The following is a 72,089-nucleotide window of genomic DNA, read 5'->3' on the forward strand; positions in this document are numbered from 1 at the left end:
CCCAAAGGTTAGTCTTGTTACTTATTGAGTTGGTTGTACTCATACTACACTCTGCACCTCGTATGCAGATCCAGGTGCTTACGGACACAGTGACTGTTAGATCTCAGAGTGTTATCAGTTGGAGACTATCAAGGTAGTTGCCCGACGTCTACTGACCTTGACTCTCTCTTCCTTTCAGTTATTGTACTGTTCTATATTTTCAGATAATATTTTTATGAGTCAGACTTGTTATCATTTAGATGCTCATGTACTCAGTGACACCGGGTTTTGGGATTGTTTTGTATCTGTAATCGTGAGATTTTTCTGTAGAATTTAAATATTATGTTTTCAAACTTCAAAGAAATTGTGATTTTATTGAGGTTGTCGGCTTGCTTAGTATTGAGATAGGCGTTATCACGACATGCGGATTTTGGGTCGTGACAGGTCAAACCTAGGAAATTTTCAAACCTTCAAATTACTAGCTTTCAGCAAAACAAGTCAAATCAAGTTAGGGACTTCCGAATTTAATTACGGGCATAAGTCCAAGTTCAAAATCACGATACATACCCACCGGGATCGTCAAAATACATATCCGGGGTCGTTTATACAAAATATTGACCGTAGTCAACTCGAGTTATTTTTAAAGCAAAAAATCATATTTTCTTCAAATTTTCACATAAAAACTTACCGGAAAAAATACGGACCGCGCACACAAATCGATAAATATTAAATGGTGCTAATAGAGGTCTCAGAACATAGAAATAAGGGTTAGTACTCAAAATGACCTATCAGGTCGTCACAATTCATTGGGAAAAATAACTAATATTGACTTGATGTTGCGTAATTAACGTAATATTATTAATGACCCCAAGTGAGTAAGACTCGAGTTGAATAATCTAATGAGTGAACCTATTGGACGATTCGAGTTATAGAAGCTTGTAGCGAACTTGTGAGTCCTAAATGGATATTGATAAATATCTTGGGTTATATTTTATGTATTTGCGATATCTAATTATAGATGTTGACTTGTTAGTAACGTTTGAGAATTTTAATCAACATTGTAAAGTCAGAAAAGAGTTGGGGCTTAAGATTGTTAAAGCGAAAGCGAGGTAAGTTGATCATGACTTTTCTTGAGGGAATTTTTCTAAAAGCATGTTTTGAGTTAATATGTGAGATTGTTTATAAATGTGCATCCGCAGTTCCGCACTGGGGACAAGTGGACAAAGATGTCACCATGCGTTTTAAAATTATGTTGCATATAATTAAAATGTTATAATTTATAAAATTCTTATTTTCAAAAACTTGTTGGCAAATGATACTTGAGGTAAATGTTATAATATTTTAGAACTTATTTATGATAAGAATATAAAACTTTTAAGTATTAAAGACCTATTTACATTAAATGTATTTGTTTTGAAACTTGGTAAAGGGGATAGTACTCATTGTATCTCTACGAGATTGTTATTAAATTGCTAGATGCTTTTACGTGAAAAATGTTATTCATTGATTTTATTTAAATAGTTTGAATTGTCTATAAACGTAATAATTTGATAAAAAAGATTCTTTAAGGCTAATATTAATTATGAATTTATTTTTGAAATATCAAATATTTTGGGAGTTAATGGTGGAGACTATCGAGATTGGTGCGAATGTATATTCGATACCATAGAACTACACGTGATGGTGTAGGGACATATTCCAAGGCTACGCCGAGGTTTGTGGGATAGTCCCCCAAGTGGGGCAAATATGTGTATGGTTGAGTCGATTCATGTAGCACTATGATGAGACGGCCTGAGCAAGTAGGGTATATGATACTTGCCGTTAGGTTGATCACCTAGTTGACCTTATTCTTATGCATGTGTCAGTATAATATTCCCTGTGAAAGGTAAAAGATAATTTTCTTATATTTAGGCCTAAGGAGTTGAAAGTAGTTCTAGTGACTTAATGCAATTAAAATAATTTTTAGTATGATTTTTATTAAAATTATAGGTTTATGTAAATATTTTAAAGGTGTAGTGCTTATATCAAATATTGTTACATTTATCGAGTATAGTGATAGTGTACTCTGCCCACACGGACCCCGCCTACTTTTTATATTTCAGAATGAAGTGTGGCACATGATGTATGGACATAGCTAGGACGACTTTCTCTTCCTAAGATATATGATGAGGCTCCACTTTTATTCCGTGGTGCTATCATGTTATTTCTTGTGTTTTTAGTCAGAAATTGTCCGAAGTCTTTAGTTTTATTTTTTGATATAGTGTCACGACCCCAATTTCCCACCGTAGGATGTCGTGATGGAATCTAGTCTCTAAGACTAGGTAAGCCTAACATGCATGGAGAAATAGCGGAAATAACAATAGAACTTCAAATTTATACCATCTACTTATCATAATAGAACTCAACAATACCGCTAACAATAACTCTCAAAATCTGGTGAGACTGAGTCATAAGCTCAACACGAATATTCTAAAATATCCCTAATACATCACTGTCTAAGTAAAGAGTAAGCAGTAGAAAAACAAGGACAGAGGGTGACTCCAAGGCATGCGAACGCCGGGCAGGTATACCTTGAAGTCTTCAAACTGAATACTCTGCTCACTAGTGCCTAGCCTGGGTCGAGGTATGAGTATACCACAATGGTATGAGTATACCACAATGGTACCCAGTAAGTATCAGGCCTAACCTCGGTAGAGTAGTGAGGAAGTCAGGTCAAGACACCTACTAAGATAAGAAAAAGAAGCTGAACAAGTATAGTACGGTCAAATAATGGGATCGAGGAAAATGAGGCAATAAAGAAATACAACAAGATAAGATACAACTGAATTTAAAGCAATAAGGAAGGAACACATAGTAAGAACATCAAGAAAACAATGCGAGCGAATACAAGTGAGGTAAATGAGAGATAACAACAAGAATCACAACCGAGGTGCCGCCTCGTAATCTCATTTCACAATCACAATCACAATCTTTCCTTATATCACCGCGGGAGCCTTACATTTAGTTTTGAAAATTATTCGTCCCGAAATAGCTACCCGCGTTTTAGTTCCCCTTGTCACACCCCGTGGCTTCAAGTAGTTTCGATTAAAAAAATACTTATCCCGATCAACTCCTTGAAAATTTCTTCCAAAATCTCCCAAAACCGAGCTCTCTAACTCAAAAGATGAAAACTAACTCTAATCCTCGATCTAGCCTCTTTTCTACCCAGTCATTCCGCTTCTATGGACACTTGGTCGCTTCTGCGACTTCACATCTGCGGAAAAACCATAGCAGATATGGCTTTCACTTAAGGCCAGGCAAATCTGCTTTTGCGGACACTAACGTGCATCTGCGCTTCTGCTCCTGCGAACACATGGGCGCTTCTGCGCACCTGCACCTGTGGACAACGTCCACTTCTGTGACCCAGGCCATATACGCATCTGCGACCATATCCTCTGCACCTGCGGGATCACAGATGTGGAAATCTCCTCGCATATGCGCTCACTTCCAAGACCCTAGAACCTCGCTTTTGCGATCCCACCAACCACACTTACGGTTCCGCACCTGTAGTTACGTACCTGCGGTCAAGCCCACCGGAGGTGCGATGATACCAGAACATCTGTTGTTCTTCAGCAATCACCTAAGTCCAAAATGAACCCGATTTCACACCCAGGACCCCAGGACCTCCGGGACCCCGTCCGAATGTACCATCAAGTTTCAAAACATATAACGAACCTACTTGAGGCCTAAAATCACATCAAAATAACATCGAATCTACGAATCACAACCCAATTCAAACCTACTGAATCCATGAACATTCAAATTCCAAAACTATCGCGATTCATACCAAACCAACTCTGATTGATTTCAAATTTTGCGCACAAGTCATAAATGACACGATGGACCTATTCCAACACCCAGAATCGGAATCCGAACCTAATATCAATAAAGTCAACTCTCGGTCAAACTTCTCAACCTTCCAAACATTCAACTTTTTAACTTTCGCCAATTCAAGCCAAAACGACCTACAGACCTCCAAATCAATATCTGAACACATTCCTAAGTCCAAAATTATCATACGGAGATATCAAAATTATCAAAACTCCATTTCAGAGTTGTCTACACAAAAGTCAAACTCCGTCCAACTCTTTCAACTTAAGCTTCCAACTTTGGGACTAAGTGTCCTAATTCACTCCCAAACTCACCCGAAACCAGACCAACCACTCAGGCAAGTCACATAACCACAATATAACATACGAAAAGACAATAAATAGGGGAACAAGGCTAAAATACTCAAAACGACCAGTCGGGTCGTTACATATAGAGATTCCATAGATACTTATATAAGATTGTAGTAAAGAGCTTGTATACGATATACATGAATTATTATTTATTTTATTTTAATTTCATAATATTTATGAAAAGCTTCGTGTTTTGTTTCAGATTTTGAAAATGGTTTCACAATTTGACTTGAAAAAATATATTATGATTTTCAAATGGCGTTCATGGTTAATTGGTTCTTATGCATATAATTGGTGCATCATGTGGGTTGCTTTGCTCGGGTCAGATAGTATATCGGGTGCCGATCACGTGATTTTGGGTTATGACAGTTAGTGCATATAAATTAAATTCATTTGTAATTAGAAGTTTAACTTCTGCAGTTAGCAAGTATGGTGAGATAGCTGGAATTCCTCCTCATCAATCAAAGTTTTCGGGTTCGAATATGAAAAATGGAGATTCTCTTAATATAGAATACTTTAACCCTTAGTTTATATTAATCAGGTCAGTGAGTTTCTGATTTGAATACATATAGCCAAACAAAAAGGAGGCTAACTTTTGTTATGCACAGATAAGATAAAACTTTATTCAATTAAAGTTACGTAAAATAAAAATTACATACAATTATTTATAATAAATGAAATTTCTAACATAAAAATAAAATAACAATGTTGTCAGGACCCAAAATCCACTATGGGTCGCAATGGCGCCTAAAGGAAATGAAGGCATAAGTTTCAATGGAATCAAATCGCACGAAGAGGAATCTAGAAGGGAAGTGCTCCTAACAACCCTGTAGCCTCTCAAAGATAAGTACAGACGTCTCCGTACCGTTCCGCAAGACTCTACTAGACTTGCTCATGACTCGTGAGACCCAAGTGATCCTAGAGCTCTGATACCAAGCTGTCAAGACCCAAAATCCACTATGGGTCGCAATGGCGCCTAACGCCGCCGTCAGGCTAGCCAACGATGCTTATCAACTTAATTACTAATTTTATTACTTTCGAAATTATAAGTTTTAATAAAAACAAAATTTACACTTTTAAATCCACGGACATGTACAAAACTTGTAGTTTATAAGGAAATGATAGACGATGATAATATATAAAATCGTAAGCATGAACTGGTATACCCCAAAATCCGGTGTCACAAGTGCATGAGCATTTTCAAGGGAGTACAATAATAATACAACATCTGTCTAGGATGTAAATGAGACAAGATAAAATGAATAGTACGATGGAGACTCCATGGACTGCGATGCGTAGCCTGGAATGCAGCTCACCTAAAGTCTCCTCAACAGGTGCGCCTACGCGCCAAGATGATCACCAAATGAACCTTTCAGATTTTGCACATTTAGTGCAGAAGTGCAACCTGAGTACGTAAATCAACGCGTACCTAGTAAGTATCTAGCCTAACCCCGGAGAAGTGGTGACGAGAGGTTGACATCGATACTTACTAGAGGTCCAATAAGCAGTATAATAAAACAATAAGCAGATGTGAAGCACACAACCATAATAGGGTAAATCTGTAAGTTACCTAATCTTCCAAATATTTCTTTTAAAGTATAAATTTTTCAGTCTTGTATTCTACCTCATCAGCTCAGATGTATCAAGTATTAGAAACAAACGGATAAGAAGTACCATGTAAAATGTCGGGCATCAGTGGAAAGATAATCTCGTGAATGTTCGGACTACCAGCGATATAATGCACGATTATGCCGAGGTCGTTCGGTCCAATCAAGAATAACGTTTACACTGTCGAGGGTCAAGCGGCACGGACTATAGATGCATTTATTATATTGCCGAGGCATTCGGCCCGCTCCACAAGAAAAGAAAGAAATTTTTGAATTACGAGACATGTGCTTAGAATACAGTGCACGAGTACAAAACGAGTATAATCTTTACCGTTTCTCAATTAACTAGCCAACAACTCAAGCTGATAAGGCTCGGCCTAAAATACATATATATTTCTAAATCAATTTCAATTAATTAATCCAGCAGAATGAGTTCAGATAATTCAAATATTACATGAAAATGCCCTAAGTCTACCCGGACATAAACATGCTTTAGCTACGTACGGACTCTCGTCACCTCGTGCGTACGTAGCACCCACAACTAGTATCACATAATAATTACATCACCTAGGGGTAGTTTCCTGCTCACAAGGTTAGACATGAGATTTACCTCGCTTCGAAGTTCCATAACCGGCTCCAATGCCACTCTAACACTCAACTCCAAGCCAAACGTCCCGAAACTAGTCAAACCATGTGCAACTCAATTAAAATATACTCCAATGCTTATAATTAATCAATTCATAACAATCGCCAACTCCGCTTTAAAAGTCAATAAAGTCAACCCTCGGGCCCACGTGCCCAGATTCCGAAGGTTTTCGAAGATAAACTTTACTCATAACATTACGAACTCAAATATATGATTTATTCCCAATTCTATGTCCAATTTCATGGTAAAAATCCAAAATACTAATTTTCTAGGTTTTCTACCAAAATCCCAAATTTTTACAAATTCTCATGCTTAAATCCATATATAAATGATATATATAACTCACAATGTGAAGAAATCACTTACCCCATAATAAATGATGAAAATGACACTCCAAAATTGCTCTAAAATCGGCTCCCATGGAAGAAATGAAGTGAAAATGAGCCAAACCCCCGATTTAAAAAGAACACTGCCCAGTTCGACCTTCTTCGCGAACGCGGCAAGTCCATCGCATTCGTGAAGCACTACCAGCTCCAGTTCCAAAACTGTTCTTCGCGAACGCGAGCCAAATCCCGCAAACGCGGTGCTTCACTAGGCGAACCTTCGCGAACGCGAAGGCTAAAATCACTCAGGCCCAAATTTTCCCTTTCATGAACACGATGCCCCTATCGCGAACGCGTAGCTTTGCTCCTCGAACCTTCGCGAATGCGAAGCACAAATATCCAGCAGACAAAAATCCTTCCTCGCAAACGCGATTACCCCTATGCATTCGCGATGAACAACTCCAGAAATAGCAACAACAAAACCTGAAGAAATGTTCCGAAACCATCCCGAAACACATCCGAGGCCCCCGGGACCCCGTCCAATCACACCAATAAGTCCCAAAACTTGAAAGGAACCTGCTCGGGCCTCAAATCACACCAAACAACATCAAAACTACGAATCGACGACCAAAATCCTTCTTTAAACTTTTCAAACTTCCAAACTTCGCCGAACGCGTCCAAATCATAGCAAAACATTCCGGAATGATGCCAAACTTTGCGTGCATGTCATAAATCATGATACGAACCTATTACAAGATTCGGAAGCCCAAACGGACATCGATAACATCAAAATCCACTTCAAGACAAACTTATGAAATTCTTAAACTTTCAAAATGCCAACTTTCCATAATAAGCGTCGAAATATTCCCGGGTGACCCGATACTCAACCCGAACATACGCTCAAATCCGAAATCTTCATACGAACCTATTGGTACCTTCAAATCCCGATTCCGATTTCGTTTACTCAAAAGTAAATCCTTAGTCAATTTTTCCAACTTAAAGCTTCCAAATCAACCCCGAACTTCCCGAAATTCAATTCTGACCATACGTACAAGTCATAATACCTGAAGTAAAGCTACTGAAGGTCTTAAACCGCTAAACGACGCACTAGAGATCAAAACGACCGGTCGGGTCGTTACATTCTCCCCCACTTAAACATACGTTAGACCTCGAACGTGCTAAGAACTGCTCCGGAGTTGTCCAAAATCACTGTTCAATACCTCGTGCACCTACCCGTACCATCACAACCCCTGTGAGCACGTTAGCTCGAGCCAGACTAAAGATCCTTCCTATAACCTTAGCTAACAAGCTTCAGAACCAAATTCCAACATCCGAAATTTTCCACGAGACCCGATTCTAACATACGATCACCGCATCAATCACCAGACACTGTACCCAACATGACCATGCTCCTCCACTAAAATCACACCATGTACCGCATAATTCACTTGACCATAATAACGTCCTCCGACCATAATAACCGCCATTTCACGGATTCGGTGCCCGCAATACCCCTCATAATACATATAAACCTCGATCCAACTCTCGTAATACTTCCACGACGGAAGAGATGTGTAGAAACTAATAACCACACACCGAATCAACAAATCATGGAGTCAATCCTCCTGAAAGGACCATTACCTCACTCTAACTGCATAACGTTATTTGCTCTTTAATGTACCTCATATAAATCTGATTGCACTTATTTAAGGTCCAATAGTCTCGTCTCACCCAGTACAAGCTTCTCAGGCAATAAGCCACCTCAAATACTGACCCAGATCTCATATGACACCATCAATGCGCCGACAAGCTACAACTTGAATATGACACATAAGGAGGAACAAACTCTGGAAAAGAATTACCCAGCCCGCGTAACGAATAAAATAGTCGAACAGATGTTAAGAACCCTTCTCAAAGAATGAGAAACAAAATACACAGGAATAGATATAGGGAACCGTACTTAACATATCACTGTTGCAGCGTGCAACCGGATCCACAGATGATACCATTGCGGCGTGCAACCCGATCCAAACAACATACCTACGGCGGCGTGCCACCCGATCCGAGCAATGTACCCGTGGCGGTGTGCCACCTGATCTACACATAACAATAATTAAAGAAATACCCATCAAACCATAATGCTTATACCTACGAAATACCCAAATGCCGACCGCAAGCACGCCGAGTGAAAAAATATAACCCTGGGGAGACGGATAACACCATATGCTACAAACCCAAGAACAACTAAGGTGCAATAAATGACCTCTATCTCGAGAGCCATCCTGCTCACATAATACCACAAGCTACACAGAATCACATCATATGTGCGAATAATCAAGACGTCTCACAACCCACACGGCATAATAGAGTTTTTATACATGGAACCACTAATGACGGGAATAACATCCAATGCCCGAAGGATCCTCCTAAGCAATTCTATGCCAAATAAACACATCCGACCTAATGTTGAGCACACATTCACATTAGACCCACCAACGGACCTCAAGCTGATTCTGATCATACCATACTGGGCTAATAACCTTTCAAGGATCCGCAATGGCCCCATTCATGACACACACATGCAGCCGTCCACTCCGGACCAAACTCCCACAGTTCAGAACCAAAGGAATAGAGCGCCTTCCAGGCATAAACTCTCACATTAACGATAGTACCAAAAATCTTCATACTTGGTTTCAATCTTTAACAATCAAGTGACTAACATGTCACACTTATACAAATCTCCCTGTGGGATACACTTCCACAACCTTCTGCACCAGGTAGCAAAGTCTGCACCTCCATACCACCAACCATACTAATCTGTAAAGAAATTCAAGAACCCGCAAATCAATACACAACGAGCCTTCCACAGAACACCATTCCCATGCGACACTAGGATAATGTCAGCTTACTATGAACATCTAAATTCTTCCCGGCTCATCCGAACCCGTGACATTCTTATCAATACCAAACCGCAACCTTGATCCTCAACTTTTGAATTCCCATGCCGCTCACTGCACCTATCATGCTGCTACGCGAGAGTACAAGAATTCATCATTACCACTGAACTACTAGTAAAATAAGAACTCCATTAGCTAGGAACCTTTCACTTAACTCATTTCAGAAGAACCAATGCAACACGCAACTGAATTCCCAAATCGTAGAAAATACAAACCTCAAGTCATAATCTAAACCGCCATGACTCTTACGGAATCCAATTACACCACAAGGACATTTGAATCAAATACCTCCCAAATAAATCAAGTTATGGTGGTTGTCGAGCCTGCACGTACAACCACAAACCACACGTATAACATTCACATGCCGAAGAAACTGATCATTGCCACAATCATGCTAATTCAACTATTACTAACCGAACCAACTTCTTCCAATTCACTCTTAACTTGCCTTAGAAATAATAGTAGCTCCATTCAAGAATCATAATGAAATTCTACAACACTCTTCCCGAGTGACCCACTTCACGAGACCACATCGTCTCAATACCCATGAACCATCTCATACCTTCCTCACGCGCACAATAGCATCTTCAGCTGGTACACCCATTCTGAAAGACCTTCCATGAATCCAAAACTGCTTCTCCCATTTTTCCAATACTGCCCCGCATACCTGATGATAACATAGAAAATTTCCCAAGTATTATTCACACTCTACTGCAAAACCCCGGTCTCCAGCCACGTAACGAACCCATTATAACCACTGTTGAGAGTCACCCACTCTGACTTGGTCCCGAATATAAGCCAAACTCTAGTGCACTGTCAGCACATGAACACTCCCAAAGAAGCAACCGGATGAATTATTTTTCCTTATACATCACATCTATCAGAAGCATAAACTCCGAGTCTCCCAAAAATCTGCTCATGAATCGATAAGGCTAAATATAGCACACATTTATCAAATCCTTTGCTCGAATTACCCCTGATGTTTTCTTTTCTTAGTCATAAATTATCCACCAATGCACTGATAACCAAAAGCTGCACAAGCAGACAACCACGTAATCCAACTGTAGATGGTGGTCTCCCCCACTTAGCTTTAAGCTACCATCACATAATGTAGAACCCACAAAGATTCCTCCTTCTCAATTACCATGATCTCGCACTGCCAACCCGCCAAATTCCTCGTAGTCTCTTGTTAAACTTTTCATGAACATTTCGAATTATCAGCCACAATCGTATATTCGACCTTCTACCGAGTAGTAAGTAGAACTCTTCGTAGAAACTTCATCAAAATCATGCAACCGCTAACCTACTCACAGGAGATGACCCACCTGTGGAATTTCACACTGACATCTTCCAACGACGCTGCACTGGGTACAGTTACTACGAAATAAGTAAACCCTCCTGAGCCCATGCTCGTCCACCGGCTGTCCAAGTCTGTTCATTCCCCATTGACATTAACTAAAAGTCCAACAATACATTCCAAACTCGAAGACACGTCGTATCCCATAACAATAATCAAGCTCTTTACACCCCTAGACACTCCAAGCCAACTTCTTTCCATCATATTCAACCTTCCTCAACACAATAGCCACTATTCCAAATAAAATCCGTAGACATAGTCACCGTCCACCATGATCCCCAAATCGCTCTAACATTTCTCAAGGCATGTGGCTATCCTACCACAGAATCCATATGCTATTCTGCCACTGCTACTTCGGTTAAACTATCTCCTTTAAGCAACTTTTTGACTTTTGTTTTTCATACTTGACTTGCTAGCAATTCAACCATTGCGAGACACCTCCCACCATATCCTTTCTCATCCTTCGCTGCCCAAATGCTGCCTCAAATCAAAACCCATCTCTGTAGCATCCGAACTAATAAATTGCTACCAACTCTAAGCCTCCTCGAAGACCATCTTTCTCGAGCCATCAGCATTAGATACACCGACTCGATCCTTAAACTGCTACACAACGCCATCTCTGATAACCACTTCTCAGCCACCATTTCACAACACCCTGCCCCCGAGGCAAATCAAGGAAGACCATAACACCGGCGAACCTTAATGCATTCAAACAAGGACGACGACACCACATCACAAATGAGAATTCCACCACGCTAAAATATATAAGTCTCGTTGCTCCATCAAGCAAAGCCTGAACATCCACAGTCCGATTGACTTTCCTCCGCTGGAATTAAATGTCAAACCTCTAAACCATGAACTGAGAAATCCTCCTTTCGAATCATTCACTACCTCGACACATAAACAAGTACCCTACCATTACACCAACGCTGTGCGATAACAATGCATGAACAACATAATAATCTGTGCCTAGCCTCGAAACTATAGGAAATAAAGATACTGGGCTGAAACGACATAACACCCTTCCCCAAGGCGATGATAATAGCCTGCCCTAATACGTAGGGATAACATCCTCCACCACGTCTGCAGAACCACTACAACTCCCCGACGTCCAGTTGATAACAAGTGCTCCACGTTGCATAAGATTGAGTAGGAAGGAAATGAAGGCATAAGCTTCAATGGAATCAAATCACACGAAGAGGAATCAAGAAGGGAAGTGCACCTAACATCCGTGTAGTCTCTCGAAGATAAGTACAGACGTATCTGTACCGATCTGCAAGACTCTACTAGACTTGCTCATGACTCGTGAGACCCAAGTGAATCTAGAGCTCTAATACTAAGCTGTCACAACCCAAAATCCACTATAGGTCGCGATGGCGCCTAATGCTGCCGTCAGGCTAGCCAACGGTGCTTATCAACTTAATTACTAATTTTATTACCTTCGAAATCATAAGTTTTAATAAGAAAGAAATTTACACTTTTAAATCCACGGGCATGTACAAAACTTGTAGTTTATAAGGAAATGAAAGACAATGATAATATACAAAATCGTAAGCATGAACTGGTATACCCCAAAATCCGGTGTCACAAGTGCATGAGCATTTTCTAGGGAGTACAATAAAAATACAACATATGTCTAGGATGTAAATGAGACAGGATAAAATGAATAGTACGATGGAGACTCCATGGACTGTGATGCATAGCGTGGAATGTAGCTCACCTAAAGTCTCCTCAATAGGTGCGCCTACGCGCCAAGATGATCACCAAATGAACCTGTCAGATCCTGCACATTTAGTGCAGAAGTGCAACATAAGTACGTAAATCAACGCGTACCTAGTAAGTATCTAGCCTAACCCCGGAGAAGTAGTGACGAAGGGTTGACATCGACACTTACTAGAGGTCCAATAAGCAGTATAATAAAACAATAAGCAGATGTGAAGCACACAACCATAATAGGGTAAATCTGTAAGTTACCTAATCTTCCAAATATTTCTTTTAAAGTATAAATTTCTCAATCTTGTATTCTACCTCATCAGCTCAGATATATCAAGTATTAGAAACAAACGGATAAGAAGTACCATGTAAAATGCCGGGCATCAGTGGAAAGATAATCTCGTGAATGTTCGGACTACGAGCGAACGCGTAGCTTTGCTCGTCGAACCTTCAAGAACGTGTGTGTTTAGTCGCGAATGCGAAGCACAAATATCCAGCAGCCAAATATCCTTTCTCATGAACGCGATTATCCCTACGCGTTCGCGATGAACAACATCAGAACCAGCAACAACAACAATAAAACATGGAGAAATATTCCGAAACCATCTCGACACACACTCAAGGGTCCCGGCACCCCGTCCATTCACACCAACATGTCCCAAAACTTTAAACAAACCTGATCGGGCCTCAAATCCCACCAATAACATCAAAACTACAAATCGACGACCAAAATCCTTCTTTAAACAAACTTCCAAACTTCGACGAACACGTCTGAATCATATCAAAACATTCCGGAATGACGCCAAACTTTGCGTGCAAGTCACAAATCACAATACGAACCTATTCAAAGCCTAGGAACCCTAACATCAAAATCTACTTCAAACCAAACTTATAAAATTCTTAAACTTTCAAAATGCCAACTTTCCATAATAAGCGCCAAAATACTCCCGGACCACCCGATACTCAACCCGAACATATGCCCAAGTTCGAAATCATCATACGAACCTATTAGAACCTTCAAATCCCGATTCCGAGGTCTTTTACTCAAAAGTCAAATCAGAGTCAATTTTTCCAACTTAAAGCGTTCGAATTTAGAATTTTCTTTCTAAATCAATCCCAAACTTTCCGAAATTCAATTTCGACCACACGTACAAGTCATAATACCTGAAGTGAAGCTACTCAAGGGCTTAAACCGCTGAACAACGCGCTAGAGCTCAAAACACAGGTCGGGTCATTACAAATGTGTTATATCATGTAAAATTACATGGATGCACTACTTGAAAATTGCCAAAAAATATCCTGCACAACCGGCCAAAGTTGGTTGGAATCAAACGAAAACCGATAGATTTTCGACCAACTTTAATTCGTCCAAAAAATAATGATCGCAACCGTAGACGGTTGAAATTTCCGACCGAAGGCGTTCGGTAATTTAAACGCACATTTGACCAAATAATCTGACACAAAACTAAAAATACCGACCGAATTCGGTCGGTATTCTTGAAAATAATTTTTAATAAACTTTTACAGTAGCGACCGATATCGGTCGATATCGTAATTATTTTTTAAAAACAATTGTATGTTTCTGACCGAAATCGGTAAGTATTGTTAAAATATATGAAATTTAAAATAAAAAATTCTGACTGATTTCGGTCGGTAACATTTCCTACCGACTTCGGTCGGTCTGCGGTCAGTTTTTTGGGCAAAAATTTAGCAGAATATAGTTGTTTTACAGCTGCACCACCTGCCAACACCAATAACAACCTACAATGGCAGCATTACTTTGCTGTCATTCAACCAAAAATAACAATAACAACAATAACAACAACAATAACAATAATAACAATATTTATAGAGTTTCAATAATTCCAACAACTAAATATTCACAATTTAAAACTTCAAACATCATTCAATGAGTATTTTGTGCTACATCATCTCCATCTCCACTATTAGAAGTTTCATCGTCGGCATGGTTCGAAAGATCACGACGAGAAGGATTAGCATCCGGGGAAGACTCACGAGACCGGGGAATCAGGAAAGCACCACTAGCAAGAAGATTGGTCAGCTGACCTTGAAGGATATTAAATTGTTCGTCCCTCTTTTCTAGCTGACCTTGAAGGCTATCGAATTATTTATCTCTCTTTTCTTCTCTAGCCTTTGCATCTTCAAGCTCTGCTGACAGCTTTGCGATCTTCTTCTCCATAGCCGAGAGAGTCGACCTATCAAGTGCCTCGCCTGGGCCGATGTCCCTATACCTTGCAATCCAGCTCTGTAGCGCCGAAATGATCTCTCTGAAAGGCCGTATGTATGTATGTGTATATATATATATATATATATATATATATATATATATATATATATATAATTTTGTTAAATATATATAGATTGTAAATAACAATAAGTGGTTGACCATTTTTTACCACTAATACCGACCAAAATCGGCCGATAAATTCATAATAATTTTAAAAACTAATTTTGTTACGGAAAAAATACAATTGAGCATGGGCATGAAAAAACAAATAAAAAATTATGACCGCTGCCGGTCGGTGTACTTGAAGTTTTCTAATTAAACTTTTTTTTAAGATAATATGTAAGTATAGCCAGGCCTTGGTCAAAGATTGATCAATTTCCGACCGACGTCGGTCGAAATTTTTATATATATCAGACATATCAGTGTTTCTTTATTGTGTGACCACTTTTTTCATCTTTGTGTAAAAAATTTAATTTGACTTTTATGACCAATTTAGATAATTTTCGATCGATTTCGGTTGGTTTTCTCTTCCGACCGATTTTGGTCGGAATGATGTGGAAGGGTTTTGCCAGATTTCTAGTAGTGATGATATAAACAGTTCTTACACTACTAATGAACAATAAAAACCTTTTCGATAATGTATCTTGTCATGTATTTGGGAGGCCTTTTCTCGTGATTTCGTAACATCCTTAAATGTGTTCTTACACTCCATCGACTCTTCTTCCGTGACCCGATAAACATTATTTAGCAGGTTTTATTTATAAAAATGTAATTAATTGAAAATATATCGTGCAAATCCTACACAGACTCGTCTACATACAAAATATTCTTTTTAAATTGTGCTTTACACAGACATGTAAAACTTATTATACTTTATGCATATACGATTATGAGTCACATAACACGTACATATATATCAAGATCTTGAATATGATAATTGTTTACCCGTAAAACGGTACACTTAAATTTATACGTGGTTTCTAGATAAGTGAATTAATTCGATCCTGAAATAACAAGGTAATTAAAAAAATATATAATACTTAGCCTTGATAGGAAGACAAAATGACAAAAATAAAGACTTTGGTTATGAAGCCTCTGGGCACAATAGTAATAAGAACAAGAACAGAAAATAAGAAGGTAAAATTGCTTAGAACTTTGAGAAGATTGTAGTATTAGTTTGCCAGAAAATTTCTGTCCTTACAATGATAACAAAGCTCACTATTTATAGCTACGTCTAGGAAATGAGGTCCTGGGATCGTGCCCTTCTTTAATGTCAATTATGAGGGCCATTGATGAAGATATAACGGTGAGACACCAGAAAATAGCAGAACACATCAGTGTAAACATGAAGGAAAATGATCTGAAATCAATCTGAAACACGCCCAAGCTCCCTAGTTGAGAATCATTCTTCCAAATCAGTCCCGAATAACCTGAAAACCAACACCGACGATTCACACAAATCACAATACATCATACGGAACTACTCACGCTCATAAACTACCGAGCGAAGTGCAAATACTCAAAACGACCGGTTGGGTCGTTATATGTTGAAATGAAAGAAAATACTTTTACTATATCATGAAAAGAATATACTAATTTTGTTGAAGTAAAAAAAAGTACTCTATCTACAACATGAAAAGAAAGTACACTTAATAATAGTTCTATTTAGGGTGGATGGTGGGCGAGGTTAGGGTGGGTGGGGTGTGATTGGGAGGAGGGGGTTGGGGTCATTTGGGGGTGAGGGTGGGTTGCTGCTATGAGGAATAAGGTGGAGAAGGTTGAAAAAGAGTTTTGGAATATGATTTTCCTCCTTTTGATAGGGAAAATATTTTCCTCCAATTGTGAGTTGATGAGAAAAATATTTTTCAAAACATTTAAGTCAATCAAACATGAAAAAATTGGGTTTTCCTTCGTACCAAACACACCCAAATTGTATATAGATTTTCTTTAAATTTACATAGCTGTGAAGGTAAGTGTAACAAGAGAACTTTGGATTTGCTGCAGTTCCACGTTTTTTGTTTTGCTACAACACTCTTTTTCCCATCAAATATCGGTAAAGAGATCACTTAATCTAAAGAAGCCATATGTTGTGACTTTGACTTCAAATATAGCTAGTATGATACTAAATCAGACTTCTAATCATAGAATAATACGAATCCTATTTGAAGTTGTCTTTAATAGAAGAATTTGAATCATTGTGAGTATCCACAATAAATTTTAAATATTACATTTTTATCCAATATGGAATAATCTCTTTTAAAGAAATAATTTAATTTTAAGGGTATAAAAATCTATCAATTTTTTAGAAATATTTTTGTCGTTCAATATTTAGCGTGAAAGTTTCGTATTTATATATATATATATATATATATATATATATATATATTAAATCACAACTAAAAAAGAATCTAAGCTCAATTAACAAATAGTTATAAAGCACAAAGTATAGAATCTTATTTCAAAGCACAATTAACAAATAGATTGTCCTCTTCATTCTATACTTTACCTCGGCCATATAATGTTAAATTTTTATTATTCTATATGTTGCTCAATTTTGACAAGATGGGTTGCTACGATGGTAAGTGCCCTCCACTTCCAACCAAGAGGTTGTGAGTTCGAGTCACCCCAAGAGTAAGGTGGGAGTTCTTGGAGGGAAGGATGCCGAGGGTCTATTGGAAACAGCCTCTCTACCCGAGGGTAGGGGTAAGGTCTGCGTACACACTACCCTCCCCAGACCCCACTAGTGGGATTATACTGGGTTGTTGTTATTGTTGTTGTTGTTGTATATGTTGCTCAATTAACGTAAGCTCATAACTAACATTTAATAAAGAACAATTTGTATATGTGGACAAGTTACTTGATGGACATACCGAATTAAATTGTAGCTTCTATAAATTGGTTCTCTCTTCACCTATTAGGGTTACTGCATATTCTCTACACGTATTCCTTCGATGATGACTGTGGTAATATAAGGCTATGATAAGGAAGTAGAAACTAGTTTTAGGCTAATGCTTCCGCTCTCTATGATTATGTCGTCCGCTTCAGATATGTTTTTCTTAAGGCCCTTTGTACGTAAGATTATCGTATAGGGTAAAATATACTATGCTACGTGACCGCCCAAAAGAGGGACACGTGGAACCTAAGACGGGGGATAGCCAAAACCGAAGGCAACGGTCCCGTCTGTCACCGGAAAGAATAACGCTCATAAGGATGCAATAAATACTCCTCGTCCGGTAGAATTTAATAAAAAATATTCCACAGCATTACGTTGCCCGTTACAAGGAGTTTGACATTTATGCTCACCGTTACATCTTCATCAATGGCCCTCATAATTGACATTAAAGAAGGGCACAATCCTAGGACCCCATTTCCTAGACGTAGCTATAAATAGTGAGCTTTGTTATCATTGTAAGGACAAGAATTTTCTGGCAAACTAATACTACAATCTACTCAAAGCTCTAATCAATATTACCTTCTTATTTTCTATTCTTGTTCTTATTACTATGGTGCCCGGAGGCTTCACAACCAAAGTCTTTATTTCTGTCATTTCGTCTTCCTATCAAGGCAAAGTATTATATATATTTTCAATTACCTTGTTATTTCAGGATTAAATTAATTCACTTGTCTAGAAACTACATATAAATTTAACTGTACCGTTTTACGAGTAAGCAGTTTGGCGCCTACCGTGGGGCCTGGACAGTCATGCATTTAAGTTGATCCTTGTCATTTTTACTAACGTGTTTTGATAATTCTGTTTAGAAGAAATCATAAGAAATGGCAGATAACGGTGTTAACAACACGCACAGTTCTGAGCTTCGAGGGGATCAACCTGACTTCGAGGACTCAATCAGTAACACCCACAACGAGGGAAATGACATCACGCTGGTGCATAACAGGCAATATCCTTGACATGTTCGGGAGACAACTCCCGATGATGCTGAGGAGGAACATGTCATTGATGCGGTAAGAGTCCTACAAGAACAATAGGTGATCTGATCATTCTAGGCCACCTCACGCAACAGGATAAGGTTATGATGGATTTGAAGCAGGTACTATCGGGGGCTTCGAATAATGCGAATAGGCGAGATCCGGTCCCTCCCGCTGCTCCCGCAAATCAAACAAAGCAGAGGGTTGACAATAATACCCCGAGGGTCGAAGTTGGCTCTGATGGGGCTGGGGGGAGCGGATCCAGCCCCGATAAAGAAAATGACCCCTTCAAGAATGAAATCTTACGGTTTATAAGGGAAGTGAACGCTCGCATGGACCAAATCTCGGGCGCACCACCAGTTCTGAAAGGTCCGGACTCAAAGAAGTATGCTCAATTTCCATACAAGCCAAGTGTGGCACCAGAATTAATCTCGAAGCGGTTTAAAATGCCTGATGTGCCAAAGTATGACGGAACTTCAGACCATCAGGAACGTATTACCACCTATAATATGGTGGGGAAGGGAAATAATTTAGCTCCTCACGAAATTGAACTTGTTTTGCTGACAAAATTTGGAGAGACTCTCACAAGGGGAGCCTTGACGTGTTATTCACTGTTACCCGAGCATTCCATAGACTCCTTTGATATGCTCGCAGATTCTTTCATCAAGGCTCATACAGGCCCCAGAAAAGTACAGGACCGAAAGGTAGACATATTCAGGATTACGCAATGAGAGTCTGAGTTGTTACGAGTGTTCGTTACCCGATTCCAAAAGGAGAGAATGTTTCTCCCGACTATCCCGGATGAATAGGCGGTTGAAGCATTCACCAAGGTACTGAATCCGAGAAGTTCAGACGCTTCCCAAAAATTGAAGAAAAGCCTGCTTGAGTTTCAAGCAATGACTTGGACGGATGTTCACAACCGATATGAATCAAAGATAAGGATTGAACAATATTAGGTTGGCTCTCCATTGTCGACAAAAGGACGGGGAAAAAATAGAGAAAAATAAAAAGACGATTTCGACACGGACGGACGGTCTTCGAGGGGACAGTTTTTGCCCTACGAACAAACTAAAGGTCACGGCAGAGGCTTCTAGTCAGCGGACAAGTTTTCCATCAACAGAAGGACTGATCTCGGTCGGAACAATAGATCATTGCAGGATAAAGAAGCGTCAGGGGCGCGGGACCCTTCCTACCCTAAGCTGTCAGAATACAATTTCAACATCAGTGTAATGGAGTAGGTGTCAGCCATGAAAAACATCAGAGAAGCACGGTTCCTGAAACCAATGATATCTGAGCGTAGCCTGAGGGATCCTAACTTATTGTCTGAATACCACGGGAAGAATGGTTACCGGACAGTAGACTGTCGACACCTCCGGGAAGAAGTGGCAACACTGTTAAAGAATGGTCATCTCAGAGAATTCTTGAGTGACCGAGCTAAGAACAATTATTGTCGTAACTGGGACAACGCGGAACCTTCGAAAGCAGGGGATGATCCCCCTCGCCAAATGATCAACATGATCTTCGGGGGTAACTAGATCAACGGGGTCACTTTTTCTTCAGTAAAAAAGACAAAAGTATCAATAACCCAGAGCAAAAGGCTACGGGAAGTCACCGAAGACGATATCACTTTCACGGAGGAGGATGCAGACGGATTGATGCTGCCGTACAATGACGCACTGGTAATTTCTTTAAATGTGCTAGATTTTATGATTAAACGTGTTCTAGTGGATCCAGGAAGTTCGGCCAATATCATACAATGGAGAGTATTGGAGCAAGCTAAGGTTACCGGAAGCATCATTCCGTCCACAAAACTCCTCGCCAGATTAAACCTCGCGAGAGTGACAACTTGAAGAGAAATTTTGTTATCGGCAAACGCTGAAAGAGTAATGAAAACAAGTTTTTTCGAAGGGGTAGATGGTGATATAGGATATAACATTATTCCGGGAAGGCCGTAGTTGCTCGAAATGAAAGCTGTACCATCAACATATCATCAATTGCTGAAGTTTTCAACGCACAGATAAGGGGTGACCAACCGGCGGCAAATGAGATGAATGCAATTTCAATCTCCAGTAGCAAAGGAAAGGAACACGTGGAATAGCAATTACAGGAATCGGCGCCCGCTCCCGAACTAGATAAAGTTAGCCTTGGGGCATAAACGTCAGAATTTTATCATGTGCCGAGATATTTCCAGGTTCCAGAATAGACGGATGCAACGAAATCCACAGTGGAAGAGCTTGAGCAAGTTGTGTTGTTCAAAGAATTCTTAGAAAGTAAATTCCACTTGGGGAAAGGACTGCATCTCGAGCTCGGGTATGGTTTTATTAAATTTCTTAAATCAAATGCCGATAGTTTTGCATGGTCGTATGCGGATATGACAGGTATCCCAATGAAGGTATCTGTACACAAGTTAAGTTTGGATCCCAACGTACCTCCGGTAAGACAAAATAAATGCCCTATTGCCTAAGCCAGGAATAAATTCGTCAAGGAAGAGGTAACTCGCTTACTTAATATCGGTTCGATCCGAGAGGTAAAGTATCCAGACTGCTAGCTAATGTAGTAGTAGTTCCTAAGAAGAACAACAAACTTCGCATGTGTGTAGATTATAAAGATTTGAATAAGGCGTGCCCAAAAGACGCATTTTCACTACCAAACATCGATCAAATGATTGATGCTACCGCCGGGCAGGAGTTAATGAGTTTTCTCGATGCTTATTCCGGTATAATCAAATTAAGATAAACCCGGAGGATTAGGAAAAGACTTCATTTATAATAAATTTTGGTACATATTGCTATAATGTGATACCCTTCGGGTTACAAAACATCGGAGCCACTTATCAACGGCTCGTGAATAAGATGTTTGAAAAATAAATAGGAAAAACTATGAAAGTTTATATAGACGATATGCTCGTTAAGTATTTAAATGCAGGTGATCACCTCAAACATCTGCAAGAAACTTTTGACATCCTAAGGAAGCATAATATGAAACTTAACCCCGAGAAATGCGCGTTCGGGTTCAGCTCTGGTAAGTTTCTGGGATTTCTGGTTTCGAAAAGGAGAATTGAGGTAAGCCCCGATAAGATCAAGGCCATCGAAGACATCCTGGACCAACTTTCAAGTGTGAAAGATTTCCAAAGGCTCACGGGGAGATTGGCAGCTTTGAGCAGGTTCATTTCCCGATCATCAGGAAAATGTCACTGTATTCTCGCACTGCTCAAAAAGAAAAACAATTTCGAATGGACCCTGGAGTGCCATCAGGCTTTGAGAGATTTGAAAAAGTACTTGTCAAGCCCTCTGTTGCTTTCGAAACCAAAAGAAGGTAAAATGTTGTTAGTCTACCTCGCGGTCTCGGAAGTCACAGTAAGTGCAGTTTTAGTCCTTGAGGATGAAGGTACTCAATCTCCCATTTATTACGTTAATAAAATTTCAACGGGAGAAGAAACTCACTACCCCATTTGGAGAAACTGGCCTTAGCTATCGTAGTTGCCGCTCGGAAGCTGAGGCCCTACTTCCAATGTCACCTGATAGCCGTGGTGACCACTTTCTCTTTGCGGAACATCCTTCACAAACCTAAACTCTCGGTAGATAGGACAAATGGGCTGTCGAAATGAGTGAGTTTGACATAGAATATAAACCAAGGACGGCAATTAAGTCACAAGTCTTGGCTAACTTTGTAGCCGATTTCAGTCCCGGATTACTGCCTCTAGCAACCAAAGAGGCAGTAGTGGTGTCGGAATCGACATCAAGGGTTTGGAACCTATTTACGGACGAAGCTTCCAATGTAAAGGGGTCCGGGCTTGGAATAGTATTAATCACGCCTTTAGGGGAAACTCTAAGGCAAGCCATTAGAATGGTCCCTTTAACTACCAATGAAGCAGAGTATTAGGCTTTGATTGCAGGGCTCGAACTAGCCCGTGGATTTAATTCCGAGGTCATTGAAATCAAATGCGACTCACAGCTAGTGATAAATCAGGTATACGGGATATTTCAAACCAAAGAGAAACGCATGCAACAATATGTGGTAAAGGTCCAAGATCTGTTGGAGCAATTTTGAGAGTGGTCCATTACTCATATCCCGAGGGAAGATAACGCAGAAGAGGATGCATTGGCTAACCATGGATCATCAATAGAAATAAAGGGATCGGACTCCAGGACGGTAGTACAACTGATAAGCTCGGTCCAGGATATAGATAGCTATTGTGAGGTAAATGTGACTAATTTGGTCTGGGACTGGAGGAATGAAATCATCGATTATCTCGAGCACGGGAAGTTGCCCGAAGACTCCAAACATTCCCGGGCGATGCGTGCCAAAGCAGCGTGATATAGCTTCAAGAGAGGCCAACTGTATAGAAAATATTTTCAAGGCCCGTTGGCCCAATTCTTGGGAGCATCCGAAGCTAACTATGTTATGCGAGAAGTCCACGAAGGGATATGCGGCAATCATTCGGGAGCAGATTCCTTAGTGCTGAAATTGGTAAGGGGAGGATATTCTTGGTCCCGCATGGAACAAAATGCCAAAGACTTCGTACGAAAATGTAATTAGTGTCAACACTACGCACCACTGGTACATCAACCGGCAGACCGTTGCATTCAGTTTTGTCCCCGTGGTCGTCCATGAAATGGGAGATGGACATCGTCGGGCCATTGTCGGCAGCCCCCGAAAAGGTAAGATTTCTTTTGATTTTGACGGATTATTTTTCTAAGTGGGTGGAAGCATGTCCCTATCAAAAGATCGGCGAGCGCGAAGTGGTGGATTTCTTATGGGAAAATATAATTTGTAGGTTTAGAATACCAAAAGTGATAGCATGCGATAATAGGCCACAATTTATCGGTGCAAAAATCACAAAGTTCTGCGAAGATTTAAAAATAAAGAGGATCACATCTTCACCCAAACATCCGAGGGCAAATGGTCAAGCGGAGTCAATGAACAAAGAGATTATACAAAACCTCAAGAAAAGGTTGGAAGCGGCTAAAGATAATTGGCCCGAGGAATTACCCGGAGTTTTATGGGCATACCGAACAATGGCCAAAGCGAGCACAGGAGAAACTCCTTTTTCCCTTATGTACGGGACAGAAGCTTTAATCTCGGTGGAAGTAGGGGAACCCACCTTAAGATATTTCCAAGCAGATGAAGAATCAAACAATGAAGTAATGTTAGTCAACTTGGAGCTACTTGATGAGTGCAGGGACTTGGCGTATGTAAGAATGGCAGCCCAAAAGCAGAGAATTGAGTGGTATTATAATCGAAGAGACAACCTCCGTTATTTCAAAGTAGAAGACTTGGTCCTAAGGAAAGTAACTCAAAGCACCCGGGAGCTCAACGCAGGGAAGCTAGGTCCAATATGGGAAGGCCCCTACCGGGTTTCAGCTGACACCAGGAAAGGTTCATATGAATTAGAAAACTAAGATGGAGAAAAGTTGTCGAGCAACTGAAACGTGGCATACCTCAAAAGATATTATTGTTGATGACCATCACCTGAACAGAAAGTATGTGCTGAACTCTTTTTCCCTTCGTCCAGTTTTTGTCCCAGTTGGATTTTTTTGGCAAGGTTTTTAACGAGGCAGCAACAGAAAGCATACTACGAAGAAAGCTCCAGCAGCAGAAATAAGACCTTTAATATCAAGGCACACAATCTTTTGCACACAATATCCTGCCCTTACCAATCTTGTAAGACCACTGGGAAGCTAAGTTTGCTATAAAGTAAAGGTTACCCGACCGTTTACAAGTATAAACCACTAGAAGGTTGTTAGATAGTCCTTCGCTCAATAGCATGAATTCTTGAGTGGAGGTAAAGTGTGTTACTGAGTTAAAGATTATCTAGGAATTCATTAGTGGGATCCTTTAAGGTATAAGGCTTCCAGTGTTCCAATACGTATTCTTCGCATTTTAACACTGGGGGGGCGATATGAGGATACAACAACAATGACAGCTACGTCGAACGGGAAGCGAAAACTGGCAATATAGTTAAATCATCGAGACCGGGGACTGCACGTCTAGCCCCGTAGAAACAAGGTGTCCAAGTTAGCAAGTAATGGCAATTTCATTTTGCAGCATAGCAAATGCTTATGAACTTTTTGAAAATAGAAGGAATAAAATGAAGTCCTTTTGTTTTTATCTTGTTTCTTTTCTGAACGATGAATTAACTTTGTCATTTGAAAGTTAAAGAATACTTCAAATACTAGTGTCGTAATGAACATGAGACATACTCTTCAAGAGCACTGTAAACATAAGAGGGCCCTCTCTTATAAAAACCCTTATGTTAAAGGATTTATTTCAGAAGAACTCATGCCTAAAATAAAAATACTTTCGGGAAAAATACACCCAAGGCTTCAAATAATAAGACGCAAACAATAAAACTTGCACAAATCTCTTAAGCAAAAAGAAAAGAATGAAAAGACTAAAACTTGCATAAATATTCAAACGAAGGGAAGACTCAAACAATACTTGAGAAAAACGATGTTGTTATTTACAATAACATGCCAAAATGGCACATATACAAGAATTGGAAAAAGAAAAGAAAAGCTAAACTGCAGCATCTCCAAAACCCTGAGGAAGAGAAGTATTTGCGCCCCTAGGGGAAGTGGATAGATCCGCTGATGGCTCAAGATTTTGGCCTTCGCCAGTTCGTCCTTCAACATCTTCGTCTTCCGCTTCCTCTTCATTTCCCGAAGTTTCAGAACCAAAATCGGAAGAACCAGAAGCAGTAGGCTCCGTAGGGAGACTGTTTTTATCAGTCAACTCAAGTTCACGGGCCTCAGCAATTTTAGAATTAAAGTCAATGTTACCAGCTTTGGCCTCTTCCAAGATTTTTCTCCTCATACTGTACATAGCGTAAGTTTTCTCAATGATGAGGGAAGCCGCTCGACACTTAAGTTCTTCTTTCAGTTGGGTTACCTCGGTAGTAAGGCTTTCCCGGGCGGATCTAACGGACTTGAGGCTAACATCAAGGTCACGGACAGTTGAACCAAAGAGCCTATTATGCTCGATGGTTTTCCTATACTTCTTCTTCAGCTGGGTATATTTCACCCCCGCAGTAGCAAGTTCTTCAGTTTTGGAGTTCAAGGCCGCCTCTAAGATAGTCAATCTTTCAGCGGAAGCAACCTCACGATCGGATGCAGCAAGAACGGTGTGATGAACTTTAACCCATTTGGCCTTAGCCTCTTCAAATTGAACCCTCAACGGGGGAATCTCTTAGCTAAGGTTCTCCACCTCTTGTTCGATTTGCTGCAAACGAGCTTCTAATACAACGGCCTCAGTGGCTTTGGCTTCCAATTTTGAGAGGCGAGCGATATTTTGCTCCCACTCTGCCAAAAGCTGATCTCGTGCGGAGGTAATTTCTTCCTTCATCATGAATCAACCTCTTAAGTCCCTCGGAAGCAAGAAAGTTCGCCTACAAAGCAAGAAAGGCAAAACTCAGGATATGTTCAGGCAAAAATAGAAGAAATAACAAATAAAGAAAAGAATGTACCGCTGCAGCGTTGTGCATGCCGTTGTTCAACAAACACTCTCCCGAGAGTGCCTGAATCTTTTCTCAATCTTTCTCTGAAGCCAAAGGCTTCAGATAATAAGCAAGCTCCACCGGCTAGGATTGCAAGTTGCATCCGGTAGAGACCGAAAGAGTAACATTCCTCCTCCTTTGTGGATCTTCATTAGGGGCAACATAATTTTTCCCCAAATTCCCATGAACTGGGGACTAGGGAAGAGGAACACCTTCTTCGTGGTCAGATGCGACCGGTGGAGATGATGTAGCAGTTGCTGGTGTTGGTGAAGATGGAGATAAAGCTGATGGAGTTGAAGAGTGAGAAGAAGTTGCAGCAAACATTATGCTGGTTGTTGGTTGCTCATCAACCAACGACGGAAGGGACCCGGTACTCAGCCCCAAAATACCGGGCGCAGCGACTGGGACACGGAAGCGAGAGTTAGCATTTTCCACCATATCATATTCCCCCAGAGCGCCAAGACATTGTCTTCAGATGGTGTAACTAACTCGACAGGTTAAGCATTCTGTTGAGTTGATGAGAATCGTCGCCTTCTATGTAGAGAATCTCCCCCATCACTAGCTTCTTCATCATCATCGATCATCACAGTGTCTATGACCGGCCCGGGAGGAGGTCTAGTCATCATAACTACCAGAGATGACTCGGGGGCAATAGTCTTCGCACTCTTATTCTTTTCCCCAGTCGCGGAGGAGCGTCTTCTTTTTGGTTGTTTGTCCTCCGGCCGAGAACTCTATAAAGAAACATTTGTGCCCGTAGCAAGCCTGGAGACACCTGTTTGAGTAAGCGCTTCCTAAAGCAGCCTCGCCACGTCAGCAGGATCAGCCAAAATGTCCTCCTCAGTGACAATAACAAAGCCCGCGGGTAGACCTGATTTCAGAGACAAGATAGAAGGGGTCAATCAATTTCTTCACATAAAAAACTGAAACAAGGTGAGTGTGAGTTACCATGGTTTTTGTCCTTACACCCATATTTAAGGGCCAGTACTTTCCGCGTGTAGGTTTTAGGCGTAGTGGCATCCAAGATCTTCTAGACCCACTAGTCCAAGCCTTCAATTGCTAGTGGGACCCATCGAGTTGCTGAAATAGGCAAAAGTTAGAGGATCAATACGGGTATAGAAGAATACCTAATAAAAGAAATATTAAACAAGGAGCTTACGAGTGCGGTTCCATGCTTTCAGAAAGGATGAAGTCGTTGCCGGAATGACGTCGTTGGTGGCAACTGCAAAAAATCGTTCCATCCACCCATGGTCATTGTCATTATCCATTCTAGATAACAGAGCATGGTGACCACGTTTGCTGAAATTTATCATTCCCCCGCGGAAGATTTTGGGGGAATAAAGATTCATCACATGAGCTAAATATAGCTCCTCTACCGTCTCTTGGCATAAGAGCCGAAGACAGGCAATCGTCCTCCACACAGAAGGACTTACTTATGCCAAACATACCTGATAGCGGAGGCAGAACTCCACAATAACGGAATCAAGTTCTCCACTCAAAGAGAGCACACCCAAAGTAAATGTATACATGTAAAAATATGTAAAACCCTCCTTGGGAAGGGTTACTCACTCTGATAGATCAGGAGCAACAATATCCAAATCTTGGCAGCGGCAATCTTCCTTCACAGCCGAGATACTGGAAGAACAGATGGAAGAAGGATATCTGCCAACAGCCCATGTGCGAGGAAGAGCCGAAGAGAATTTCTCTTTGAAGTTTTTTGTTGTAACAAGACTTATAGGAATGATGGAATCCACCGTTGGAGGAGCAGCATCCTCGGCTTTGTTCTTGCCCTCAGAAGAGCAAACGTTCTTTGAAGAAGAAGCCATTTGGATGAAAGAAAAGTTGCTTTTGTTTGAAGGGAGTTAAAGAAAGGTTTATTAACAACAAGAAAGGTTTTAGAAAACTTGGAAAATTATGGAGCATGAGGTGCGAAGGTTGATGCGTATAAGTAAAAGTTTTGGCGGCTAAATTCATGGTCGTGATTACCTCGATAATGGGCAAAAGTTGTACTGAATCGTGGGATGTCTCGTGTTTGGGGCATTAAATGCGGAGAGACATGAGTCTAATCAACCGTCAAAAGCCTTCAGAGTGGATCATAGTAATTCACACCAAAAGAGTGTTTCTACCAACTTCCTGGTGACACAAAGTTGTGTCACCGGAAAGCAGGGAGACTATCTGCATAGGGTAAAATATGCTATGCTACGTGACCTCCCAAAAGAGGGACACGTGGAACCTAAGACGGGGGAAAGCCAAAACCGAAGGCAACGGTCCTGTCTGTCACAGGAAAGAATAACACTCATAAGGATGCAATAAATACTCCTCGCCCAGTTGTATTTAATGGAGAATAATCCACAACATTAAGTACGTTGTTCGTTACAAGGAGTTAGGCATTTATGACAGACTGAGAGCTCTTTCTTGATTCTATGGGTGGTGGTGCATGGCCGTTCTTAGTTGGTGGAGCGATTTGTCTGGTTAATTCCGTTAACGAATGAGACCTTAGCCTGCTAACTAGCTATGCGGAGGTATCCCTTCGCGGCCAGCTTCTTAGAGGGACTACGGCCTTTTAGGCCGTGGAAGTTTGAGGCAATAACAGGTCTGTGATGCCCTTAGATGTTCTGGGCTGCACGCGCGCTACACTGATGTATTCAACGAGTTTATAGCCTTGGCCGACAGGCCCGGGTAATCTTTGAAATTTCATCGTGATGGGGATAGATCATTGCAATTGTTGGTCTTCAACGAGGAATTCCTAGTTCTTCATCGCGTTCGTGTGGCAAGTGTCGGGAACGCGTAGTGTATTTTGATGGCAGCAACAAATTGTTCTTCGCGATCGCGAAGTATGTCTCGCGTTCGTGTAGAGTTGGGGAAAGTCCTCTTCGCGTTTGCGTATAGAGGATCGCGTTTGCGTAGTGTTGAAGTTGGCAGCTGGGAATTTGAGCGTTCTTCTATGCGATCGCGTAAGGTTAGTCGCGTTCGCAAAGCTTTGGCAGCAGTGTTCGTCGCGTTCGCACGGGGTACATCGCGAACGCATATAGACTTTTGTGGCAGTGTGAGTATTATTCATCGTGAACGCGATGGTTATCCCTCGTTCGCGAAAGAGGACGTCTGGGCCGTGTATATAGTACTCTATTTCGAAGGTTTCAGATATTTTTACATTTTGGGTGCTATAGAGCTCGGATTGAGGCGATTCTTGAAGAAATTTTCACCATATGAATTGGGGTAAGTGTTCTCTACTCGGTTTTGGTTATATTTCATGAATATATCTTCGTTTTTTGTAATTGAATTATGAATTTTAAAGAGGATAATTGGGGGTTTTGGCCTAAAGTTTCATAATATGAAAGTTTGAGTTTTGGTCATCGAATTGGAGTCGGATTCGAGTGAAACTAGTGTGGTTGGACTCGTAATTTAATGAGTTATCGGATTTTATATATTTTGTCGGGTTTCGAGGTGCGGGCTCGGGTAGGGATTTTGATTCAAGATTTGATCTATTTCGATCGGGATTGGTTCCTTTAGCATTGTTTGATGTATTTGAGTTCTTTTTGGTTAGTTTCGAGCCGTTAGGAGGTCGGAACACACGTGATGGCATCTGTAGAGCACCGCTTGGCTTGCTCGGCATTGAAATTGGCTTGTTCGAGGTAAGTAACTCTTCTAATCTTAGTGTTGAGGGTATGAAGCCCCGAAATACATGTTATGTGATTGGTATCGAGGTGATGCACATGCTACGTAACAGGCGTGTGGGCGTGCACAATGTGAATTGGGACTGTTATTTCCATGGCACTGTATAGTGGTCCTACTTTGTTGATATCCGTATTTTCATCATGTGATAAAGTAGTTAAGCTGTCAATCATGCTAGATATCATGTTTAGGCATTTTTGCCGATATTGTTTGGGCTCATAGTGGTCGTTTCTTACTGTTATCTCACTGATTTTATTGATATTTTGTACTTAGTCATATTCATGCATTCATATCATATCTCAGTCTCAGTTATTTATTGATACATCATATCATTGTTGTCGGGCTAGTTTTATGGCATTGTGAGCCTGTGAGTGAGACTGGAGAGTGATGACTGAGTGAGGCCGAGGGCCTGAGTGAGATTGATATTTTGGGATCGGTCTACACGCCACAACATGTTATATTACTATTTTGGGATCGGGCTGCATGCCGCAACATGTTATATTGATATTTTAGGATCGGGCTGCATGCCGCAACATGTTATATTGATATTTTGGGATCGGGCTGCATGCCGCAACATGTTATATGGATTACATTTTAAGGGATCGGGCTGCACGCTGCAGCGATATAGCATTTTTCATTTCAACAAAGAGAGTACTTTATTTTCATGCTGTAGAAAAAGTATTTTCATTAATTTTAACAAACTAAGTATTTTTTTTTCTAATGTAGAAAAAATATTTACTTTCCTTATATAGAAAAAATATTTTCTCATTTCAACAAACTGAGTATTTTTTTCATGATGTAGAAAAAGTATTTTTTTCATTCAACAAAATGAGTGATTTCCTTTCATGTTGTAGAAAATATACTTTATTTTTCAACAAAATAAAGTATTTTTTTTAGTTATCAAGCTCAAATTTTAACGTTGTTCCTGTGTGAAAAAATAAAATAGTTGTAACGGTCCGACCCGACGTTTTAAGCTCTAGCACGCCCGTTTGGATTTGAAAAGAAATGCCTATTTTTCTGGATTTGTGAACGGACTGAGCCTTTTATTTATGAGATACTCTTTTGTTACGTGTACTATGCTGTTATGAACTCTTGTGGAATATTGGTATTGGGCCCGACCTTTCTGTTAGCTCGTCACTACTTTTAACATGAGGTTAGGTTTGTTACTTATTGAGTACATGGGGTCGGTTGTACTCATACTACACTTCTGCACCTTGCGTGCAGATGTTGGCTGCTGATGTTGCTGTGTTCGATGGGAGCTGGATTGAAAATGTACCTGCGTTCCGGCTGTAGCTGCCTCTTGTTCGTGGTAGCTTTAGATCTGCAAAACTCTATTTATGTACTATTCAAACAGACTATGTAGTTATTTCATTTGCGCTTTGTAAACTCTATTCTTAGAAGCTCATGATTTGTACTACCAGTTCTTGGGAATGTATTAGATTCAGATATTTTTTTTACTTAATTGCTTTATTAATTATTATTGAAATTGGTTTGTGGTTAATTGTCTTACCTAGCGGGTTGGGTTAGGTGCCATCACGACTAACCGAATTTTGGGTCGTGACACAACAAAATGAATACTTTTTTTCATGATGTAGAAAAAAGTATTTTTTTTTAATTTCAACAAATCGAGTACTTTTTTTTCTGGTGTAGAAAAACGTATTTTCTTTCATTTCAACAAAATGAGCACTTTCTTTTCATGATGTAGAAAAAGTATTTTTTTCATTTCAACAAACTAAATATTTTCTTTTCCTGAAATAGAAAAGGTATTTTTTTTTCAAAAGATGAGTACTTTCTTTTCATGATGTAGAAAAAATATTTTCTTCCATTTCACTAAAACAAGTACTTTCTTTTATAATGTAGAGTTATTTTTTTATTTCAACAAACTAAGTATTTTCTTTTCCTGAAATCGAAAAAGTATTTATTTCAAAAAATGAGTACTTTCTTTTCATGATGTAGAAAAAATAATTTCTTTCATTACAACAAAATGAGTACTTTCTTTTCCAAAAAAAGAAAAAGTATTTTCTTTCATTTCAACAAATTAAGTATTTTTTCACTGAAATAGAAAAAATATTTTTTTTCAACAAAGCGAGTACTTTCTTTTCATTATGTAAAAAAGTATTTTTTTTTTCATTTCAACAAAGTGAGTACTTTCTTTTCATGCTGTAGAAAAAGTATTTTCATTAATTTTAATAAACTAAGTATTTTCTTTCCTAATGTAGAAAAAATATTTACTTTCCTGATGTAGAAAAAATATTTTCTTTCATGTTAACAAAACAAGTACTTTCTTTTCATGATGTAGAAAAGATATTTTCTCATTTCAACAAACTGAGTATTTCTTTTTCATGATATAGAAAAAGTATTTTTTTCATTCAATAAAATGAGTAATTTCCTTTCATGTTGTAGAAAATATACTTTATTTTTCAACAAAATAAAGTATTTTTTTTAGTTATCAAGCTCAAATTTTAACGTTGTTCCTGTGTGAAAAAATAAAGTAGTTGTAACGACCCGACCGGACATTTTAAGCTCTAGCACGTCCGTTTGGATTTCAAAAGAAATGCCTATTTTTCTGGAACTGTGAACGGACTGAGCCTTTTATTTATGAGATACTCTTTTGTTACGTGTACTATGCTATTATGAACTCTTGTGGAATATTGGTATTGGGCCCGACCTTTCTGTTAGCTCGTCACTACTTTTAACATGAGGTTAGGTTTGTTACTTATTGAGTACATGGGGTCGGTTGTACTCATACTACACTTCTGCACCTTGCGTGCAGATGTTGGCTGCTGATGTTGCTGTGTTCGATGGGAGCTGGATTGAAGATGTACCTGCATCTCGGTTGTAGCTGCCTCTTGTTCGTGGTAGCTTTAGATCTGTAAAACTCTGTTTATGTACTATTCAAACAGACTGTGTATTTATTTTATTTGCGCTTTGTAAACTCTATTCTTAGAAGCTCATGATTTGTACTACTAGTTCTTGGGATTGTATTAGATTCAGATATTTCTTTACTTAATTGCTTTATTAATTATTATTGGAATTGGTTAGTCGTTAATTGGCTTACCTAGCGAGCTGGGTTAGGTGCCATCACGACTAATTGGATTTTGAGTCGTGACACAACAAAACGAATACTTTTTTTCATGATGTAGAAAAAAGTATTTTTTTATTTCAACAAATCGAGTACTTTTTTTCATGGTGTAGAAAAACGTATTTTCTTTCATTTCAACAAAACGAGTACTTTTTTTTCATGATGTAGAAAAAGTATTTTTTTCATTTTAACAAACTAAATATTTTCTTTTCCTGAAATAGAAAAGGTATTTATTTTTCAAAAAATGAGTACTTTCTTTTCATGATGTAGAAAAAATATTTTCTTCCATTTCACTAAAACAAGTACTTTCTTTTATAATGTAGCATTATTTTTTTATTTCAACAAACTAAGTATTTTCTTTTCCTGAAATCGAAAAAGTATTTATTTCAAAAAATGAGTACTTTCTTTTCATGATGTAGAAAATATAATTTCTTTCATTTCAACAAAATGAGTACTTTCTTTTCCTGAAATAGAAAAAGTATTTTCTTACATTTCAGCAAATTAAGTATTTTTTCACTGAAATAGAAAAAATATTTTTTTCAACAAAGCGAGTACTTTCTTTTCATGATGTAAAAAAAGTATTTTTTTTTTCATTTCAACAAAAAGAGTACTTTTTTTTCATGCTGTAGAAAAAGTATTTTCATTAATTTTAACAAACTAAGTATTTTCTTTCCTAATGTAGAAAAAATATTTACTTTCCTGATGTAGAAAAAATATTTTCTTTCATGTCAACAAAACGAGTACTTTCTTTTCATGATGTAGAAAAGATATTTTCTCATTTCAACAAACTGAGTATTTTCTTTTCATGATGTAGAAAAAGTATTTTTTTTCATTCAACAAAATGAGTAATTTCCTATCATGTTGTAGAAAATATACTTTATTTTTCAACAAAATAAAGTATTTTTTTTTAGTTATCAAGCTCAAATTTTAACGTTATTCCTGTGTGAAAAAATAAAGTAGTTGTAACGACCCGACCGGACATTTTAAGCTCTAGCACGTCCGTTTGGATTTGAAAAGAAATGCCTATTTTTCTGGAACTGTGAACGGACTGAGCCTTTTATTTATGAGATACTCTTTTGTTACGTGTACTATGCTATTATGAACTCTTGTGGAATATTGGTATTGGGCCCCGACCTTTCTGTTAGCTCGTCACTACTTTTAACATGAGGTTAGGTTTGTTACTTATTGAGTACATGGGGTCGGTTGTACTCATACTACACTTCTGCACCTTGCGTGCAGATGTTGGCTGCTGATGTTGCTGTGTTCGATGGGAGCTGGATTGAAGATGTACCTGCGTCCCGGCTGTAGCTGCCTGTTGTTCGTGGTAGCTTTAGATCTGTAAAACTCTGTTTATGTACTATTCAAACAGACTGTGTATTTATTTTATTTGCGCTTTGTAAACTCTATTCTTAGAAGCTCATGATTTGTACTACTAGTTCTTGGGATTGTATTAGATTCAGATATTTCTTTACTTAATTGCTTTATTTGCTTTATTAATTATTATTGGAATTGGTTAGTCGTTAATTGGCTTACCTAGCGGGGTGGGTTAGGTGCCATCACGACTAATCAGATTTTGGGTCGTGACACAACAAAACGAATACTTTTTTTCATGATGTAGAAAAAAGAATTTTTTTTTATTTCAACAAATCGAGTACTTTTTTTCATGGTGTAGAAAAACGTATTTTCTTTCATTTCAACAAAACGAGTACTTTCTTTTCATGATGTAGAAAAAGTATTTTTTTCATTTCAACAAACTAAATATATTCTTTTCCTGAAATAGAAAAGGTATTTGTTTTTCAAAAAATGAGTACTTTCTTTTCATGATGCAGAAAAAATATTTTCTTCCATTTCACTAAAACAAGTACTTTCTTTTATAATGTAGAATTATTTTTTTTATTTCAACAAACTAAGTATTTTCTTTTCCTGAAATCGAAAAACTATTTATTTCAAAAAATGAGTACTTTCTTTTCATGATGTAGAAAATATAATTTCTTTCATTTCAACAAAATGAGTACTTTCTTTTTCTGAAATAGAAAAAGTATTTTCTTTCATTTCAGCAAATTAAGTATTTTTTCACTGAAATTGATTTTTTTTCCCAACAAAGCGAGTACATTTTTTTCATAATGTAAAAAAAGTATTTTTTTTTTCATTTCAACAAAGAGAGTACTTTCTTTTAATGCTGTAGAAAAAGTATTTTCATTAATTTTAACAAACTAAGTATTTTCTTTCCTAATGTAGAAAAAATATTTACTTTCCTAATGTAGAAAAAATATTTTCTTTCATGTTAAGAAAACGAGTACTTTCTTTTCATGATGTAGAAAAGATATTTTCTCATTTCAACAAACTGAGTATTTTCTTTTCATGATGTAGAAAAAGTATTTTTTTCATTCAACAAAATGAGTAATTTCCTTTCATGTTGTAAAAAATATACTTTATTTTTTAACAAAATAAAGTATTTATTTTAATTATCAAGCTCAAATTTTAACGTTGTTCCTCTGTGAAAAAATAAAGTAGTTGTAACGACCCGACCGGACGTTTTAAGCTCTAGCACGTCTGTTTGGATTTGAAAAGAAATGCCTATTTTTCTGAAACTGTGAACGGACTGAGCCTTTTATTTATGAGATACTCTTTTGTTACGTGTACTATGCTGTTATGAACTTTTGTGGAATATTGGTATTGGGCCCGATCTTTCTATTAGCTCGTCACTACTTTTTGTCACGACCCCAAATTCCCTCCGTAGGATGTCGTGATGGCACCTAGTCTCTAAGACTAGGTAAGCCTATCAATGCAGAATAATAATAAATATCTGAAATAAATAAACTACAATTCAAACAATTTCAACTCCCAAAACCCGGTAGAAATAAGTCACAAGCTTCTAAGAATTTATTCTCAATGTCTCTATATGTCAAGGTCTAGATAAAATATAAGGAAGTAACATAAAATAATAGAAGGGGACTCCGGAGTCTGCGGACGCTGGCAGATATACCTCGAAGTCTCCGTACGCAGGTAACTCAATGACGTCTAGACTGGTAAAATGTACCTGGATCTGCACAAAAAGATGTGCAGAAGCTTAGTATGAGTATACCACAGCGGTACCCAGTAAGTGCCAAGCCTAACCTCGGTAGAGTAGTGACGAGGTCACGTGAGGCCCTACTGGAATATAATAATGGCATGGTAAAATGTTTATCAATGTAGTAAAATAAAATGATATTGAAAATGAATCAAATAGTATGTCACATTTAATGACACCAAATAATTGCAAATAATATCTCGTGGAAATCAAAACAGAATTTCCTTCAACTTTATGAAAATCACAATAATAATCAAAGGCAACTACGGCAATAAATCAATATCAACAAGGGCACTCCCGAGGTACCGCCTCGTAGTCCCAAATCATAAATAAATTCACAATATCTCATTTTCTTATATCACCGCGGGAGCCTTCACAATTTATTTAAAGAAAATATTTTTCCCGAAATAGCATCCCGCGTTTTAGCCACCCTTATCACACCACATGACTTCTAGTAGTTTCCCTTCTAGCCACGCGTATCAAGCTACCCTTATCTCACCGCATGCGTTTCAACACCCAGACCTTATACCACCGCATGCGTATCAATATCACAATATATCACAATTTGCACCTCAAGTGCTCAAATAATTTAACTTGCCAAAATAATTCAACAACAATATTTTTCCACAATAAAGAGCTCACGGCTCATGCCAAAATAAATCATCAATAATAGTTTGCCACAATAAAGAGCTCACGGCTCATGCCAAAATAAATCATCAATAATAGTTTTCCACAATAAAGAGCTCACAGCTCATGTCAAAATAATTCATCAATAATATTCTTCCACAATAAAGAGCTCACGGCTCCCTCACAATGAGTATAAAATATTCAGGAGTAAATAATTTAGGAAAATAATATTTCAAAATCTTTACTACGTTGCTTCAATATCAAGTTTAAAAATATCAAATACTTCATATTAATAATATTTAATTTAAAGAAAATCAACCTTCAAATAATGCACAGAATAAAAGAAACTAAGTTTCAACTAAACAGGTAAAACAATTAGTAAGAAAAGATCAAACAAATTTGAATTATATATCTCACATCAATGATGAAGAATATAACAAGATAAAATAATTTAATAAATGCGCAACAGTGATCTACACAATTTAAAAATATAATCTTTCGCAAATTAACCCATGTACACACTCGTCACCTCGTGCACACGACTTTCAACACATTTTAATAATCACATCAATACCAATTCTAGGGGAAATTTCCCCCACACAAGGTTAGACAAGTCACTTACCTCGACTTGCTCCAATTTAACCAAGTATTATGCTTTTTCCTCGAATTTCCGACTCCAATCGACTCGTATCTAGTCATAATTAATTCGATACAATCAACAAAAATTATAGTAATCACTTTCATAAGAAAATATTACATTTTCATTAAAATTCGAAATTAGTTCAAAATTTGCCCGTGGGGCCCACATTTCGGAATCCGGCGAAACTTATAAAATCCGACAACCCATTCAATTACGAGTCCACCCATACCAATTTTACCAAAATCCGATAACAACTCGACCTCCAAATCTTAAATTTTCGTTTTTGGAAGATTTTGCAAAAATCTTGATTTTTCATCCATAAATTCACGGATTCATGATGTAAATGAGTATGGAATCATGAAATATAATCAATATAGGATAAGGAACACTTACCCCAATGTTTTTCCGTGAAAATCGCCCAAGAACCGTGCTCCAAAAATCCAAAACGAAATGAATGAAATGACCATTTTTGGTCCTTAACTTTCTGCCAATCCGTCACTAAAAGTCCATTTTTCGTCACTAAAAGTCCACAAGAAACAGCTCTATTAGTCTTACTTCTATTGATCATAACTTTATGTACAAATATCCAAATGATAAATGGTTTACCTTTCAGGAAACTAGAATCCACCGACTACAACTTTTATGTTTTGCAATTATTCTGATTTCTTATACATTGCGAGATATTGGCTCCCAAAGTCGGCTGCATGAATCAGAATTTCTGGCGAAATTTCTAGCGAAACTGCTCTACCAGCCTTCATTCAATCCATCATAACTTTCTGTACAAATGTCCAAATAATGCATAGTTTAACTTTCTGGAACCTATAATCTAACGACTACAACTTTCATGTTTCGCACAGTTTCTGATTCCTTATGCATTGCGATATATAAGCTTCCAAACTTGGCTCCACGCACGGAATTTCTGCAACAGAAATTTCTGCTGCAAACAGAAATTTCCAGCACTTTGTCCGAAATCCATTCCGTTTACCTTCCGAAATCCACCCGAGACCCTCGGGACCTTAACCAATTATTCCAACATGTCCCAAAATACCATACGAACTTAGTCGAGGCTTCAAACTACATCAAACAACATCAAAACGACGAATCACACCTCAAATCAAAATCAATGAACTTTGAACTTTCAAATTCTATATCTTGTGTCGAAACACATCAAATCAATTCAGAATGACTTCAAATTTTGCACACAAGTCATAAATGACATAACTGAGCTATGAAAATTTTCAGAATTAGATTTCGACCTCGATATCAAAAAGTCAACCTCTCGATCAAACTTCCCAAAAATTCAACTTTCGGCATTTCAAGTCTAATTCTACTACGGACTTCCAAATAAAATTCCGATCACGCTTCTAAGTCGAAAATCACCATACGGAGCTGTTGTAATCTTCAAAATTCTATTCCAGGGTCGTTTGCACATAATTTGACATCCGGTCACTATTTGAACTTAAACTTTTAATTTTTCATCAAAATTCTATATCTCGGTCTAGGGACCTCGGAATTTGATTCCGGGCATACGCCTAAGTCCCAAATCACGATACGGACCTACCAAAATTATCAAAATACTGATCCGAATTCGTTTGCTCAAAATGTTGACCAAAGTCAACTTAGTTTAGTTTTAAAGCTCTAATTCACATTTTAATCCATTTTTCACCTGAAAACTTTCCGGAAAAGTTTTACGGACTGCACACGCAAGTCGAGTAATGATAAATAGTGCTTTTCGAGGTCTTAGAATACAGAATTAATTATTAAATTTAAAGATGATATTTTGGGTCATCACACTTTTAACATGAGGTTAGGTTTGTTACTTATTGAGTACATGGGGTCGGTTGTACTCATACTACACTTCTGCACCTTGCGTGCAGATGTTGGCTGCTGATGTTGCTGTGTTCGATGGGAGCTGGATTGAAGATGTACCTGCGTCCCGGCTGTAGCTACCTCTTGTTCGTGGTAGCTTTAGATCTGTAAAACTCTGTTTATGTACTATTCAAATAGACTATGTATTTATTTCATTTGCGCTTTGTAAACTCTATTCTTAGAAGCTCATGATTTGCACTACCAGTTCTTGAGAATGTATTAGATTTAGATATTTCTTAACTTAATTGCTATATTAATTATTATTGGAATTGGTTAGTCGTTAATTGGCTTACCTTGCGGGTTGGGTTAGGTGCCATCACGACTAACCGGATTTTGGGTCGTGACATAACAAAACGAATACTTTTTTTCATGATGTAGAAAAAAGTATTTTTTTTATTTCAACAAATCGAGTACTTTTTTTCATGGTGTAGAAAAACGTATTTTCTTTCATTTCAACAAAACGAGTACTTTCTTTTCATGATGTAGAAAAAATATTTTTTTCATTTCAACAAACTAAATATTTTCTTTTCCTGAAATAGAAAAGGTATTTTTTTTCAAAAAATGAGTACTTTCTTTTCTTGATGTAGAAAAAATATTTTCTTCCATTTCACTAAAACAAGTACTTTCTTTTATAATGTAGAATTATTATTTTTTTCAACAAACTAAGTATTTTCTTTTCCTGAAATCGAAAAAGTATTTATTTCAAAAAAATGAGTACTTTCTTTTCATGACGTAGAAAAAATAATTTCTTTCATTTCAACAAAATGAGTACTTTCTTTTCCTGAAATAGAAAAAGTATTTTCTTTCATTTCAGCAAATTAAGTATTTTTTCACTGAAATAGATTTTTTTTTTTTCAACAAAGCGAGTACATTCTTTTCATGATGTAAAAAAAGTATTTTTTTTCATTTCAACAAAGAGAGTACTTTCTTTTCATGCTGTAGAAAAAGTATTTTCATTAATTTTAACAAACTAAGTATTTTCTTTCCTAATGTAGAAAAAATATTTACTTTCCTAATGTAGAAAAAATATTTTCTTTCATGTTAAGAAAACGAGTACTTTCTTTTCATGATGTAGAAAAGATATTTTCTCATTTCAACAAATTGAGTATTTTCTTTTCATGATGTAGAAAAAGTATTTTTTTCATTCAACAAAATGAGTAATTTCCTTTCATGTTGTAAAAAATATACTTTATTTTTCAACAAAATAAAGTATTTTTTTTAGTTATCAAGCTTAAATTTTAACGTTGTTCCTCTGTGAAAAAATAAAGTAGTTGTAACGACCCGACCGGACGTTTTAAGCTCTAGCACATCCGTTTGGATTTGAAAAGAAATGCCTATTTTTCTGAAACTGTAAACGGACTGAGCCTTTTATTTATGAGATACTCTTTTGTTACGTGTACTATGCTGTTATGAACTCTTGTGAAATATTGGTATTGGGCCCGACCTTTCTATTAGCTCGTCACTACTTTTAACATGAGGTTAGGTTTGTTACTTATTGAGTACATGGGGTCGGTTGTACTCATACTACACTTCTTCACCTTGCGTGCAGATGTTGGCTGCTGATGTTGCTGTGTTCGATGGGAGATGGATTGAAGATGTACCTGCGTCCCGGCTGTAGCTGCCTCTTGTTCGCGGTAGCTTTAGATTTGTGAAACTCATTTTATGTACTTTTCAAACAGACTATATATTTATTTCATTTGCGCTTTGTAAACTCTATTCTTAGAAGCTCATGATTTGTACTACCAGTTCTTGGGAATGTATTAGATTTAGATATTTTTTTACTTAATTGCTTTATTAATTAATATTGGAATAGTTTAGTGGTTAATTGGCTTACCTCTTAGAGAGTTTGGATTTTGATAGAAATGGTAGAGTAGATTTTGTTGATAGAGGAAACAAGGTTTTAGAGCTTCATCAAATTGGAAGGAGTAGAGAGATAGGGTGTAAGCCAATTCTAATTTTAACAATAACTTTACAGAGAAAGATAAAGTTTAAGGGCTAATTGTGTATTTGACCGTGCTTTATTTATTTTAGACCCTCTACCCAATTTGTCCTATTTTAATTTTCAAATAGTGAAGATTAGGGTTTTGAATTTGAATACGGTAGAAACTAAAATTATAGTAATAACATCAAAATATAAAAAAGGAGAAATGCAGCAAACTTTCTCCGAAAGGAAAATCCCATTTATTTTTCTCTAATGTTGGGGTCTCTTTTTGGCAGGCATTTTCTCAGAGAGTTTGTATTTCTCTAGAAATGGTTGAGGAGGTTCCGTTGATGGAGGAAGCAAAGTTTCAGAGTTCATCAAATTGGAAGGAGTAGAAAGACAGAGTGTAAGCCAATTTATATTTTGACAATAACTTTGGAGAGAAAGAGAAAGTTTAAGTGTTTATTGTGTATTTGACCGTTCTTTGTTTATTTTTTACCCTCTGCCTAAATTATCCTATTCCAATTTCCAAACAATGAAGATTAGGGTATTGAATTTGAATATAGTAGATATTAAACTTATGGTAATAATATCAAAATCAGAAAAGGAGAAATGCAACAAACTTTCATCGAAAAGGAAATCCCATTTATTTTTCTCTGATGTAGGGATCTCTTTTTGCCAGGCATTCTCTCAGAAGGTTGGGATTTAGCTAGAAATGGTGAAGTAGATTCTGTTGATAGAGGAAGCAAAGGTTTAGAGCTTCATCAAATTGGAAGGGGTATAAAGACAAGGTGTAAGCCAATTTAAATATTGACAATAAATTTATAGAGTAACAGAAAGTCCAAGTCTGATTGTATATTTGACCGTGCTTTGTTTATTTTAGACCCTCTGCCTAATTTGTCCTATTCCAATTTTCAAACAATGAAGATTAGGGTTTTGAATTTGAATATAGTAGAAACTAAAATTATAGTAATAACATCAAAATAAGAAAAAAAGAGAAATGCAACAAACTTTCATCGAAAGGGAAATCCCATTTGTTTTTCTCTGATGTAAGGATCTCTTTTTGGCACGCATTCTCTGAGAAAGTTTGGATTATGCTAGAAATGGTGGAGCAGATTTTGTTGATAGAGGAAGCAAAGTTTTAGAGCTTTATCAAATTGGAAGGTGTAGAGAGACTGGGTGTAAGCCAATTATAATTTTAACAATAACTTTACAAAGTAACAGAAATCCACGGACTGATTGTGTATTTGACTGTGCTTTATTTATTTTAGACCCTCTACCTAATTTGTCCTATTCCAATTTTCAAACAGTGAAGGTTAGGGTTTAGAATTTGAATACTGTAGAAACTAAAATTATTGTAATAACATCAAAATCAGAAAAAAAGAGAAATGTAACAAACTTTCATCGAAAGGGAAATCCCATTTGTTTTTCTCTCATGTAGGGACCTCTATTTGCAGGCATTCTCTTAGAGAGTTTGGATTTTGCTAGAAATGGTAGAGCAGATTTTGTTGATAGAGGAAGCAAAGTTTTAGAGTTTCATCAAATTAGAAGGAGTAGTGTCGCGACCAAAAATCCCACTAGTCGTGATGGCACCTAACCCAACCTGTTAGGTAAGCCAATTTCCAACTATCCAATTCCAATGAAATTAATTAAAAGAAAATATCTAAAACCGATACATCTCCCCAAGAACTGGTAGTACAAATCATGAGCTTCTAAGAATAGAGTATACAAAGTAAAAATGAAATAAATACATAGTCTGTTTGAATAATACATAAACAGAGCTTTTATAAATCTAAGGCTACCCTGAACAAGAGGCAGCTACAACAGGAATGCAGGTACATCTTCAGATCCCGCAACCATCGAGTACAGCAACAACAACAGCCAACATCTGCACGCAATGTGCAGAAGTGTAGTATCAGTACAACCGACCCCATGTACTTAGTAAGTAACAAACCTAGCCGTAGGTTGAAAGTAATGACGAGCTTCTACCAAGGTCGGGTCCACAACCAATAGTACACAACAATCCATAACAACATAAAGCAAATAATACCAGAAGTAACTCAGGGATAAAATACTCAGCCAGATAATGATTTCAAAAATTGTAGTTCTTTCTTTCAAATACATCAGTAAAAACCCAAATTGTTTGCCGAAGTTTTCAATAATATGAATAGTTTGAAAACAATAAATTTCTCCAAAAATATTTTCAATAATAAATAATATGTTTCATTTTTCCTTCCGGATAACCCGTGTAAAACAAATGCATCACTATGCCCATCTGTCAAAAAATGTGAGAAATCATGAATGATGTGATGTTGTACAGCATGAGAAAAAATACATCTCTATGCCTGTATGTCGTGTGTGCATGCCAATGGGATGCAACTCAATGATAAAATCATAAACATCCCCTCGGGCAGAACATCACTCATATACAGCCCCTCGGGCAAAACCTCACAGTCACTCGTGCCACTCGGGCATACCTCACAATCACTCTTGCCACTCGGGCATACCTCACAATCACACTTGCCACTCGGGCATACCTCACAATCACTCTTGCCACTCGGGCATACCTCATAATCACTCATGCCTCCCAGTCACTCAGCACTCAGCACTCGCACTCAGTAGGTACCTGCGCTCACTAGGGATGTGTACAGACTCCGGAGGGGATCCTTCATCCCAAGCGCTATAATCTGCACGGACAACTCACGTGCGATAATAATAAAGTATGTTGCAGGCGGGCAGCCCCGATCCACACTCATCATCACAATTCAGGCCCTCGGCCTCACTCAGGTATGCTGCAGGCGGGCAGCCCCGATCCACACTCATCCTCACCAATCAGGCCCTCGGCCGATATCAAACATGTTGCGGCGTGCAGCCCGATCCCATGAATATGCAACATGCTGCGGCGTGCAGCCCGATCCCATGAATATGAAACATAAATCAGGCCCTCGGCCTCACTCAGTCATAAACCTCTCAAGAAACTCGGGCATCTCAGTAAAATAGGGCATTCGGCCCAAAACATTTTTATTCATCAAAATAGAGTCATAAAACTGAGTTATGATATGCAATGAAATGAATATGACTGAGTATGAATTTTCAATTTAACACAATAATTCATAGCAATATGACCTTTGTGGGTCCCAATAATACTGGCACATAGCCTCAACATGATTTGTAATATGCTTTTCAGCTCAATTTCTTTAACATATAAAACCGCATGAAAAATACCAAGGTTATTTAACTATAAAATTCCATATAAACAATTATGTCGTAATTTCTATAGTGCACGCCCATACGCCTGTCACCTAGCATGTGTGTCACCTCCCAATAATTCACAAAATACATATATTCAGGGTTCATACCCTCAACTCCAAGATTAGAAGAGTTACTTACCTCAATCCAAGTAAATTTTTTATTCCAATAAACCTTTTCCTCGTGATTCGGCCTTCGAACACCTCGAATCTTAGTCAAAATAATTCGATACAATCAACACGAGGTATAGGAATCAATTCCATATGAAAATGCTAATTTTTCATAAAAATCCGAAATTTAGTTCAAAAATTGCCCATGGGGCCCACGTCTTGGAACCCGACAAAAGTTATAAAACATGAACACTCGTTCCGATACGAGTCCAACCATACAAAAATTATAAAATTCCGACATCGGATTGACCTTCAAATCTTCATTTTATATTTTTGGAAGATTTTACAAAAAATCAGATTTTTCTTCCATAAATTCATGGATTCATGATGTAAATGAATATGGAATCATGAAATATAATCAATATAGGATAAGGAACACTTACCCCAATATTTTTCCATGAAAATCGTCCAAAAATCGCCTAAACCGAGCTCCATAAACTCAAAAATGAGTAAAAATGGCAAGAACCCCGTTTTATAAACCTTTAGTTGTTTTGGGCATCACAGGTAGCGTGGGGCGCTGCCTGTGGTGCAGTTTCCAGTATCCCAAAATTCCCAGCACCAGGTCTAGCGCCCCATGCTACCCTGGGCGCTCGCGGCGACGGAAAAATTGTTCCAGACACGAAAATAGGCATAACTCTCTCATACGATGTCCGAATTCAATGATTCTTTTTGCTATGGCTCCGTAATTTCAATACGGATCTAATACTTCAATCAAAACTGAATTTGGAGCTCATTTTCTTAATGTGATACCACATATTCTTGAAGAATCGACATCGAACATTCTAGGTAAAATGCCGAAACATAGCAAATCAATCCGGAATGAACTCAAATTTTGCGTACAAGTCATAAATGGTATAACAAAGCTATTCCAATTTCAAAAATATGATTCCAACCTCGATATCAAAAAGTCAAACCCCCGGTCAAACTTTTCAAAATTCAACTTTCGGCAATTCAAGCCAAATTCCACTACAGACTTTTAAATAATTTTTCGGGCACGCTCCTAAGTCCAAAATCACCATACAGAGCTATTGGAACCATCGAAACTCTATTCCGGGGTCGTTTACACATAAGTCGATATCCGGTCACTATTTTAGCTTAAGCTTTAAACCTTGGAACAAGATGTTCCAATTCATTCCAAAATCTCACCGGACCCGAACCATTTTCCCCGGCAAGTCACACAACAACTTTAAAGCCCAATTTTAGTAGTAATGGGGGAAACAAGGTTGTAATACTCAAAATGACCGGTCGGGTCGTTACAAGTAGATAGACAGGGTGTAAGCTAATTCTAATTTTAACAATAACTTTACAGAGGAAGATAAAGTTTAAGGGCTAATTGTGTATCTGACTGTGCTTTATTTATTTTAGACCCTCTACCCAATTTGTCCTATTCCAATTTTCAAACAGTGAAGATTAAGGTTTTGAATTTGAATACGGTAGAAACTAAAATTATGATAATAACTTCAAAATATGAAAAAGGAGAAATGCAGCAAACTTTCATCGAAAGGGAAATCCCATTTGTTTTTCTCTAATGTAGGGGTCTCTTTTTGGCAGGCATTCTCTCAGAGAGTTTGTATTTCTCTAGAAATGGTGGAGCATGTTGATGGAGGAAGCAAAGTTTTAGAGTTCATCAAATTGGAAGGAGTAGAAAAACAGGGTGTAAGCCAATTTAAATTTTGACAATAACTTTGCAGAAAAAGAGAAAGTTTAAGTGTTGATTGTGTATTTGACCGTGCTTTATTTATTTTTGACCCTCTGCCTAAATTATCCTATTTCAATTTCCAAATAATGAAGATTAGGGTATTGAATTTGAATATAGTAGATACTAAACTTATAGTAATAACATCAAAATAAGAAAAGGAGAAATGCAACAAACTTTCATCGAAAAGGAAATCCCATTTGTTATTCTCTGATGTATGGATATCTTTTTGGCAGGCATTCTCTCAGAAAGTTGGGATTTTGCTAGAAATGGTGGAGCAGATTCTTTTGATAGAGGAAGCAAAGGTTTAGAGCTTCATCAAATTTGAAGGGGTAGAAAGACAAGGTGTAAGCCAATTTAAATATTGACAATAACCTTACAGAGTAACAGAAAGTCCAAGGGCTGATTGTATATTTGACCGTGCTTTGTTTATTTTAGACCCTCTGCCTAATTTGTCCTATTCCAATTTCCAAACAATGAAGATTAGGGTTTTAAATTTGAATATAGTAGAAACTAAAATTATGGTAATAACATCAAAATCAGAAAAAAGAGAAATGCAACAAACTTTCATCGAAAGGGAAATCCCATTTGTTTTTCTCTGATGTAGGGAACTCTTTTTGGCAGGCATTCTCTCAAAAAGTTTGGATTATGCTAGAAATGGTGGTGAAGATTTTGTTGATAGTGGAATCAAAGTTTTAGAGCTTCGTCAAATCGGAAGGAGTAGAAAGACAAGGTGTAAGTCAATTTAAATTTTGACAATAACTTTGAAGAGAAAGAGAAAGTTTAAGGGTTGATTGTGTATTTGACCGTGCTTTATTTATTTTTGACCCTTTGCCTAATTTATCCTATTTCAATTTTCAAACAATGAAGATTAGAGTATTGAATTTGAATATAGTAGATACTAAACGTATGGTAATAACATCAAAATCAGAAAAGGATAAATGTAGCAAACTTTCATCGAAAAGGAAATCCAATTTGTTTTTCTCTGATGTAGGGATCTCTTTTCGGCAAGCATTGTCTAAGAAAGTAGGGATTTTGCTAGAAATGGTAGAGCAGATTCTGTTGATAGAGGAAGCAAAGGTTTAGAACTTCATCAAATTGGAAGGGGTAGAATGACAAGGTGTAAGCCAATTTAAATTTTTATAATAACTTTACAAAGTAACAGAAAGTCCAAGGGCTGATTGTGTATTTGACCGTACTTTATTTATTTTTAACTCTCTGCCTAATTTGTCCTATTCCAATTTCCAAACAATGAAGATTAGTGTTTTGAATTTGAATATAGTAGAATCTAAAATTATGGTAATAACATCAAAATCAAAAAAAGGAGAAATGCAACAAACTTTCATCGAAAGGGAAATTCCATTTGTTTTTTTTCTGATGTAGGGATATCTTTTTGGCAGGCATTCTCTGAGAAAGTTTGGATTATGCTAGAAATGGTGGAGTATATTCTGTTGATAAAGGAAGAAAAGTCTTAAAGCCTTGTCAAATCGGAAGGAGTAGAGAGACAGGGTGTAAGCTAATTCTAATTTTAACAATAACTTTACAGAGGAAGATAAACTTTAAGGGCTAATTGTGTATTTGACCGTACTTTATTTATTTTAGACCCTCTACCCAATTTCTCCTATTCCAGTTTCCAAACAGTAAAGATTAGGGTTTTGAATTTGAATACTGTAGAAACTAAAATTATGGTAATAACATCAAAATATGAAAAAGGAGAAATGCAGCAAACTTTCATCGAAAGGGAAATTTCATTTATTTTTCTCTAATGTAGGGGTCTCTTTTTGGCAGGCATTCTCTCAGAGAGATTGTATTTCTCTAGAAATGATGGAGCAGGTTCCGTTGATGGAGGAAGCAAAGTTTAAGAGCTTCATCAAATTGGAAGGAGTAGAAAGACAGGGTGTAAGCCAATTTAAATTTTGACAATAACTTTGCAGAGAAAGAGAAAGTTTAAGGGTTGATTGTGTATTTGACCGTTCTTTATTTATTTTTGACCCTCTGCCTAATTTGTCCTATTCCAATTTCCAAACAATGAAGATTAGGGTATTGAATTTGAATATAGTAGAAACTAAACTTATGGTAATAACATCAAAATCAGAAAAAGGAGAAATGTAGTAAACTTTCATCGAAAAGGAAATCACATTTGTTTTTCTCTGATGTAGGGATCTCTTTTTGGCAGGCATTCTCTCAGAAAGTTGGGATTTTGCTAGAAATGGTGGAGCAAATTCTGTTGATAGGGGAAGCAAAGGTTTATAGCTACATCAAATTGGAAGGGGTAGAAAGACACGGTGTAAGCCAATTTAAATTTTGACAATAACTTTACAGAGTAACAGAAAGTCCAAGGGCAGATTGTGTATTTGACCATACTTTATTTATTTTAGACCCTCTGCCTAATTTGTCCAATTTCAATTTTCAAATAATGAATATTAGGGTTTTTAATTTATATATAGTAAAAACTATAATTATGGTAATAACATCAAAATCAGAAAAAGGAGAAATGCAACAAACTTTCATCGAAAGGGAAATCTCTGTTTTTCTCTGATGTAGGGATCTCTTTTTGGCAGGCATTCTCTCAGAAATTTTGAATTTTGCAAGAAATGGTGGAGCAGATTCTGTTGATAGAGGAAGCAAAGTTTTAGAGCTTCGTCAAATCGGAAGGAGTAGAGAGAAAGGGTGTAAGCCAATTTTAATTTTAACAATAACTTTATAGAGGAAGAGAAAGTTTAAGGGCTGATTTTGTATTTGATCGTGCTTTGTTTATTTTAGACCCTCTGCCTAATATGTCATGTTCCAATTTTCAAACAATGAAGATTAGGGTTTTGAATTTGAATATAGTAGAAACTAAAATTATGGTAATAACATCAAAATCAGAAAAGGAGAAATGTAGCAAACTTTCATCGAAAAGGAAATCCCATTTATTTTTCTCTGATGTAGGGATCTCTTTTTGGCAGGCATTCTCTAAGAATTGGAATTTTACTAGAAATGATGGAGCAAATTCTATTGATAGAGGAAGCAAAGGTTTAGAGCTTCATCAAATTGGAAGGGGTAGAAAGATAAGGTGTACGCCAATTTAAATTTTTACAATAACTTTACATAGTAACAGAAAGTCCAAGGGCTGATTGTGTATTTGACCGTGCTTTATTTATTTTTAACTCTTTGCCTAATTTGTCCTATTCCAATTTCCAAACAATGAAGATTAGTGTTTTGAATTTGAATATAGTAGAATCTAAAATTATGGTAATAACATCAACATCAAAAAAAGGAGAAATGCAACAAACTTTCATCGAAAGGGAAATCCCATTTGTTTTTTTCTGATGTAGGGATGTCTTTTTGGCAGGCATTCTCTGAGAAAGTTTGGATTATGCTAGAAATGGTGGAGCATATTCTGTTGATAAAGGAAGAAAAGTCTTAAAGCCTTGTCAAATCGGAAGGAGTAGAGAGACACAGTGTAAGCCAATTCTAATTTTAACAATAACTTTACAGAGGAAGATAAAGTTTAAGGGCTAATTGTGTATTTAACCGTGCTTTATTTATTTTAGACCCTCTACCCAATTTCTCCTATTCCAATTTCTAAACAGTAAAGATTAGGGTTTTGAATTTGAATACTGTAGAAACTAAAATTATGGTAATAACATCAAAATATGAAAAAGGAGAAATGTAGCAAACTTTCATCGAAAGGGAAATCTCATTTATTTTTCTCTAATGTAGGGGTCTTGTTTTGGCAGGCAGTCTCTCAGAGAGTTTGTATTTCTCTAGAAATGATGTAGCAGGTTCTGTTGATGGAGGAAGCAAAGTTTTTGAGCTTCATCAATTAAATGGAGGAAGCAAAGTTTTAGAGCTTCAGGGTGTAAGCCAATTTAAATTTTTACAATAACTTTGCAGAGAAAGAGAAAGTTTCAGGGTTGATTGTGTAATTGACCGTGCTTTGTTTATTTTTGACCCTCTGCCTAAATTATCCTATTCCAATTTCCAAACAATGAAGATTAGGGTATTGAATTTGTATGTAGTAGATACTAAACTTATGGTAATAACATCAAAATCAGAAAAGGAGAAATGCAACAAACTTTCATCGAAAGGGAAATCCCATTTGTTTTTCTCTCACGTAAGGACCTCTTTTTAGCAGGCATTCTCTCAGAGAGTTGGGATTTTGCTAGAAATGGTGGAGCAGATTCTGTTGTTAGAGGAAGCAAAGTTTTAGAGCTTCATCAAATTGGAAGGGGTAGAAAGACAGGATGTAAGACAATTTTAATTTTGACATTAACTTTATAGAGGGAGAGAAAGTTTAAGGGCTGATTGTGTATTTGATCGTGCTTTTTTTATTTTAGACCCTCTGCCTAATTTGTCCTGTTCCAAATTCCAAAAAATGAAGATTAGGGTTTTGAATTTGAATATAGTAGAAACTAAAATTATGAAAATAACATCAAAATCAGAAAAAGGAGAAATGCAACAAACTTTCATCGAAAGAGAAATCCCATTTGTTTTTCTCTAATGTAGGGGTCTCTTTTTGGCAGGCACTCTCTTAGAGAGTTTGGATTATGCTAGAAATGGTGGAGCAGATTTTGTTTATAGAGAAAGCAAAGTTTTAGAGCTTCGTCAAATCGGAAGGAGTAGAGACAGGGTGTAAGACAATTTTAATTTTAACAATAACTTTACAGAGGAAGAGAAAGTTTAAGGGCTGATTCTGTATTTGACCGTGCTTTGTTTATTTTAGACCATCTACCTAATTTGTCCTATTCCAATTTCCAAACAGTGAAGATTAGGGTTTTGAATTTGAATACTGTAGAAACTAAAATTATGGTAATAACATCAAAATATGAAAAGGTAGAAATTATCACGACCCGAAATTTTTCACCGACGGGACCGTGATGGCGCCTAACATTTCACTTGCTAGGCAAGCCAATGTTAGAAAATAGTTAAACCAATTCCTTATTTCCATTTAGTAAATAACAATAATTTACTAAGATGAAATATCATAAGTACGGAATATTATAAAACTGTATTAATTACTACACCCGGAGCTGGAGTCATAATTCACGAGCATTATAGAATTTATTACAAGTAATAGTCTGAAAGAAATACAACTGTCTGAATGAAAGAAAACAGTAGGACATAAAAGATAGACGGGGACTTCAAGGTCTGTGAATACCGACAGATCTACCTCGAGTCTCCGGATAGCGGACCAGTAGCAAATCTCAATCAACCTGAGCCGGTATCAAAATCTGCACAGAAAGTGCAGAATGCCACATCAGTACAACCGACCCCATGTACTGGTAAGTGTCGAGCCTAACCTCAATGAAGTAGTGACGAGCCTAAGGCAAGGCACCTACAATTTAACCTGTACAATTTAACAATGTATATATAAATAACAGAAATGAAGAACTAAACAGGGAATGTCGGGAGGGGGACATACTGAGGGAATTACAAGATAAAGAACTATAACAGAATGATCACCGGAGAAGTCAATATACCATGAATAAACAGGAATAGTGAATACAGTAAGGAAATATGCACGGCATCACCCTTCATGCTTTTACTCTCAATCTCACCATAAAATCAATAGAAATGGCACGGCATCACCCTTCGTGCATTAACTCTCATATCATGGCACATCATCACCCTTAGTGCATTAACACTCACAATATGGCATGTCATCACCCTGTGTGCATTAACACTCACAATATGGCACGGCATCACCCTTTGTGCATTAACACTCACAATATGGCACGTCATCACCCTTCGTGCATTAACACTCTCTCTTACCATAACGCAATGCATAAATAACAACAGGGAGATAGAATAACAAGTACAAACCTTACTTCAATATTTGGTTTTATAATATCAATCTCAACTTTGAAATAGAAACTCAATTTTCACTAGGAAATCCGTAAACATGATAAGAACGATAAATTGAATAATACTAGCATAACACGTAGCAATTTGACATAGGAAAAGACAATATGAGATAAACAGAGAAACATGGAAAACAGGTAAATTGGCGGCGCATAAGTACTCGTCACCTCACATATACGCCGCTCACATAGATTTCACTTAGCAAGTAATCTAAGGTTCCTAATTCGCTCAAGTCTGGGTTAGACACAACACTTACCTCGCTCCCAAGGCCACTTAATTCTCAATCACAATTTTTCCTTTGGAATTCACCTTCAAACCACTCGTATCTATTCAAAAATGACTCAATAATATTAAATATTGCTAAAGGAATCAATTATATTGCATAAATTAAATTTCTCAAATCTTCCTCCAAAAAGTCAAAAACTCGACCACGGGCCCGCTCGGTCAAAACCCGAGGTTCGGACCAATATTCTTTTACCCATTCACCCCCGAGCCCGAATATGTAATTATCTTTGGAATCCGACCTCAAATTGAGGTCTAAATCCCCAAATTCCCGAAATCCCTAGTTTCTACCATAACCCCTAATTATACCATAAAAACTCTAGATGTTAGGTTGAAAATTAAGGAAATATAATGGGTAATTAAAATAAAATGGTTTAGTATCAATTACCAACAATTTGGGGAAGAAATGACTCTTGAAAATTCGCCTCTCAACGTTTGGTTTTTGAGAAAAATGAATTTTTGGCTAAAATCCCGTTTTTGGGTTCTGTTAAGTGCTGGGCGACAGTGTTCATCGCGTTCGCGAGAGCACTGTCGCATTCGCGAAGTGTATGGGCTGCCAAGCCTTCGCGTTCGCGAGACAGTTATTGCATTCTTGTAGGCTACCCTTCCCTGGTCTTCGCATTCGCGAGGCATTGTTTGCGTTCGTGATGAAGAAAAAGTTGTCTGCCCCTCGCTAGTGCCTAACGCTACGCTTTCGCGATGGGCTTGTCGCGTTCGCGAAGGGTAACGCCCTCATCGCTTCGCGTTCGTGACCAAGCCTTCGCGTTCGCGAAGAAGAAATCCTCAGCTGCCCAATTTACTCTTCGCGTTCGCAAGAGTACCTTCACGAACACGAAGAAGGACATGCCAGAACACAGACTCTGCAGAAAAACCAGATTTCCAAAGTCCAAAATATCCCGTGGCCTATCCGAAACTCACCCCGAGCCCTCGGAGATCCAAACCAAACATGCACACAAGTCTAAAAATATCATACGAACTTGCTCGCGCGATCAAATCGCCAAAATAACACCTAGAACTCCGAATTTAGCACCAAATCGAATGAAATTCTCAAGAACACTTTAAAATTTCTATTTTCTCAACTGGACGTCCGAATCACGTCAAACAACTCCGTTTCTCACCAATTTTTATAGACAAGTCTTAAATATCATAATGAACTTGTACCGGGCTACGGAACCAGAATACGGACCTGGCACTAACAATGCCAAACATCAATTAATTTTCAGACTTTTAAGTTTCATCAAAAATTCATAACTCAAGCTAGGGACCTCCGAATTCAATTCCGGGCATACGCCCAGGTCCCATAATTTGATACGGACCCACCGAGACCGTCAAAACACGGATACAGACCTGTTTACCAAAAATATTGATTGAAGTCAATTAAAATCATCTTTTAAGGCAACAATTCTTATTTTCATTAGTTTTTAACATAAAAGCTTTCCGAAAAACCTATCCGGACTGTGCACGTAAACTGAAGAGGGTAAAAATGAGATTTTAAGGCTTAAGAGCACAGATTTGAGTTCTAAAAAATAAGATGATCTTTTGGGTCATCACATTCTCCACCTCTAAAACAACCGTTCGTCCTCGAACGGACATAGAAAAGTACTTGGGCTTGTGAAAAGCTGGGGATATCTACTCCGCATATCAGACTCGGACTCCCAAGTAGCTGCCTCAATAGGCTGACCTCTCCACTACACTGAACTAAAGGGTATCTCTTTGATCTCAACTGGCAAACTTGCCGGGCTAGAATTGTCACCGGCTCCTCCTCGTAAGTCAAATCCTTGTCCAACTGGACAGAGCTGAAATCTAACACATGGGACGGATCGCCGTGATAATTTCGAAGCATGGACACATGGAATACTGGATGAACAACTGCTAAACTAGGTGGTAACGCAAGCCTGTAAGCCACCTCTCCCACTCTCTCAAGAATCTCAAAAGGTCCGATATACCTAGGGCTCAACTTGCCCTTCTTTTAGAACCTCATTACACCCTTCATGGGTGATACCCGAAGTAACACTCTCTCTCCGGCCATGAATGCAACATCACGAACTCTATGGTCCGCATAACTCTTCTACCTGGACTGAGCTGTGCGAAGTCGATCCTAAATAATCTTGACCTTATCCAAGGCATCCTATACTAAGTCTATGCCTAACAACCGAGCCTTTACCGGTTCGAACCACCCAACTGGCGACCGACACTGCCTACCATATAATGCCTCATAGGGAGCCATCTGAATACTCGACCGGTAGTTGTTGTTGTAGGCGAACTCTGCAAGGGGAAAGAACTGATCCCACGATCCTTCGAAGTCTATAACACAAGCGCAGAGCATATCCTCCAAGATCTGAATAGTACGCTCGGACTGCCCGTCCGTCTGAGGATGGAATATTGTGCTCAAGTCAACCCGCATACCCAACTCACGCTATACTGCCCTCCAAAAGTGCGAGGTAAACGGCATACCTCGATCAGAAATAATAGACACGGACACACCATAAAGACGGACGATCTCGCGAATATCAATCTCTGCTAACCGCTCTGAGGAATAGGTAACTGCCACACGAATGAAATGCGCTGACTTAGTCAGTCTGTCCACAATGACCCAAACTGCATCGAACTTCCTCTGAGTCCGTAGAAGTCCAACAACAAAGTCCATAGTGATACGCTCCCACTTCCACTCAGGAATATCTAACCTCTGAAGTAAACCACTAGGTCTATGATGCTCACACTTTACTCGCTGGCAAATTAGGCACCGAGCTACATAGGCAACTATGTCCTTCTTCATTCTCCTCCACCAATAATGCTTCCTCAAGTACTGATACATCTTGGCGGTGCCTGGATGAATAGAATACCGGGAACTGTGGGACTCCTCAAGGATCAACTCACAAAGTCCATCCACATTAGGCACACAAATATGACCCTGCATCCTCAAAACTCTGTCATCTCCAACAGTAACCTGCTTGGCACCACCGCGCCGCACTGTGTCTCTAAAGACAAGTAAATGAGGATTGTCATCCTGTCGATCTCTGATGCGCTCAAATAAAGAAGACCGAGTAACTGTACAAGCTAGAACACGGCTGGGCTCAGAAACATCTAACCCCACGAACTGGTTGGCCAAGGCCTGAACATCCAATGCATGCGGTCTCTCACCAACTGGAATATATGCAAGGCTACCCATACTGACTGACTTTCTACTCAAAGCATCGGCCACCACATTGGCCTTCCCGGGATGATACAATATGGTGATATCATAGTCTTTCAATAGCTCTAGCCACCTCCTCTGCCTCAAATTGAGTTCCTTCTGCTTGAATAAATACTATAAGCTCAGATGATCAGTGAATACCTCACATGGCATGCCATAAAGATAGTGCCTCCAAATCTTCAGCGCGTGAACAATGGCTGCCAGCTCTAGATCATGAACAAGGTAATTCTTCTCGTGAACCTTCAGCTACCATGAAGCATATGCAATAACCTTGCCACCCGGCATCAATACCGCACCCAGACAAATACGAGATGCATCATAATATACTGTATAAGATCCTGAACCTGGGGATAACACCAATACCGGTACCGTAGTCAAAGCTGTCTTGAGCTTCTGAAAGCTCTCTTCACACTCGTCTGACCACCTGAATGGGGCACCTTTCTAGGTCAATCTGGTCAATGGGGCTGCTATGGATGAAAACCCCTCCACAAATTGATGGTAATAGCTCGCCAAACCTAGGAAACTATGGATCTCTGTAGCTGGTGTGGGTCTAGGCCAGTTCTGGACTGCCTAAATCTTCTTAGGATCCACTTGAATACCCTCTACTGATACAACGTGACCCAAGAAAGCAACTGAACTCAAACAAAACTCACATTTTGAGAACTTAGCATATAACTGGCTGTCTTTCAGAGTCTAAAGAACGATCCGAAGGTGCTGCTCATGCTCCTCTTGACTGTGGGAGTAGATCAAGATATCATCAATAAACACAACCACAAAGGAATCCAAGTAGGGTTTGAACACCCGGTTCATCAAATCCATAAATGCTACTAGGGCATTTGTCAGACCAAATGACATCACTAGAAACTCATAATGCCCATACCGAGTCCGAAAAGCTATTTTAGGAACATCGGATGCCTAATCCTCAACTGATGGTAGCCAGATCTCAAATCAATCTTTGAAAATACCTTAGTACCCTGAAGCTGATCAAATAAATCATCAATCCTCGGCAATGGATATTTGTTCTTGGTGGTGACTTTGTTCAACTACCGATAATCTATACACATCCTCATCGATCCATCTTTCTTCTTCACAAACAACACAGGTGCACCCCAGGGCGAGACACTAGGTCTAATGAAGCCATTATCAAGCAAATCTTGTAACTTCTCCTTCAATTCTTTCAACTGTGGCGGGGCCATGCGATATGGTGGAAAGGAAATAGGCTGAGTGCCCGAAGCCAAATCAATGCAGAAATCAATATCCCTGTCGGGTAGCATCCGCGGAAGGTCTGCAAGAAACACCTCTAGAAACTCATGAACAAACGGCACCGAATCTATGGAAGGAACCTCCGCACTAGAATCAAGGACATAAGCCAAATAAGCTAGACACCCCTTCTCGACCATATGTCGAGCCTTCACATAAGAAATAACCCTGCTAGCAGAATGGCCAAGATTCCCTCTCCACCCTAATTGAGGCAACCCCTGCAAGGCTAAGGTCACCGTCTTGGCGTGACAATCTAATATAGCATGATAAGGTGACAGCCAATCCATACCCAGTATGACATCAAAATCAATCATGTCGAGAAGTAGAAGATCTGCATGAGTCTCAAGACTTTTAATGGTGACCACACATGAACGATAAACATGATATACAACAATAGCATCTCCCACTAGTGTGGACACATACACAGGAGCACTCAAAGAATCACGGGGCACTACCAAATAGGAAGAAAAATAGGATGACATGTAGGAGTAAGTAGATCTCGGATCAAATAGAACTGAAGCATCTCTACTGCAAACTGAAACAGTACATGTGATAACAGCATTAGATGATTCATCCTCAAGCCTGGCTGGGAAAGCATAAAACCGGGGCTGGGCCCCACCACCCTAAACTACGTCCCTGGGATGGCCTCTAGTTGGCTGGTCTCCACCTCTAACGGCCTGACCTCCACCTCTAACTGTATGGCCCCTACCTCTGGTTGCCTGACCCCTGCCTCTAGCTGGCTAAGTAGGTGGTGCAGCGAATGGTGCCGGAGCACTGAATGAAACGGCTTGGGAGGATGGCCTCTACCAAAAGTACTCCTGCCTCTAGATGAGGCACCGCTAAACTCACCAGAATGATGAGGCCTCTTGTTAGACCCTTAACCTCCCTGAGTAAGAACCATCTCGACTCGTCAGGTGACATTAGCAGCCGCCTGAAAAGAAATCTAACTCCTAGTCTCCTTAGCTATCTGCAATCTGATAGGCTGAGCAAGTCCATCAATAAACCTCCTTACCCTCTCTCTCTCGGTGGGAAGCAGAAGATAGCATGAAGAGCCAAATCCACAAAACGGGTCTCATACTAAGTAACAGTCATATTGCCCTGCTGGAGATGCTCAAACTGACGGCGACGCTCCTCTCTCAAGGTGATAGGCAGAAACTTCTCTATGAAGAGCTAAGAGAACTTGTCCCAAGTAAGAGCAGGTGAGCCAGCTGGTCTGGTCAACAAGTAATCTCTCCACCATTTCTTGGCGGAACCAGTCATCTGAAATGCAGCAAAATCGACCCCATTGGTACTCCTGGGGTCCTCTGAAGGAGCACCACTGAAGTGAATAGGAAAGAACTTGGTAAACCTGTCCAATCTTCATAAAGCCTCAGATGACATAGTTGGCCCATCTCCAACCTGTGCCGCAATAACCGGCTGAACTAATCCGACTGGCTGAGCTGCATGAGCCTAATATTGGGGAGATATCTGCTCCGTAGTGAGAGTGGTGGGAGTCTGGGCTCCTCCTCCAACCTGAGAGACTACTGGTGTCATGGGAAATGCACCAATCTGGGCCACACTCTCCATAAGGCCCACCAAACGGACCAAAGCATCCTTAAGTACTGGGGTAGCAATGAACCCCTCCGGAACCTGAGCTGGTCCGGCAGGAACAGTCTGGGTTGGAACCTCCTGGTCAAGCTCTATGTGAGGCTCCACTGCTGGGGCTACTGCTCGGGCTCTAGGCTGTGCCCTGCCCTTACCTCGGCCTCTGGCACGACCTCAACCTCGACCTCTGCCCTGCGTATGAGCTACCACTGGAGGCTCTGGATATTGCTCAGTTGAGGAAGTGGTATGTGTTCTCGCCATGTGTGAGAGAATAAGAGTAGAAGAGTTCAATCAGCATTGAGAAAGCAAAATCGCACGACAGAGAAGAAAAGAAGTGAAACTTGTTCCTAAACTTCATAGCCTCGGAAAGATAAGCACAGACGTCTCCGTACCGATCCCCCAAACTCTAATAAGCTTGCTTGTGAAGCGTGAGACCTATGTAACCTAGTGTCTGATACCAACTGTCACGACCCAAAATTTTCCACCGAAGGGACCGTGATGGCGCCTAACACTTCACTTGCTAGGCAAGCCAATGTTAGAAAATCGTTAAACCAATTCCTTATTTCCATTCAGTAAATAACAATAATTAACTAAGATGAAATATAATAAGTACGGAATATTATAAAACTGTATTAATTATGACCACCCGGAGCTTGAGTCATAATTCACGAGCATTCTAATATTTACTACAAGTAATAGTCTGAACGAAATACAACTGTCTGAATGAAAGAAAACAGTAGGACATAAAAGATAGACAAGGACTTCAAGGTGTGTGAACGCTGACAGATCTACCTTGCGTCTCCGGACAGAGGACCAGTAGCCAATCTAGATCAACCTGAGCCGGTATCAAAATCTGCACAGAAAGTGCAGAGTGCAGCATCAGTACAACCAACCCAATGTACTGGTAAATATCGAGCCCAGCCTCGATAAAGTAGTAACGAGGCTAAGGCAAGGTACCTACAATTTAACCCGTACAATTTAACAGTGTATATGCAAATAACAGAAATGAAGAACTAAACAGGAAATGTATGGAGGGGGACATACTGAGGGAAATACAAGATAAAGAACTACAATAGAATGATCACCGGAGCAGTCAATATACCATGAATCAACAGGAATAGTGAATACAGTAAGAAAATATGCACGACAACACCCTTCATGCTTTTACTCTCAATCTCACCATAAAATCAATAGAAACGACACGGCATCACCCTTCGTGCATTAACTCTCTTATCATGGCACGACATCACCCTTCGTGCATTAACACTCACAATATGGCATGACATCACCCTTCGTGCATTAACACTCACAATATGGCACGAAATCACCTTTCGTGCATTAACACTCACAATATGGCACGACATCACCCTTCGTGCATTAACACTCTCCCTTACCATAATGCAATGCATAAATAATAACATGGATTTAGAATAACAAGTACAAACCTTACTTCAATGTTTGGTTCCATATTATCAATCTCAACTTGGAATAAAAACTCAATTATCACCAGAAAATTTCCGTAAACATAATAAGAATGATAATTTGAACAACACTAATATAACACGTAGCAATTTGACATAGGAAAAGACAACATAAGAAAAACAGAGAAAACATGGAAAAACAGGTAAATTTGGCGACGCATAGGTACTCGTCACCTCACATATACGTCGCTCACATGGATTTCACTTAGCAAGTAATCTAGGGTTACTAATTCCCTCAAATCAGGGTTAGACACAACACTTCTCGCTCCGAAAGCCACTTAATTCTCAATCACAGCTTTTCCTTTGGAATGCACCTCTAAACCACTCGTATCTATTCAAAAATGACTCAATAATATCAAATATTGCTAAAGGAATCAATTATATTGCATAAATTAAATTTCCCAAATCATCCTCCAAAAAGTCGAAAACTCGACGCTGGGCCCGCTTGGTCAAAACTCGAGGTTTGGACCATAATCCTTTTACCCATTCACCCCCAAGCCCGAATATGTAATTAGTTTTGGAATCCGACCTCAAATTGAGGTCTAAATCCCCAAATTCTCAAAATCCCTAGTTTCTACCCTAACCCCTAATTATATCATAAAAACTCTAGATTTTAGGTTGAAAATTAAAGAAATATAATGGGTAATTGAAAGAAAATAGTTTAGTATCAATTACCAACAATTTGGGGAAGAAATGACTCTTGAAAAATCGCCTCTCACCGTTTGGTTTTTGAGAAAAATGAATTTTTGGCTAAAATCCCGTTTTTGGGTTCTGTTAAGTGTTGGGCGATAGTGTTAATCGCGTTCGCGAAGTGTATGGGCTGCCAAGCCTTCGCGTTCGCAAGATAGTGATCGTGCTCGCATAGGCTACCCTTCCCTGGTCTTCGCGTTCGCGAGGCATTGTTCGCGTTTGCGATGAAGAAAAAGTTGTCTGCCCCTCCCTAGTGCCTAATGCTTCGCTTTCGCGATGGGCTTGTCGCGTTCGCGAAGGGTAACGCCCCCATTGCTTCGCGTTCGCGACCAAGTCTTCGCGTTCGCGAAGAAGAATTCCTCAGCTGCCCAATTTACTCTTCGCGTTCGCAAGAGTACCTTCGCGAACACGAAGAAGGACATGCCAGAACACAGACTCTGCAGAAAAACCAGATTTCCAAAGTCCAAAACATCCCGTGACCTATCCGAAACTCACCCGATCCCTCGGGGATCCAAACCAAATATGTACACAAGTCTAAAAATATCATACAAATTTGCTCGCGCGATCAAATCGCCAAAATAACACCTAGAACTCCGAATTTAGCACCAAATCGAATAAAATTCTCAAGAACACTTTAAAATTCATATCTTCTCAATTGGACGTCAAAATTACGTCAAATCAACTCCGTTTCTCATCAAATTTCACAAACAAGTCTTAAATATCATAATGAACCTGTGCCGGGCTCCGAAACCAAAATACGAACCCGATACTAACAGTGCCAAATATCAATCAATTCTTAAAAAAAAATAATTTCCAAACTTTTAATTATCATCAAAACTTCATAACTCAAGCTAGGGACCTCCAAATTCAATTCTGGGCATACGTCTAGGTCCCATAATTCGATACGGACCTACCAGGACTGTCAAAGCATAGATCCGGGCTCGTTTAGCAAAAATATTGACTGAAGTTAATAAAAATCAACTTTTAAGGCAACAATTCTTATTTTCATTAGTTTTCAACATAAAAGCTTTCCAGAAACCTGCCCGGATCGTGCACGTAAATCGAGAAGGGAAAATGAGATTTTAAAGCTTAAGAGTGCAGATTTGAGTTCTAAAACATAAAATGACCTTTTGGGTCATCACAGAAATGCAGCAAACTTTCATCGAAAGGGAAATCCCATTTGTTTTTCTTTGATGTAGGGGTCTCTTTTTGCCAGGCATTCACTCAGAGAGTTTGTATTTTGCTAGAAATGGTGGAACATGTTCTATTGATGGAGGAAGCAAAGTTTTAGAGCTTCATCAAATTAGAAGGAGTAGAAAGACAGGGTGTAAGCCAATTTAAATTTTGACAATAACTTTGCAGAAAAAAAGAAAGTTTAAGGGTTGATTCTGTATTTGACCGTGCTTTGTTTATTTTTTACCCTCTGCCTAATTTGTCCTATTTCAATTTTCAAACAATGAAGATTAGGGTATTGAATTTGAATATAGTAGAAACTAAACTTATGGTAATAACATCAAAACTAGAAAAAGGAGAAATGCAGCAAACTTTCATCGAAAAGGAAATCCCACTTGTTTTTGTCTAATGTAGGGATCTCTTTTTGGCAGGCATTCTCTCAGAAAGTTGGGATTTTGCTAGAAATGGTAGAGCAGATTCTGTTGACAGAGGAAGCAAAAGTTTAGAGCTTCATCAAATTGGAAGGGGTAGAAAGACAATGTGTAAGACAATTTAAATTTTGACAATAACATTACAGAGTAAGAGAAAGTCCAAGGGCAGATTGTGTATTTGACCGTGCTTTATTTATTTTAGACCCTCTGCCTAATTTGTCCTATTTTAATTTTCAAACAATGAATATTAGGGTTTTGAATTTGAATATAGTAGAAACTAAAATTATGGTAATAACATCAAAATAAGAAAAAGGAGAAATGCAACAAACTTTCATCAAAAGGTAAATCCCATTTGTTTTTCTCTCATGTAGGGATCTCTTTTTGGCAGGCATTCTCTCAGAAATTTTGAATTTTGCTAGAAATGGTGAAGCAGATTCTGTTGATAGAGGAAGCAAAGTTTTAGAGCTTCGTCAAATCGGAAGGAGTAGAGAGACAAGGTGTAAGCCAATTTTAATTTTGACAATAACTTTATAGAGGAAGAGAAAGTTTAAGGGCTGATTTTGTATTTAATCGTGCTTTGTTTATTTTAGACCCTCTGCCTAATATATCATGTTCCAATTTCCAAACAATGAAGATTAGGGTTTTAAATTTGAATATAGTAGAAACTAAAGTTATGGTAATAACATCAAAATCAGAAAAAGGAGAATTGCAACAAACTTTCATCGAAAGGGAAATCCCATTTGTTTTTCTCTGATGTAGGAGTCTCTTTTTGGTAGGCATTCACTCAGAGAGTTTGTATTTTGCTAGAAATGGTGGAGCAGGTTCTGTTGATGGAGGAAGCAAAGTTTAAGAGCTTCATCAAATTGGAAGGAGTAGAAAGACCGGGTGTAAGACAATTTAAATTTTGACAATAACTTTGTAGAAAAAGAGAAAGTTTAAGGGTTGATTGTGTATTTGACCGTACTTTGTTTATTTTTGACCCTCTGCCTAATTTGTCCTATTCCAATTTCCAAACAATGAAGATTAGAGTATTGAATTTGAATATAGTAGAAACTAAACTTATGGTAATAACATCAAAATCAGAAAAAGGAGAAATGCAGCAAACTTTCATCGAAAATGAAATCCCATTTGTTTTTCTCTAATGTAGGGATCTCTATTTGGCAGGCATTCTCTCAAAAAATTGGGATTTTGCTAGAAACGGTGGAGCAGATTCTGTTGATAGAGGAAGAAAAGGTTTAGAGCTTCATCAAATTGAAAGGAGTCATGGGGCAAGATCGAAAAGTAGCCCATGCATGACATAATGAAATATTGATGAGGCCATAGGTTAAGGAAGTGGTTAAAACGTTGCTCACCAATATATTAAGTAGTAAATGAAAAATAATTTTATCACTCAATCCCTAGTACATACCAACAACAACAATCAACTACTAGTACAATCAGAGACGGATCTAGAATTTGGAGGTTCCGGGTACTAACTATTTTGGGTTTAGTTTAACCATATTTTGAACTTTTTCGATTTAGGCTATTCGTCTTTTCTGTTTATATAGACAAACCAATCAAACGAAATAATTTACTCCCTCCGTTTCAGTTTATATGAACCTATTTCCTTTTTGGTCCGATCCAAAAAGAATGACCCATTTCTTAATTTGAAAACAATTTACCTTAAACTTCCAATTCTACCCTTAATGAGAAACTTTTATAACCACACAAATATTTTGGACCCCTTTTTGACTTGTTTAGGACAACAAATTTCAAAAGTCTTCATTTGTTCTTAAACTTTGTGCCCACTAAAACATGTTCACATAAACTGGAATGCGGGGAATAATAATTATGACAACTTGGAGCGGAGCTTAAAAATTAAATAATACCACTAATTGTATTGGTGCTCAGAACTTGTCAACTTTGGTAAATCCTAAATTCTTTTTTGTTATTCATTTCTTACATTAGTGATTTTGGGGTTGTAGAAGAATTCGTTCATGTGCATGTTCAAGATCGATTAGGTTGTGTATAACCATAACTTATATGGTGTAAGTGGTTGTATTTGCTTCTTTGACTACTTCTGGGCTCTGTATTTTAGAATTTTGTCGGACTGGCGACCTAATATTTATGATATATTATGGTCGATTATCTTCTGGTCATAGATGTTTGCTGAAATTGGGGCTTATTTTTCTTATTCCGATCATAAGTTTAAAAATATTAAATGTGACATTGCATATATAACGACCCGACTTATCATTTTAAGAATTAACGTTCTGTTCAATGACTTAAGTTCTCGAGCAACTTTGTATATTTAGTCTTGCGTGTGCGGTCGAGTTTGGTTTTCGGAAGATTCAGAATTTAATTGGAAGAACAAGAATTATTTTTGAAGCTTAAATGAAGAGAGTTGACCGGAGTTTGACTTTTGAGCAAATGGATCCGGAATGGGATTTTGACAATATCAATAGCTTCGTATGGTGATTTCGTACTTAGGCGTATGTCTGGATTTGGATTTGGAAGTCCGTAGGACAATTTGACGCATTTTGGCGAAAGTTGAAAAATGGAAGGGTTATAGAAAGTTGGACCAGGGAAATCCCATTTTCCATCATATGCCGGATTGGCAATAAATATGGCATATGAGTTTAGAGTGTGGCCATCAAACTGTATCTTCACGTTCCGGACCTTTGTCACAGTGGTACCCTTTTTGATGTGGGCAACATTACTCATTTGCATCCACCACTTTGCCGGTGAAGTACTTCCACCCTTTTCGCTCCTCAAATTGTTTTAGGACATTTGGATTGTGGGGAAGAAGGTCTCTAGTTATGAAATGTCCCTCAAGTGTGAGCGACCTTTGGGGCCACTATTCCAGGAATTTTGCATAGTCCTTCTCACTCACGAATCGATCCGCCCACACCTCGGGCTTCCTTGACCTGGCCAAACCTCCCACATTAGTATCACCCCCTCTCCCGTCATCCGGGACCTCTTCATCATCTTCCGATGCCTCAGTACCTTCTTCTGAGCCATCAGACGACCCAGAAGAGTAGGTAGGTTCATTGACCAATCGAAATGGTTTTGATTGAGCCTCCGGTTGTTATTGTGTAGATTCCCCCTCGGAAGTCTCCCAGGATGGGAGGTATTCACTTATGTCCAATGGCCTCGTTAAGAGACATTTGATACCTAAAAGCAATTAACACACAAAAATTAGAAAAAGGGAAGGAAAGAAAAACAAAACACACAAATAGTTAGATATATAGCTAAGACCATCTAGCTCCCCGACAACGGCGCCGAAAATTGATCAGGTGTCCAAGCCTGCACTACTATTGATTAGCGAGGATGGTCGATGCAGTTTTACCCAACAAGGTCGGGATCGAATCCACAGGGAGATAATTGATTTGGAATTAGGTTTATATATAAGTCTGGATGCGTGTTTCATTCCTAATTACGCTTCCACACATTTTGGTTTAATTCTACTTCTAATTCTATTCTATTGTATGCAATGATTAAGCTAAGTACAATATTTTTTTTGATGTTGGTTTTCAAGTGTTTAAAAGGACTAGGGTAGTTACTTCTGCCTTGGTGGATATCTAACGGGTAGCAAGAATCTAGGGCAAGCTTGATTAATTTGGGGTCGTAATATAGCTATCACACCCAAGTACTCACTCTATACGTCTCGATAGTTTGAGTAATTTTGCCCAATTTGGCTTTCTCAAGTCCAAATGGGTATTCATGTAAGTCACGTGATATTAGCTCAAGTCGGGTATTACTATCTCTAGGTTTAACCCTTTAATTGGGCTATCAATTTCTTGAGTTCACCCCAATTCCTTGTTAGCCTAGTTTTCCTAGACTTAGTCCCTCTTTCTCAAGAAGAGACTAAGTCATAAAGGGATGAATCAGTGTTTGCAACCACTAATTCTACAATTCTATCAAAAACTAGGCTAAATATCACTAACCCATAAACATTCAAGCCCTAAAATTTAGTACCCATTAAATACTCACACTAAACCCAACCCTAGCTATGGGTCTAGCTACTCATAGAAATAGCATAAATCAGAGATGAAAAGAAGATAAAATTCATAATACTAGATTAAAAGATGAAAATCTAACGTTATAAGGTGAATCTAATACAAAATTGCCCAAAAGGGAAGTTCCAGCCGTCTCACGTGCTTAGCAAAAACACAACATCCTCTAAAAAAGACAAAAAGTTCTATTTATACTAAGCCAAAATTTTCGGACAAAAATACCACTGCGGAGATTACACGGCCGCGTTATTCTGATCGCGGTCCGCGTTCTTCACTTCTGGATCTGGGTTGAGCATGGTTTCGCGGTCCGCGTAATTTCCATCACGGTCGTGTAGGAGACTTTCGCGGCCGCATAATCTTGATGCGGACCGCACTTCTTGTTTTTGCTTAAAATGTAAGCTCTCTGAACCTTAGCAACCACGGTCCGCGTAATTCCAATCGCGGCCGCACAGGTACTTTCGTGGCCGCACAGGTACTTTCGCGGCCGCACATTTCTGATGCGGTCTGCGTTCATGTTTTCGCCAAAAAATCCATCTCTCTGAATCTTCCTTTTGCGGACCTCAAAATAGTGCTCGCGACCGCGTTGTAGCTTTCGCGGCCGCACAATATTTGTGCGGTCCGCATTTCACATCTTTTGGCCCAATCTTCTTTTTTTTTTGTTCAAGTTTTGACTCCTTTATGCGTTGATTATGACTCCTTTGGTTCATTTTGAACAATCCCTGCAAGCAAGCATTTTAAATTATTTTCTGGGAATACCTTTACATATTTTTGGCCCTAAACACAAGTAAAAGAGAGTAAATAATAGGTTAAAATCCCTACTTATAAAGTATTAGAGTAAATTTTTATTGGTTGCACATCGTTCGACTAGTTTTTGAGCGACGAACATCGGTTTGAAGTGTTAGAAAGGCTTTAGAGCCGGTTATAAAACTTCGGAGTGAGCTAAGTCTCTTGTCTAACTCGGTGAGTGGGAAACTACCCTGTAACGACCCGACCGGTCGTTTTGAGCTCTAGCGCTTCGTTCGGAGGTTTGAGACCTTGAGTAGCTCCACTTCAGGTATTATGACTTGTACGTGTGGTCGAAATTGAATTTCGGGAAGTTCAGGATTGATTTGGAAAGAAAATTCTAATTTCGGAACCTTTAAGTTGGAAGAATTGACTAAGGATTGACTTTTGAGTAAACGACCTCGGAAACGAGATTTGAAGGTTCCAATAGGTTCGTATAATGATTTCGGACTTGGGTGTATGTCACGACCTAAAATTCAACTAGTCGTGACGGCACCTAACCCAACCCGCTAGGTAAACCAATTACCAGCTATCCAATTCCAATGAAATTAATAAGGCAAATAATTAAAAAAAATAGATAAAACTAACACATTTCCCCAAGAACTGGTAGAACAAATCATGAGCTTCTAAGATTAGAATTTACAAAACTGGCATGAAATAAATACATCATCTGTTCGAAATGTACATAAACAGATTCTTATAAATCTAAGGCTACCATGAACAAGAGGAAGCTACAACCAGAATGCATGTACGTCTTCAATTCCAGCTCCCGTCGAGTATAGCAACATCAACATCCAATATTTGCACGCAAGGTGCAGAAGTGTAGTATGAGCACAACCAACCCTATATACTTAATAAGTAATAAACCTAACCTTAGGTTGAAAGTAGTGACGAACTTTTACCAAGGTCGGGTCCAAAACCAATAGTCCACAACAGTCCAAACAATGTAAAGCGATAATATAAGAAGTAACTCAGAGATAAAATGCTCAGCTAAATCATGATTTCTAAAAATAGTTCTTCCTTTCAAGTACATCAGTGAAAACCCAAATCGTTTACCAAAGTTGCCAAAAATATGAATAAGTTTTAAAACAATAATTTTCCCAAAATATTCTTTCAATAATAAATGAGATTTTCTTTTTCTTTCCAGATAACCCGTGTAAAACAAATACATCACTATGCCTATCTGTCAACATGTGTGAGAAATCATGAATGATGTGATATTGTACAGCATGAGAAAAATACATCTCTATGCTTGTATGTCATGTGTTCATGTTAATGCGATGCAACTCAGAGATAAAATCATATGCATACTCTCAGAGTATCATTTCACTCAGTCCTCATAGTCACTCAGTCCTCCCAATCGCTCGGCACTCACACTCGGCACTTAGTAGGTACCTGCGCTCACTAGGGGTGTGTACAGACTCCGGAGGGCTCCTTCAGCCCAAGTGCTATAATCTACACGGACAACTCACATGTTGCACGGACAACTCACGTGCTATAGTATCAATATTTGTATCCGCAGGGACAACTCACGTGCTATAATAAAGTATATAAAGCTAATATGGCATGATGCAGCGTACAGCCCAATCCCATAATTATCCTCACAATCAGGCCCTCGGACTCACTCAGTCATCAATCTCTCCAGTCTCTTGGGCTCAAAATGTCATGAAACTAGCCCAAAATGATGATATGATAAATCAATAAATAGCAACAGAGACTGAGATATGATATATAATGAAATGAATATGACTGAGTATAAATCTTCAATTTAAACAAATAATTCACAGCAATATGACCTATGTGGGTTCCAATAATAATGGCACATAGCCTCAACATGATTTTTAATATGATTCTCAGCACAATTTCTTTAACACATAAAACTGCATGGAAAATGCGAAGATTATTTGACTACAAAATTCCACGGAACAATTACGTCACAATTCCTATGGTGCACGCCCACACGCCCGTCACCTAGCATGTGCGTCACCTCCCAACAATTAACATAATATATATATATTCAGGGTTCATACCCTCAGCTCCAAGTGTAGAAGTGTTACTTACCTCAACCCGTGTAATTCTTTATTCCGCTATGTCCTTTCTATGAGAATTGGTCTCTGAAAGCCTCGTATCTAGCCACAATTAATTCGATTCAGTCAATACTAATTATTGTAATTAATTCCATAAGAAAATACTAATTTTTCCAATAAAATCTGAAATTAACTCAAACATTGCTCGTGGGGCCCACATCTCGGAACCTAACAAAAGTTTCAATATATGAACGCCCATCTAACCACGAGTCCAACCACACAAATTTTACCAGATTCCGACATCAACTCGACCCTCAAATCTTCAATTAAAGTCTATGAAGATTTCTACCATTTTCAACCCAATCTTTACCCATTTGAACTCAACAATCTTTCCACAACCTTATTGGTATATGTATGTATACATGATACTTTTACACCCAAGAATCATACTCTTAATCTCCTATCTTTTACCCCAAAAATGGAAATTGAAGAATTGGGAGAAGAAATCCTTTTGGTACGGTTGGACTCGTAATCGAATGGGTGTTTGGAATTTATGAATTTTGTCGGGTTCCGAGGTGCGGGCCCGAGGTTGACTTTTTAATTTTGATAAAGATCGAAACTTTATTGTTTGAAGTTATTTCCTACGGCATTATTTGTTAATATTGAGTTATTTGTGACTAGATTCGAGTCGTTTGGAAACCGATACGCCAAGGAAAGTCTTGGTGGAGTATTGATTCACGTGTTTAGAGGTAAGTAACATTTCTAAACTTGGAATTAAGGGTAATTATCCCTAAAAACGTGTTATTTGTGTTGTGTTGGGGTGACGCGCATGCTAGGTAGCGGGCGTGTGGGCGTGCACCGTGAAAATCATGATTCGCGTTGATTTTTGTACTGTGTTGCTAGCAAGTCTTGTTTTATTCGTGTAATCTCTACTTGTTAGAGTAATTGAGTTGTGATTCATGTTATAAATGATGTTTAGGCTACCTCTTTGAAGCCCTAGCAAGATCCTTATGAAATCTTCAAACCTTGAACAAGAATTGATGAACAATTAACTAAGTCTTCATTTTCTCTCTCTAAGATGCTCTCACTACTCTCTAAAATATCAGATTTTTGCCCTCAAAATAAGTCCCAAAGCCTATTTATCAAAATAGGGTCGGGTTATGAAAATAAATAAATTAATCCTCTGAAATCAGGTCTCCCGTCGCATAATCGACCGCATAATGGGTATGCAGGCCGCACAATGATTGCAAAAATCGGTGCCCATAACTGGGCTGTTCTAGTCCATTCTGCGACCAGTTTGCGGTCGCAAAAGCAGTTTCGCGATCGCATAACTATTCTGTGATCGTAGAATCGCATTTTTTCAGCCTTTGGTAATTTAGTCATAACTTCTTGTAAGAATGTCCAAATATCAAATGATTTGAAGCGTTAGAAACTAGACTCAAGGATATTTCATTTGATAGGTAATACACCATATAACACTTCGTATCATGAGAGTTATGCTCATTTGAAGTTAGGTCTTGTGCGAACTCACTTGAAACTTTAGTCTATTATAAAACTTTTAACTTCTACATTCGATGCCGAAACCTATCGAATCAAGTCCGATTGACCTCAAATTTTGCACACAAGTCATACATGATATAACAAACCTATTCAAATTTCCAGAATCGGATTTCGACCCCGATATCAAAAAGTCAACCCCTGGTCAAACTTTCCAAAAAATTAACTTTTGTCATTCCAAGCCTAATTCCACTACGGACTTCCAAATAGTTTTTCGGACACGCTTCTAAGTCCATAATCACCATACAGAGCTATCAGAATTATAAAAATTCAAATCCTAGGTCATTTACTCATAAGTCCACATCCGGTCAACCTTTCTAACTTAAATTTTCAATTATGAGACTAAGTATCTCATTTCACTCCGAATTTCTTTCGGACCCGAATCAACTAGTCTGGTAAGTCATAAAATAACTGTAAAGCATAAATTGAGTAGTAAATGGGAGAATAGGGCTGTAATACTCAAAATAACTAGTCGAGTCATTACAATGTATGTTCGGGTTGAGTATCGGATCACTCGGGAGCGTTTCAGCGCTTATTATGGAAGGTTGATATTTTAAAGGTTTAAGAAATTCTCAAGTTTGACTTGAAGTGGATTTTAGTGTCAACGATGTCCGTTTGGGATTTTGAACCTTAGAATAGCTTCGTCATGTCATTTATGACTTGTGTGCGAAATTTGAAGTCATTCCGGATTGATTTGGTACGTTTCGGCACAAGATATAAAATTTGGAATTTGAAAATTTATAGGTTTGATTCGAGGCGCGACTCATGATTTTGATATTGTTTGACGTGGTTTAAGGTTTCGACTGAATTCGTATTGTATTTTGGGATGTGTTGGTAAATTTGGATAAGGTCCCGAAGGCCTCGGGTGAATTCCGGATGGTTAACGGATTGAATTTGTCCTTATTAATTTGCTCGAGGTAGCACATCTAGTGTAACCACAGCTGCGAGGTTTTGGCCGCAAGTGCGGCGCCGCAGAAGCGGCCAAGAGAGTCGCAGAAGTGGTAGGGAGTGAGATGGATGGGATTTGCAGGTGCGAGGAGTTTGCCGCACCTGCGGGCGAGGGAGCGCAGAAGCGGAAGTGGCCTGGGGCTGGGGTCATAGAAGCAAGAAGGTGGACCGCAGAAGCGGAGTCGCACATGTGGCGGATCAATCGCAGAAGAGGAAAGTGTGAGAGAGGGCTGCTTCGCAGAAGAGGCAATATTGCCGCAGAAGCGAGTACGCAAAAGCGGACCTTTTGTCCGCAAATGCAAGGGAAGTCGCAGAAGCGAGGAGCAGCATTGCATATGCGGAGCCGTAGAAGCAGCTAATGGACCCCAGATGC

The 72,089-nt window shown here is 38.5% G+C and overlaps 1 protein-coding gene across 1 annotated transcript; it reads left to right on the top strand.

Annotated features, from left to right (window-relative positions):
• The first annotated feature begins 23,995 nt into the window (after positions 1 to 23,995).
• LOC138910121 (uncharacterized) lies at positions 23,996 to 24,379 on the top strand. Its single transcript, XM_070201343.1, has one exon. The coding sequence runs from the start codon at positions 23,996 to 23,998 to the stop codon at positions 24,377 to 24,379; it is 384 nt and encodes a 127-aa protein (XP_070057444.1).
• Positions 24,380 to 72,089: the final 47,710 nt, after the last annotated feature.

This window comes from Nicotiana tomentosiformis, chromosome 4, assembly GCF_000390325.3.
Source record: "Nicotiana tomentosiformis chromosome 4, ASM39032v3, whole genome shotgun sequence".
Taxonomy (NCBI): Eukaryota; Viridiplantae; Streptophyta; class Magnoliopsida; order Solanales; family Solanaceae; genus Nicotiana; species Nicotiana tomentosiformis.

Bases quoted from the DNA above. Each gene is read 5' to 3' on its own strand.
- LOC138910121 (XM_070201343.1), top strand. From the start codon at position 23,996: ATGGCCAAAGCGAGCACAGGAGAAACTCCTTTTTCCCTTATGTACGGG.